Source organism: Oncorhynchus tshawytscha, unplaced genomic scaffold (genome assembly GCF_018296145.1).
Source record: "Oncorhynchus tshawytscha isolate Ot180627B unplaced genomic scaffold, Otsh_v2.0 Un_contig_10760_pilon_pilon, whole genome shotgun sequence".
In the NCBI taxonomy this organism is placed as follows: domain Eukaryota; kingdom Metazoa; phylum Chordata; class Actinopteri; order Salmoniformes; family Salmonidae; genus Oncorhynchus; species Oncorhynchus tshawytscha.
In genome coordinates, this window is record NW_024608271.1 from 1 (window position 1) to 55,632 (window position 55,632).

Here is a 55,632-nt window from a genome sequence, read left to right on the forward strand (position 1 = left end):
AGAATAACTAACACACTACTAAAGAGTCAGAATAACGAACACACGACCAAACACACAAATGAGAACCATGTTAGAACCTGGCTATACCCAGAAGCCATTGTGTTTAGCATGCACACACATACACACAGTATTGTACAGCTAACCTTTTGGGGACACACAATTCAGTCCCATTAAAAATCCTATTTTCCCTAACCCCTAACCCTAACCCAAAACCAAACCATAACCTGTACTCTTACCCTAACCTTAACCCTAAACCTAACCCAAGCTCCTAACCCTAAACCTAACCATAAACCTAACCCTAACCCAAAACCAAACCATAACCTGTACTCTTACCCTAACCTTAACCCTAAACCTAACCCTAGCTCCTAACCCTAAACATTTTCCTAGCTCCTAACCCTAACCCTAGCTCCTAACCCTAAACCTAACCCTAAACCTAACCCTAGCTCCTAACCCCAAACATAACCCTAGCTCCTAACCCTAAACCTAACCCTAAACCTAACCCTAGCTCCTAACCCCAAACATAACCCTAGCTCCTAACCCTAAACCTAACCCTAAACCTAACCCTAGCTCCTAACCCCAAACATAACCCTAAACCTAACCCTAAACCTAACCCTAGCTCCTAACCCCAAACATAACCCTAGCTCCTAACCCTAGCTCCTAACCCTAAACCTAACCCCAAACCTAACCCTAGCTCCTAACCCCAAACATAATCCTAGCTCCTAACCCTAAACCTAACCCTAAACCTAACCCTAGCTCCTAACCCCAAACATAACCCTAGCTCCTAACCCCAAACATAACCCTAGCTCCTAACCCTAACCCTAAACCTAACCCTAAACCTAACCCTAGCTCCTAACTCCAAACATAACCCTAGCTCCTAACCCTAAACCTAACCCTAGCTCCTAACCCAAACTACATTCTGACCCTAACACTTATTCTAACCTTAACCCTAAACCCCCTAGAAATACTATTTGACCTTGTGGGGACCAACAAAATGTCCCCAGTTGGTCGGATGTTTGTTTGTTTACTATTCTTGTGGACACACACACACACACACACACACACACACACACACACACACACACACACACACACACACACACACAGTCAAAGGGAGGCTCTGTGTTTGGCAGGACACAGAGATCCAGGATTATACACATGGCCATTGACACAGACGCCTCCGCACTCATAATCCTGTTTGATTTGCCTTCAATAAAGAGAGAGAGAGAGATAGACAGACAGACAGGCACGCAGGCAGGCAGACAGACAGGCAGGCAGGCAGGCAGGCAGGCAGGCAGGCAGGCAGACAGACAGGCACGCAGGCAGACAGACAGGCAGGCAGGCAGGCAGGCAGGCAGGCAGACAGACAAAAAAAAATAGAAGAGGGAGAAAAACATACAATTAATTTCATCAGCATGCAGTGTTCCTTCTCTTTTTCACTCAGTCCACCTGTTTGTTCGTGTGTGTCTGTGTGCGTGTGCGTGTGTGTGTGTGTCTGTGTGTGTCTGTGTGTGTGTGTGTGTGTCTGTGTGTGTGTGTGTGTGTGTGTGCGTGCGTGCGTGCGTGTGTGTGTGTGTGTGTGTGTGTGTCTGTGTCTGTGTGTGTGTGCGTGTGTGTGTCTGTGTCTGTGTGTCTGTGTCTGTGTGTCTGTGTCTGTGTGTGTGTGTGTGTGTGTGTGTGTGTGTGTGTGTGTGTGTGTGTGTTGTTCCCAGTGATGTGTCAGGTCAAGCCTGTCCGTCTCTCACTCAATGCTGTTTTTTGGTTCTCTGCTGTGTCCCGCTCTTCCATGTTCTCAGTTGTCAGTGTGTGAGAGATCAATGTGATGGCTCGTTGCAGTGATGTAGGATGGCATGGTCATAGACGTCCCAGTCTGGTGTTTGAGAGCTCATGCTTTGTACTTGCAGAGCGACCGTTGTACAATTTCTCCATCCAGGCCGTCATGGTTTTTCGACATGGCATGTTGTAGTCTGGTTCTAGATATGCCATCGGGGCATTGAAGCTGACATCCTCTACCGTTGACAATGGCAGCATATCAACTGCAATCATTTCTGTGGTCAGCGCTGTGAGTTTCTCACTCCCTTATCACACTGCTGCAAACAACGGGTTGGCTCGTATGGTGACTGCCTTTCAGATGGTTAAGTATTCCACCACAGGAGGTTGGTGACGTCTTAATTGGGGAGGATGGGCTCTTGGTAATGACTGGGGTGGAATCTGTGGAATGGTTTCGGTGGTTTCCATGTGTTTGATTCCATTCCATTTACTCCGTTTCCGTGGTTTCCATGTGTTTGATTCCATTCCATTTACTCCGTTCCAGACAATATTAAGAGCCGTCCTCCTCTCAGCAGCCTCCACTGACTGCCACTGTAGCTCAATTCCACCTGGCAAAGTATTGGGTTTATTTAACCACCTTCTCATTTAACTTCTCAAAGTATTGGGTTTATTTAACCACTTCTCATTTAACTTCTCACAGTATTGGGTTTATTTAACCACCTTCTCATTTAACTTCTCAAAGTATTGGGTTTATTTAACCACCTTCTCATTTAACTTCTCACAGTATTGGGTTTATTTAACCACTTCTCATTTAACTTCTCACAGTATTGGGTTTATTTAACCACCTTCTCATTTAACTTCTCAAAGTATTGGGTTTATTTAACCACCTTCTCATTTAACTTCTCACAGTATTGGGTTTATTTAACCACCTTCTCATTTAACTTCTCACAGTATTGGGTTTATTTAACCACCTTCTCATTTAACTTCTCACAGTATTGAAGGACTTAGCTGCTGTCTCGTTCCTGTCTCTCTCTCTCTCTCTGCCTTTTCTCTTCCAACTGTTAAACGACGATGACGTGCGGATCGTTTCATCTCCAAGATGCATATTTCCTACTAATGTTAAAGCATTGTTACTTGAGTTATTTACATGTATATTTTTCACTTTATGATGATGATCGTCCCGATTGTTAGTGGTAGTTTTGTGAAAACTATACTGTAACTTTTTTCTAAACCTTAACAATCCCAATGTTGTTTAAACATCCACACCTATACTTTTGACATTTAGGAGGATATTTGGATATAATAAACTCAGCAAAAAAAAAGAAACGTCCTCTCACTGTCAACTGCGTTTATCTTCAGCAAACTTCACATGTGTAAATATTTGTATGATCATAACAAGATTCAACAACTGAGACAAAAGTTCCACAGACATGTGACTAACAGAAATGGAATAATGTGTCCCTGAACAAAGGGGGGGGTCAAAATCAAAAGTAACAGTCAGTATCTGGTGTGGCCACCAGCTGCATTAAGTACTGCAGTGCATCTCCTCCTCATGGACTGCACCAGATTTGCCAGTTCTTGCTGTGAGATGTTACCCCACTCTTCCACCAAGGCACCTGCAAGTTCCAAGAAATGTATAGGGGGAATGGCCCTAGCCATCCTATATAACAGGTCCCAGACATGCTCAATGGGATTGATATCCGGGCTCTTCGCTGGCCATGGCAGAACACTGACATTACTGTCTTGCAGGAAATCACACACAGAACGGGCAGTAAGGCTGGTGGCACAGTCATGCTGGAGTGTCCATGACGGACCCTCCACCTCCAAATCGATCCCGCTCCAGAGTACAGGCCTCAGTGTAACGCTCATTCCTTTGACGATAAATGTGAATCCGACCATCAACCCTGGTGAGACAACACCGCGACTCGACAGTGAAGAGCACTTTTTGCCAGTCCTGTCTGGTCCAGCGACGTTGGGTTTGTGCCCATAGTCGACGATGTTGCCTGTGATGTCTGGTGAGGACCTGCCTTACAACAGGCCTACAAGCCCTCAGTCCAGCCTCTCTCAGCCTATTTCAGACAGTCTGAGCACTGATGGAGGGATTGTGCGTTCCTGGTGTAACTCGGGCAGTTGTTGTTGCCATCCTGTACCTGTTCCACAGGTGTAATGTTCAGACGTACTGATCCTGTACAGGTGTTACACGTGGTCTGCCACTGCGAGGGCGATCAGCTGACCGTACTGTCTCCCTGTAGCGCTGTTTTAGGTGTCTCACAGTACAGACATTGCAATTGATTGCCCTGGCCACATCTGCAGTCCTCATGCCTCCTTGCAGCATGCCTAAGGCACGTTCACGCGGATGAGCAGGGACCCTGGGCATCTTTTTTTGGTGTTTTTCAGAGTCAGTAGAAAGGCCTCTTTAGTGTCCTTAAGTGGATCATAACTGTGACCTTAATTGCCTACCGTCTGTAAGCTGTTAGGGTCTTAACGACCGTTCCACAGGTGCGTGTTCATGAATTGTTTATGGGAAACAGTGTTTAAACCCTTTACAATGAAGATCTGTGAAGTGATTTGGATTTTTACAAATTATCTTTGAAAAACAGGATCTTGAAAAAGGGACGTTTCTATTTTTGCTGAGTTTATATTCCTTATTCTCCTGCTTTCTTTTCTTTCTCCTATTATATTACTCTATCTCCAGCTATCCTCTCTCTATCTCCAGCTATCCTCTCTCTATCTCTAGCTATCCTCTCTCTATCTCTAGCTATCCTCTCTCTATCTCCAGCTCTCCTCTCTCTATCTCCAGCTATCCCTCTCTCTATCTCCAGCTATCTCTCTCTATCTCCAGCTATCCTCTCTCTATCTCCAGCTATCCTCTCTCTATCTCTAGCTATCCCTCTCTCTATCTCCAGCTATCCTCTCTCTATCTCCAGCTATCCTCTCTCTATCTCCAGCTATCCTCTCTCTATCTCCAGCTATCCTCTCTCTATCTCCAGCTATCCTCTCTCTATCTCCAGCTATCCCCTCTCTATCTCCAGCTATCCCCTCTCTATCTCCAGCTATCCTCTCTCTATCTCCAGCTATCCTCTCTCTATCTCCAGCTATCCTCTCTCTATCTCCAGCTATCGTCTCTCTATCTCTAGCTATCCTCTCTCTATCTCCAGCTATCCTCTCTCTATCTCTAGCTATCCTCTCTCTATCTCTATCTCCAGCTATCCTCTCTCTATCTCTAGCTATCCTTTCTCTATCTCCAGCTATCCTCTCTCTATCTCCAGCTATCCTCTCTCTATCTCCAGCTATCCTCTCTCTATCTCCAGCTATCCTCTCTCTATCTCCAGCTATCCTCTCTCTATCTCCAGCTATCCTCTCTCTATCTCCAGCTATCGTCTCTCTATCTCTAGCTATCCTCTCTCTATCTCCAGCTATCCTCTCTCTATCTCTAGCTATCCTCTCTCTATCTCTATCTCCAGCTATCCTCTCTCTATCTCTAGCTATCCTCTCTCTATCTCTAGCTATGCTCTCTCTATCTCTAGCTATCTCTCTCTATCTCTAGATATCCTCTCTCTATCTCCAGCTATCCTCTCTCTATCTCCAGCTATCCTCTCTCTATCTCCAGCTATCCTCTCTCTATCTCTAGCTATCCTCTCTCTATCTCTAGCTATCCTCTCTCTATCTCTAGCTATCCTCTCTCTATCTCTAGCTATCCTCTCTCTATCTCCAGCTATCCTCTCTCTATCTCCAGCTCTCCTCTCTCTATCTCCAGCTCTCCTCTCTCTATCTCCAGCTATCCTCTCTCTATCTCCAGCTATCCTCTCTCTATCTCCAGCTATCCTCTCTCTATCTCCAGCTATCCTCTCTCTATCTCTAGCTATCCTCTCTCTATCTCCAGCTATCCTCTCTCTATCTCCAGCTATCTCTCTCTATCTCCAGCTATCCTCTCTCTATCTCTAGCTATCCTCTCTCTATCTCTATCTCCAGCTATCCTCTCTCTATCTCCAGCTCTCCTCTCTCTATCTCCCTCCTTCCCAGTGAGGCCATTGCCTCAAGGACACAACATCGTTGATAGAGATAGGTTAACCTGTGTGGTCACACTGGTGATTGATAGAAGGAATAATGGCCTTAGCCCCTAGCACAGAGAGAATCAATCAGACCCTGTTTTTAAGGCATATTCATGGAGGACGTTCATATTTGATCCATATTTGATGTGTGGATTTTAATTTAAATAATGTAATTTGATGGTGGAAGTGATTTCCTGTTTCAGGGGTCAGGAGGAGAATTTGTGAATGAGCCCATGTGCTTCATGGGTAATTATATACATTGTGAGTTGGGCAGCGTAGAATAGTGTGAATAGAACTGGTAGCCCTGAGCCATCTTCTCAGAGCCATGCTGTAGCAACAGGAGTAGTTGTAAAGATGTGTGTTTGTGTCACTCATCACTCCCCCTCTCTCTCCTCACAGACAGAGATCCAGACCTCGGTGAGCACACTGGATGTTGTGAGTCACTTCCAGAGACAAGTTCAGCCCAACCCCAAGTCTGATTCCCAGATGGCTGGGAGAGGTGGAGGGGCGGGGGCCGGAGAGAAGGACCCAGGCCGCTCCCGCTGTTACACATACCCACAATGCACAGGGAAGCCAGGTGAGAGGTCATCAGGAGATAATGTCCTTAGCCAGGTTATTAAAAAAGCTACCTTCCTCCTTTCTTAAAGTGATCATTGTGTTTCTCAATGTCACAGGTTTTAGTTGTGAATCCCTTGGGGGGAGGAAGAGGAGTTTGATGAACTGGAGGATGAAGAGGAGAAGGAGATGCTGACTACCTCACTGCTGGGAGGACAATATGATGAGGAGGAGTCAGCTCTCTCCTTTCAGGAGGCACTCAGGCAGTGGAGAGGGAGAGAGAAGAGAGGGAGGAGAGAGAGGAGATGCAATCTGGAGACCCTTCCAAGCACGGACAGGTATAACACACACACACACACACACCATGCAATGACTAATGGTTTGGTTTACAGACAGGGAACGTACTAGAACTGCACATCCACTCAGACAGCGATGGATGATGGGTAATAGTAGAAACTATAAAGGCAGACATACAGGCAGAAGTGCTCAGCATGTACCTGGCATCCTTCACCTGCCCACTCCTTTCTTTCTCTGTCTCTCCCTCGTTCTCTCCCTCTTTCAGTGCTTGTATAACTCCTATTGTGAAACGTTTGTTTGGTCCACTCGTGTGACTAGTCTTCTCTGTCTCTTTCACTGCCCTGAAATGATAGAGCTATAGTACTGGGTCTCAGTCTGTGTCGATGTCCACCTCCTCTTCCCCCTCTTCCTCCTCCTCCTCTTCTGTGTTGTGTTAAAAAGCAGTACAGTAGTGATGTTTGGGGTTGTTATGAGGAGAGGAAACACTGTAGAGGTACTGCTACATACCCGTATGTATCTCTGTGGTGAAACACTGTGGAGGTACTGCTACATACCCGTATGTATCCCTGTGGTGAAACACTGTAGAGGTACTGCTACATACCCGTATGTATCCCTGTGGTGAAACACTGTGGAGGTACTGCTACATACCCGTATGTATCCCTGTGGTGAAACACTGTAGAGGTACTGCTACATACCGTATGTATCCCTGTGGTGAAACACTGTGGAGGTACTGCTACATACCCGTATGTATCCCTGTGGTGAAACACTGTGGAGGTACTGCTACATACCCGTATGTATCCCTGTGGTGAAACACTGTGGAGGTACTGCTACATACCCATATGTATCCCTGTGGTGAAACACTGTAGAGGTACTGGTGCATACCCGTATGTATCCCTGTGGTGAAACACTGTAGAGGTACTGCTACATACCGTATGTATCCCTGTGGTGAAACACTGTGGAGGTACTGCTACATACCGTATGTATCCCTGTGGTGAAACACTGTGGAGGTACTGCTACATACCGTATGTATCCCTGTGGTGAAACACTGTGGAGGTACTGCTACATACCGTATGTATCCCTGTGGTGAAACACTGTGGAGGTACTGCTACATACCGTATGTATCCCTGTGGTGAAACACTGTAGAGGTACTGGTGCATACCGTATGTATCCCTGTGGTGGGTGAGAAAGCACCGCACAGAAGGAGGTTTGGGTTTGGGGGAGGCATCAGGGGGGAAGTTAAAGCTGGAATCTTTAAAGGTCAACCAGGGTTAGGGTTAAGGTTAGGGTTAGGTCTAGGGTTAAGGTTAGGGTTAGGGTTAAGGTTAGGGTTAAGGTTAGGGTTAGGGTTAAGGTTAGGGTTAAGGTTAGGGTTAGGTCTAGGGTTAAGGTTAGGGTTAGGGTTAAGGTTAGGGTTAAGGTTAAGGTTAGGGTTAAGGTTAGGGTTAGGGTTAAGGTTAGGGTTAGGTTAGGGTTAGGGTTAAGGTTAGGGTTAAGGTTCGGGTTAAGGTTAAGGTTAGGGTTAAGGTTAGGGTTAGGGTTAAGGTTAAGGTTAGGGTTAAGGTTAGGGTTAAGGTTCGGGTTAAGGTTAAGGTTAGGTCAGCTACAACGGTGTTGGGGCAGACAGTGACACTGTTACAACGGTGTTGGGGCAGACAGTGACACTGTTACAACGGTGTTGGGGCAGACAGTGACACTGTTACAACGGTGTTGGGGCAGACAGTGACACTGTTTCAGTTACAACGGTGTTGGGGCAGACAGTGACACTGTTACAACGGTGTTGGGGCAGACAGTAGCACTGTTTCAGTTACAACGGTGTTGGGGCAGAGGATTCCATCTGTAAGGGATAGATAATGGTGATTAAAGACTAGGACTGGAGCTAATGTTTAGGACAGGAAGAGGATTAGAAGTGAAGGATGAAGACTAATGTCCATCCTGCGCTGGACTAAGTACCCCCTGATCTCTTCAGGTCCTATAGAAAGTGTTTACTGCATATTGAGATAATTAGAGCAGGTGATAATGATTGCAGTGATAGGAGGGGTTCCATATAGAGATAATGATAGCAGTGTTGGGAGGGATTACTATAGAGATAATGATAGTAGTGATAGGAGGGGTTCCGCTATAGAGATAATGATAGCAGTGATAGGAGAGGTTCCACTATAGAGATAATGATAGCAGTGATAGGAAAGGTTCCACTATAGAGATAATGATAGCAGTGTTGGGAGGTGTTCCACTATAGAGATAATGATTGCAGTGATAGGAGGGGTTCCACTATATAGATAATGATTACAGTGATAGGAGGGGTTCCACTATAGAGATAATGATTGCAGTGATAGGAGAGGTTCCACTATAGAGATAATGATAGCAGTGATAGGAGGGGTTCCACTATAGAGATAATGATAGCAGTGTTGGGAGGGGTTCCACTATAGAGATAATGATTGCAGTGATAGGAGGGGTTCCACTATAGAGATAATGATTGCAGTGATAGGAGGGGTTCCACTATAGAGATAATGATTGCAGTGATAGGAGGGGTTCCACTATAGAGATAATGATTGCAGTGATAGGAGGGGTTCCACTATAGAGATAATGATTGCAGTGATAGGAGGGGTTCCACTATAGAGATAATGATTGCAGTGATAGGAGGGGTTCCACTATAGAGATAATGATTGCAGTGATAGAAGGGGTTCCACTTGAGAGATAATGATTGCAGTGATAGGAGGGGTTCCACTATAGAGATAATGATTGCAGTGATATGAGGGGTTCCACTATAGAGATAATGATTGCAGTGCTAGGAGGGGTTCCACTATAGAGATAATGATTGCAGTGATAGGAGGGGTTCCACTATAGAGATAATGATTGCAGTGATAGGAGGGGTTCCACTATAGAGATAATGATAGCAGTGTAGGAGGGTTCCACTATAGAGATAATGATTGCAGTGATAGAAGGGGTTCCACTATAGAGATAATGATTGAAGTGATAGGAGGGGTTCCACTATAGAGATAATGATTGCAGTGATAGGGTTCCACTATAGAGATAATGATTGCAGTGATAGGAGGGGTTCCACTATAGAGATAATGATTGCAGTGATAGGAGGGGTTCCACTATAGAGATAATGATAGCAGTGATAGGAGGGGTTCCACTATGAGATAATGATTGCAGTGTTGGGAGGGTTCCACTATAGAGATAATGATAGTAGTGATAGGAGGGGTTCCACTATAGAGATAATGATTGCAGTGATAGGAGGGGTTCCACTATAGAGATAATGATAGCAGTGATAGGAGGGTTCCACTATAGAGATAATGATTGCAGTGATAGGAGGGGTTCCACTATAGAGATAATGATTGCAGTGAAGAGGGTTCCACTATAGAGATAATGATTGCAGTGATAGGAGGGGATGGATAATGATTGCAGTGATAGGAGGGGTTCCACTATAGAGATAATGATAGCAGTGATAGGAGGGGTTCCACTATAGAGATAATGATTGCAGTGATAGGAGGGGTTCCACTATAGAGATAATGATTGCAGTGTTGGGAGGTGTTAGCTGGCTTCCAGGTTAATTATTTATTGATTTCACCTTTATTTAACCAGGTAGGCCAGTTGAGAACAAGTTCTCATTTACAACTGCGACCTGGCCAAGATAAAGCAAAGCAGTTCGACACAAACAACAACACAGAGATACACGTGGAGTAAAACAAACATACAGTCAATAATGCAGTTGAAGAAAATCTATATACAGTGAGTGCAAATGAGGTGAGATAAGGGAGGTAAGGCAATGAATAGGCCATGGTGGCGAAGTAAATACAATATGCCAATTAGACACTAGAGTGATTGATGTGCAGATGATGAATGTGCAGGTAGAGATACTTGGGTGCAAAGGAGCAAGATAAATAAATAAATACTGTATGGGGATGGTAGATAGATGGGCTATTTACAGATGCGCTATGTACAGGTGCAGTGATCTGTGAGCTGCTCTGACAGCTGGTGCTTAAAGTTAGTGAGGGAGATGTGAGTCTCCAGCTTCAGAGATTTTTGCAGTTCATTCCAGTCATTTGCAGCAGAGAACTGGAAGGAAAGGTGACCAGTGAGATATACCTGCTGGAGCGCGTGCTACGGGTGGGTGCTGCTATGGTGACCAGTGAGATATACCTGCTGGAGTGCGTGCTACGGGTGGGAGCTGCTATGGTGACCAGTGAGATATACCTGCTGGAGTGCGTGCTACGGGTGGGTGCTGCTATGGTGACCAGTGAGATATACCTGCTGGAGTGCGTGCTACGGGTGGGTGTTAGCTTTGGGGATGACCAGTGAGATATACCTGCTGGAGCGCGTGCTACGGGTGGGTGTTGCTATGGTGACCAGTGAGATATACCTGCTGGAGCGCGTGCTACGGGTGGGTGTTGCTATGGTGACCAGTGAGATATACCTGCTGGAATGCGTGCTGTGGGTGGGTGCTGCTATGGTGACCAGTGAGATATACCTGCTGGAACGCTGTGGGTGGGTGCTGCTATGGTGACCAGTGAGCTGAGATAAGGCGGGACTTTACCTAGCAGAGACTTGTAGATAACCTGTAGCCAGTGGGTTTGGCAATGAGTATGAAGCGAGGGCCAACCAGCGAGAGCGTACAGGTCGCAATGGTGGGTAGTGTATGGGGCTTTGGTGACAAAACGGAGGGCACTGTGATAGACTACATCCAATTTTGTTGAGTAGAGTGTTGGGAGGCTTGTAAATGTACATCGCCGAAGTCGAGGATCGGTAGGATGGTCAGTTTTACAAGGGTATGTTTGGAAGCATTTGTTGCAAAATAGTTCAGCCGATTCTAGATTCAATTTTGGATTGAAGATGTTTAATGTGAGTCTGGAAGGAGAGTTTACAGTCTAACCAGACACCTAGGTATTTGTAGTTGTCCACATATTCTAAGTCAGAAGCGTCCAGAGTAGCGATGCTGGACGGGCGGGCGGGTGTAGGCAGCGATCGGTTGAAGAGCAGAGCAGTTGGAGGAGGAACACTTGAGAAGGTGTTTGGCCTGTTTATTAGTTCTCTAATGCTTGGACAGACTTTGCTTCACTCCCTTTATTTCTGCATTTTGCCTCATTTCTTCTGTCAACCCATTGGCAGGGAAACCTAATGTAAAGCTGGCATTACACCAAATGTGTCCAGAGTAGTGCCATAATATGTCTGCCTCTCTTTCTCCCTCTGTCTCTCCTTCTCCCTCTGTCCACCCCTTCTCCCTCTGTCCCTCCTTCTCCCTCTGTCCACTCCTTCTCCCTCTGTCCTCTCCTTCTCCCTCTGTCCACTCCTTCTCCCTCTGTCCACTCCTTCTCCCTCTGTCCACTCCTTCTCCCTCTGTCCATCCCTTCTCCCTCTGTCCATCCCTTCTCCCTCTGTCCACTCCTTCTCCCTCTGTCCACTCCTTCTCCCTCTGTCCATCCCTTCTCCCTCTGTCCATCCCTTCTACCTCTGTCTCTCTTTCTCCCTCTGTCCACTCCTTCTCCCTCTGTCCACTCCTTCTCCCTCTGTCCACCCCTTCTCCCTCTGTCCACCCCTTCTCCCTCTGTCCATCCCTTCTCCCTCTGTCCACCCCTTCTCCCTCTGTCTCTCCTTCTCCCTCTGTCCATCCCTTCTACCTCTGTCTCTCCTTCTCCCTCTGTCCACCCCTTCTCCCTCTGTCCATCCCTTCTCCCTCTGTCCACCCCTTCTCCCTCTGTCTCTCCTTCTCCCTCTGTCCACCCCTTCTCCCTCTGTCTCTCCTTCTCCCTCTGTCCATCCCTTCTACCTCTGTCTCTCCTTCTCCCTCTGTCCATCCCTTCTCCCTCTGTCCATCCCTTCTACCTCTGTCTCTCCTTCTCCCTCTGTCCATCCCTTCTCCCTCTGTCCACCCCTTCTCCCTCTGTCCATCCCTTCTACCTCTGTCTCTCCTTCTCCCTCTGTCCACCCCTTCTCCCTCTGTCCATCCCTTCTCCCTCTGTCCACCCCTTCTCCCTCTGTCTCTCCTTCTCCCTCTGTCCACCCCTTCTCCCTCTGTCTCTCCTTCTCCCTCTGTCCATCCCTTCTACCTCTGTCTCTCCTTCTCCCTCTGTCCATCCCTTCTCCCTCTGTCCATCCCTTCTCCCTCTGTCCACCCCTTCTCCCTCTGTCTCTCCTTCTCCCTCTGTCCACCCCTTCTCCCTCTGTCTCTCCTTCTCCCTCTGTCCACCCCTTCTCCCTCTGTCCTCCTCCTTCTCCCTCTGTCCACCCCTTCTCCCTCTGTCTCTCCTTCTCCCTCTGTCCATCCCTTCTACCTCTGTCTCTCTCCTTCTCCCTCTGTCCATCCCTTCTACCTCTGTCTCTCCTTCTCCCTCTGTCCATCCCTTCTACCTCTGTCTCTCCTTCTCCCTCTGTCCATCCCTTCTACCTCTGTCTCTCCTTCTCCCTCTGTCCATCCCTTCTACCTCTGTCTCTCCTTCTCCCTCTGTCCATCCCTTCTACCTCTGTCTCTCCTTCTCCCTCTGTCCATCCCTTCTCCCTCTGTCCACCCCTTCTCCCTCTGTCCCTCCTTCTCCCTCTGTCCACCCCTTCTCCCTCTGTCCATCCCTTCTCCCTCTGTCCCTCCTTCTCCCTCTGTCCCTCCTTCTCCCTCTGTCCACTCCTTCTCCCTCTGTCCATCCCTTCTCCCTCTGTCCACCCCTTCTCCCTCTGTCCTTCTCCCTCTGTCCTTCTCCCTCTGTCCACTCCTTCTCCCTCTGTCCACTCCTTCTCCCTCTGTCCACCCCTTCTACCTCTGTCTCTCCTTCTCCCTCTGTCCATCCCTTCTACCTCTGTCTCTCCTTCTCCCTCTGTCCATCCCTTCTCCCTCTGTCCACCCCTTCTCCCTCTGTCCACTCCTTCTCCCTCTGTCCACCCCTTCTCCCTCTGTCCACTCCTTCTCCCTCTGTCCACTCCTTCTCCCTCTGTCCACTCCTTCTCCCTCTGTCCACTCCTTCTCCCTCTGTCCACCCCTTCTCCCTCTGTCTCTCCTTCTCCCTCTGTCCATCCCTTCTACCTCTGTCTCTCCTTCTCCCTCTGTCCATCCCTTCTCCCTCTGTCCACCCCTTCTCCCTCTGTCCCTCCTTCTCCCTCTGTCCACCCCTTCTCCCTCTGTCCATCCCTTCTCCCTCTGTCCACTCCTTCTCCCTCTGTCCCTCCTTCTCCCTATGTCCACTCCTTCTCCCTCTGTCCACCCCTTCTCCCTCTGTCCACCCCTTCTCCCTCTGTCTCTCCTTCTCCCTCTGTCCACTCCTTCTCCCTCTGTCCACCCCTTCTCCCTCTGTCCACTCCTTCTCCCTCTGTCCCTCCTTCTACCTCTGTCTCTCTTTCTCCCTCTGTCCACTCCTTCTACCTCTGTCTCTCTTTCTCCCTCTGTCCATCCCTTCTACCTCTGTCTCTCTTTCTCCCTCTGTCTCTCTTTCTCCCTCTGTCCATCCCTTCTACCTCTGTCTCTCTTTCTCCCTCTGTCTCTCCTTCTCCCTCTGTCCACTCCTTCTCCCTCTGTCCACTCCTTCTACCTCTGTCTCTCTTTCTCCCTCTGTCCACTCCTTCTACCTCTGTCTCTCCTTCTCCCTCTGTCCACTCCTTCTCCCTCTGTCCCTCCTTCTCCCTCTGTCCACTCCTTCTACCTCTGTCTCTCTTTCTCCCTCTGTCCACTCCTTCTACCTCTGTCTCTCTTTCTCCCTCTGTCCATCCCTTCTACCTCTGTCTCTCTTTCTCCCTCTGTCTCTCTTTCTCCCTCTGTCCATCCCTTCTACCTCTGTCTCTCTTTCTCCCTCTGTCTCTCTTTCTCCCTCTGTCCATCCCTTCTCCCTCTGTCCATCCCTTCTCCCTCTGTCCACCCCTTCTCCCTCTGTCCACCCCTTCTCCCTCTGTCCACTCCTTCTCCCTCTGTCTCTCCTCCCTCTGTCTCTCCTTCTCCCTCTGTCCATCCCTTCTACCTCTGTCTCTCTTTCTCCCTCTGTCTCTCCTTCTCCCTCTGTCCATCCCTTCTACCTCTGTCTCTCCTTCTCCCTCTGTCCACTCCTTCTCCCTCTGTCTCTCTTTCTCCCTCTGTCTCTCTTTCTCCCTCTGTCCATCCCTTCTCCCTCTGTCCATCCCTTCTACCTCTGTCTCTCCTTCTCCCTCTGTCCATCCCTTCTACCTCTGTCTCTCCTTCTCCCTCTGTCCATCCCTTCTACCTCTGTCTCTCTTTCTCCCTCTGTCTCTCCTTCTCCCTCTGTCCATCCCTTCTACCTCTGTCTCTCCTTCTCCCTCTGTCCATCCCTTCTACCTCTGTCTCTCCTTCTCCCTCTGTCCACTCCTTCTCCCTCTGTCTCTCTTTCTCCCTCTGTCTCTCTTTCTCCCTCTGTCCCTCCTTCTCCCTCTGTCCATCCCTTCTCCCTCTGTCTCTCCTTCTCCCTCTGTCCACTCCTTCTCCCTCTGTCCCTCCTTCTCCCTCTGTCCCTCCTTCTCCCTCTGTCCCTCCTTCTCCCTCTGTCCACTCCTTCTCCCTCTGTCCACTCCTTCTCCCTCTGTCCACCCCTTCTCCCTCTGTCCACCCCTTCTCCCTCTGTCCATCCCTTCTCCCTCTGTCCACCCCTTCTCCCTCTGTCTCTCCTTCTCCCTCTGTCCACCCCTTCCCCCTCTGTCTCTCCTTCTCCCTCTGTCCATCCCTTCTACCTCTGTCTCTCTTTCTCCCTCTGTCTCTCTTTCTCCCTCTGTCTCTCTTTCTCCCTCTGTCCACCCCTTCTCCCTGTCCATCCCTTCTCCTTCTCCTTACCTTTTTTCTCGGCCTTTCTCCCTCTTCCCGCACAACTCTCTTTCTCCCCTTCCCCTTCTCCAAATCTCCCTTCTCCCTTTTCTTTAACTCTCTCTCTCCATGTAGTATCAGTGGAAGTGATGGTGACCCAGTCAGACCTGAGTGACAGTGGGGCTGAGAGAGGACCAGTGAAGGTGGAGTTCACCCAACACAGTCTCAGTTACATGGACAGACTTCTCATCAAGAGACACCGCAGGTGAGAGAGAGAGAGAGAGAGAGAGAGAGAGAGAGAGAGAGAGAGAGAGAGAGGCTGTAGAGAGAGAGAGAGAAAGAGAGAGGGTGAATTGAATTAAATTCAGAGAGAGAGAGACTGTAGAGAGAGAGAGAGACTGTAGAGAGAGAGAGAGACTGTAGAGAGAGAGAGAGACTGGAGAGAGAGACTGGAGAGGGAGAGAGAGAGAGACTTGGGGAGAGGTAGACCAGGGGTGACAGTGAAGTGCGGCACTGTCCAAAGTGTTAACTTATCTCATTTCAGCACAGTGGATCTCATTTCAACACAGTGGATCTCATTTCAACATAGTGGATCTCATTTCAACACAGTGGATCTCATTTCAACACAGTGGATCTCATTCAACACAGTGGATCTCATTTCAACACAGTGGATCTCATTTCAACCCAGTGGATCTCATTTCAACACAGTTGATCTCATTTCAACACAGTGGATCTCATTTCAACCCAGTGGGATCTCATTTCAACCCAGTGGATCTCATTTCAACACAGTGGATCTCATTTCAACACAGTGGATCTCATTTCAGCACAGTGGATCTCATTTCAGCCCAGTGGATCTCATTTCAACACAGTGGATCTCATTTCAACACAGTGGATCTCATTTCAACACAGTGGATCTCATTTCAGCACAGTGGATCTCATTTCAGCCCAGTGGATCTAATTTCAACACAGTGGATCTCATTTCAGCACAGTGGATCTAATTTCAGCCCAGTGGATCTAATTTCAACACAGTGGATCTCATTTCAACACAGTGGGTCTCATTTCAGCCCAGTGGATCTCATTTCAGCCCAGTGGATCTCATTTCAACACAGTGAATTTCAACACAGTGGATCTCATGTCAGCACAGTGGATCTCATTTCAACACAGTGGATATCATTTCAACATAGTGGATCTCATTTCAGCCCAGTGGATGTCATTTCAACCCAGTGGATCTCATTTCAGCCCAGTGGATCTAATTTCAGCCCAGTGGATCTCATTTCAACACAGTGGATTTCAACACAGTGGATCTCATTTCAACACAGTGGATCTCATTTCAACATAGTGGATCTAATTTCAGCACAGTGGATCGCATTTCAAAACAGTGGATCTAATTTCAACACAGTGGATCTCATTTCAACACAGTGGATCTCATTTCAGCGCAGTGGATCTCATTTCAACACAGTGGATCTCATTTCAGCCCAGTGGATCTCATTTCAGCCCAGTGGATCTCATTTCAACACAGTGGATTTCAACACAGTGGATCTCATTTCAACACAGTGGATCTCATTTCAACACAGTGGATCTCATTTCAGCACAGTGGATCTCATTTCAGCACAGTGGATCTCATTTAAACACAGTGGATCTCATTTCAACACAGTGGATTTCATTTCAACACAGTGGATCTCATTTCAGCCCAGTGGATCTCATTTCAACACAGTGGATCTCATTTCGACACAGTGGATCTCATTTCAGCACAGTGGATCTCATTTAAACACAGTGGATCTCATTTCAACACAGTGGATTTCATTTCAACACAGTGGATCTCATTTCAGCACAGTGGATCTCATTTCAACACAGTGGATCTCATTTCAGAACAGTGGATCTCATTTCAGCACAGTGGATCTCATTTCAACCCAGTGGATCTCATTTCAACACAGTGGATCTCATTTCAACTCAGTGGATCTCATTTTAACACAGTTGATCTCATTTTAACACAGTGGATCTCATTTCAACACAGTGAATCTCATTTCAACACAGTGGATCTCATTTCAGCACAGTGGATCTCATTTCAACACAGTGGATCTCATTTCAGCACAGTGGATCTCATTTCAGCACAGTGGATCTAATTTCAACACAGTGGATCTCATTTCAACACAGTGGATCTCATTTCAACCCAGTGGATCTCATTTCAACCCAGTGGATCTCATTTCAGCCCAGTGGATCTCATTTCAACACAGTGGATCTCATTTCAACACAGTGGATCTCATTTCAACACAGTGGATCTCATTTCAGCCCACTGCATCTCATTTCAGCCCAGTGGATCTCATTTCAACACAGTGGATCTCATTTCAACACAGTGGATCTAATTTCAACCCAGTGGATCTCATTTCAACACAGTTGATCTCATTTTAACACAGTGGATCTCATTTCAACACAGTGGATCTCATTTCAACACAGTGGATCTCATTTCAGCACAGTGGATCTAATTTCAGCCCAGTGGATCTAATTTCAACACAGTGGATCTCATTTCAACACAGTGGGTCTCATTTCAGCCCAGTGGATCTCATTTCAGCCCAGTGGATCTCATTTCAACACAGTGGATCTCATGTCAGCACAGTGGATCTCATTTCAACACAGTGGATATCATTTCAACATAGTGGATCTCATTTCAGCCCAGTGGATCTCATTTCAACACAGTGAATTTCAACACAGTGGATCTCATGTCAGCACAGTGGATCTCATTTCAACACAGTGGATCTCATTTCAACACAGTGGATCTCATTTCAACACAGTGGATCTCATTTCAGCACAGTGGATCTCATTTCAGCACAGTGGATCTCATTTAAACACAGTGGATCTCATTTCAACACAGTGGATTTCATTTCAACACAGTGGATCTCATTTCAGCCCAGTGGATCTCATTTCAACACAGTGGATCTCATTTCAACACAGTGGATCTCATTTCGACACAGTGGATCTCATTTAAACACAGTGGATCTCATTTCAACACAGTGGATTTCATTTCAACACAGTGGATCTCATTTCAGCCCAGTGGATCTCATTTCAACACAGTGGATCTCATTTCAACACAGTGGATCTCATTTCGACACAGTGGATCTCATTTCAGCACAGTGGATCTCATTTAAACACAGTGGATCTCATTTCAACACAGTGGATTTCATTTCAACACAGTGGATCTCATTTCAGCACAGTGGATCTCATTTCAACACAGTGGATCTCATTTCAGAACAGTGGATCTCATTTCAGCACAGTGGATCTCATTTCAACCCAGTGGATCTCATTTCAACACAGTGGATCTCATTTCAACTCAGTGGATCTCATTTTAACACAGTTGATCTCATTTTAACACAGTGGATCTCATTTCAACACAGTGAATCTCATTTCAACACAGTGGATCTCATTTCAGCACAGTGGATCTCATTTCAACACAGTGGATCTCATTTCAGCACAGTGGATCTCATTTCAGCACAGTGGATCTAATTTCAACACAGTGGATCTCATTTCAACACAGTGGATCTCATTTCAACCCAGTGGATCTCATTTCAACCCAGTGGATCTCATTTCAACACAGTGGATCTCATTTCAGCCCAGTGGATCTCATTTCAACACAGTGGATCTCATTTCAACACAGTGGATCTCATTTCAACACAGTGGATCTCATTTCAGCCCACTGCATCTCATTTCAGCCCAGTGGATCTCATTTCAACACAGTGGATCTCATTTCAACACAGTGGATCTAATTTCAACCCAGTGGATCTCATTTCAACACAGTTGATCTCATTTTAACACAGTGGATCTCATTTCAACACAGTGGATCTCATTTCAACACAGTGGATCTCATTTCAGCACAGTGGATCTAATTTCAGCCCAGTGGATCTAATTTCAACACAGTGGATCTCATTTCAACACAGTGGGTCTCATTTCAGCCCAGTGGATCTCATTTCAGCCCAGTGGATCTCATTTCAACACAGTGGATCTCATGTCAGCACAGTGGATCTCATTTCAACACAGTGGATATCATTTCAACATAGTGGATCTCATTTCAGCCCAGTGGATCTCATTTCAACACAGTGAATTTCAACACAGTGGATCTCATGTCAGCACAGTGGATCTCATTTCAACACAGTGGATCTCATTTCAACACAGTGGATCTCATTTCAACACAGTGGATCTCATTTCAGCACAGTGGATCTCATTTCAGCACAGTGGATCTCATTTAAACACAGTGGATCTCATTTCAACACAGTGGATTTCATTTCAACACAGTGGATCTCATTTCAGCCCAGTGGATCTCATTTCAACACAGTGGATCTCATTTCAACACAGTGGATCTCATTTCGACACAGTGGATCTCATTTCAGCACAGTGGATCTCATTTCAACACAGTTGATCTCATTTTAACACAGTGGATCTCATTTCAACACAGTGGATCTCATTTCAACACAGTGGATCTCATTTCAGCACAGTGGATCTAATTTCAGCCCAGTGGATCTAATTTCAACACAGTGGATCTCATTTCAACACAGTGGGTCTCATTTCAGCCCAGTGGATCTCATTTCAGCCCAGTGGATCTCATTTCAACACAGTGGATCTCATTTCAACACAGTGGGTCTCATTTCAACACAGTGGATCTCATTTCAGCCCAGTGGATCTCATTTCAGCCCAGTGGATCTCATTTCAACACAGTGAATTTCAACACAGTGGATCTCATGTCAGCACAGTGGATCTCATTTCAACACAGTGGATCTCATTTCAACACAGTGGATCTCATTTCAACACAGTGGATCTCATTTCAGCACAGTGGATCTCATTTCAGCACAGTGGATCTCATTTAAACACAGTGGATCTCATTTCAACACAGTGGATTTCATTTCAACACAGTGGATCTCATTTCAGCCCAGTGGATCTCATTTCAACACAGTGGATCTCATTTCAACACAGTGGATCTCATTTCGACACAGTGGATCTCATTTAAACACAGTGGATCTCATTTCAACACAGTGGATTTCATTTCAACACAGTGGATCTCATTTCAGCCCAGTGGATCTCATTTCAACACAGTGGATCTCATTTCAACACAGTGGATCTCATTTCGACACAGTGGATCTCATTTCAGCACAGTGGATCTCATTTAAACACAGTGGATCTCATTTCAACACAGTGGATTTCATTTCAACACAGTGGATCTCATTTCAGCACAGTGGATCTCATTTCAACACAGTGGATCTCATTTCAGAACAGTGGATCTCATTTCAGCACAGTGGATCTCATTTCAACCCAGTGGATCTCATTTCAACACAGTGGATCTCATTTCAACTCAGTGGATCTCATTTTAACACAGTTGATCTCATTTTAACACAGTGGATCTCATTTCAACACAGTGAATCTCATTTCAACACAGTGGATCTCATTTCAGCACAGTGGATCTCATTTCAACACAGTGGATCTCATTTCAGCACAGTGGATCTCATTTCAGCACAGTGGATCTAATTTCAACACAGTGGATCTCATTTCAACACAGTGGATCTCATTTCAACCCAGTGGATCTCATTTCAACCCAGTGGATCTCATTTCAACACAGTGGATCTCATTTCAGCCCAGTGGATCTCATTTCAACACAGTGGATCTCATTTCAACACAGTGGATCTCATTTCAACACAGTGGATCTCATTTCAGCCCACTGCATCTCATTTCAGCCCAGTGGATCTCATTTCAACACAGTGGATCTCATTTCAACACAGTGGATCTAATTTCAACCCAGTGGATCTCATTTCAACACAGTTGATCTCATTTTAACACAGTGGATCTCATTTCAACACAGTGGATCTCATTTCAACACAGTGGATCTCATTTCAGCACAGTGGATCTAATTTCAGCCCAGTGGATCTAATTTCAACACAGTGGATCTCATTTCAACACAGTGGGTCTCATTTCAGCCCAGTGGATCTCATTTCAGCCCAGTGGATCTCATTTCAACACAGTGGATCTCATGTCAGCACAGTGGATCTCATTTCAACACAGTGGATATCATTTCAACATAGTGGATCTCATTTCAGCCCAGTGGATCTCATTTCAACACAATGAATTTCAACACAGTGGATCTCATGTCAGCACAGTGGATCTCATTTCAACACAGTGGATCTCATTTCAACACAGTGGATCTCATTTCAACACAGTGGATCTCATTTCAGCACAGTGGATCTCATTTCAGCACAGTGGATCTCATTTAAACACAGTGGATCTCATTTCAACACAGTGGATTTCATTTCAACACAGTGGATCTCATTTCAGCCCAGTGGATCTCATTTCAACACAGTGGATCTCATTTCAACACAGTGGATCTCATTTCGACACAGTGGATCTCATTTCAGCACAGTGGATCTCATTTAAACACAGTGGATCTCATTTCAACACAGTGGATTTCATTTCAACACAGTGGATCTCATTTCAGCACAGTGGATCTCATTTCAACACAGTGGATCTCATTTCAGAACAGTGGATCTCATTTCAGCACAGTGGATCTCATTTCAACCCAGTGGATCTCATTTCAACACAGTGGATCTCATTTCAACACAGTGGATCTCATTTTAACACAGTTGATCTCATTTTAACACAGTGGATCTCATTTCAACACAGTGAATCTCATTTCAACACAGTGGATCTCATTTCAGCACAGTGGATCTCATTTCAACACAGTGGATCTCATTTCAGCACAGTGGATCTCATTTCAGCACAATGGATCTAATTTCAACACAGTGGATCTCATTTCAACACAGTGGATCTCATTTCAACCCAGTGGATCTCATTTCAACCCAGTGGATCTCATTTCAACACAGTGGATCTCATTTCAGCCCAGTGGATCTCATTTCAACACAGTGGATCTCATTTCAACACAGTGGATCTCATTTCAACACAGTGGATCTCATTTCAACCCACTGCATCTCATTTCAGCCCAGTGGATCTCATTTCAACACAGTGGATCTCATTTCAACACAGTGGATCTAATTTCAACCCAGTGGATCTCATTTCAACACAGTTGATCTCATTTTAACACAGTGGATCTCATTTCAACACAGTGGATCTCATTTCAACACAGTGGATCTCATTTCAGCACAGTGGATCTAATTTCAGCCCAGTGGATCTAATTTCAACACAGTGGATCTCATTTCAACACAGTGGGTCTCATTTCAGCCCAGTGGATCTCATTTCAACACAGTGAATTTCAACACAGTGGATCTCATGTCAGCACAGTGGATCTCATTTCAACACAGTGGATATCATTTCAACATAGTGGATCTCATTTCAGCCCAGTGGATGTCATTTCAACCCAGTGGATCTCATTTCAGCCCAGTGGATCTCATTTCAGCCCAGTGGATCTCATTTCAACACAGTGGATTTCAACACAGTGGATCTCATTTCAACACAGTGGATCTCATTTCAACATAGTGGATCTCATTTCAGCACAGTGGATCGCATTTCAAAACAGTGGATCTAATTTCAACACAGTGGATCTCATTTCAACACAGTGGATCTCATTTCAGCGCAGTGGATCTCATTTCAACACAGTGGATCTCATTTCAGCCCAGTGGATCTCATTTCAGCCCAGTGGATCTCATTTCAACACAGTGGATTTCAACACAGTGGATCTCATTTCAACACAGTGGATCTCATTTCAACACAGTGGATCTAATTTCAACCCAGTGGATCTCATTTCAACACAGTTGATCTCATTTTAACACAGTGGATCTCATTTCAACACAGTGGATCTCATTTCAACACAGTGGATCTCATTTCAGCACAGTGGATCTAATTTCAGCCCAGTGGATCTAATTTCAACACAGTGGATCTCATTTCAACACAGTGGATCTCATTTCAGCACAGTGGATCTCATTTCAGCACAGTGGATCTCATTTAAACACAGTGGATCTCATTTCAACACAGTGGATTTCATTTCAACACAGTGGATCTCATTTCAGCCCAGTGGATCTCATTTCAACACAGTGGATCTCATTTCAACACAGTGGATCTCATTTCGACACAGTGGATCTCATTTCAGCACAGTGGATCTCATTTAAACACAGTGGATCTCATTTCAACACAGTGGATTTCATTTCAACACAGTGGATCTCATTTCAGCACAGTGGATCTCATTTCAACACAGTGGATCTCATTTCAACACAGTGAATCTCATTTCAACACAGTGGATCTCATTTCAGCACAGGGGATCTCATTTCAGCACAGTGGATCTCATTTAAACACAGTGGATCTCATTTCAACACAGTGGATTTCATTTCAACACAGTGGATCTCATTTCAGCCCAGTGGATCTCATTTCAACACAGTGGATCTCATTTCAACACAGTGGATCTCATTTCGACACAGTGGATCTCATTTCAGCACAGTGGATCTCATTTAAACACAGTGGATTTCATTTCAACACAGTGGATCTCATTTCAGCACAGTGGATCTCATTTCAACACAGTGGATCTCATTTCAGAACAGTGGATCTCATTTCAGCACAGTGGATCTCATTTCAACCCAGTGGATCTCATTTCAACACAGTGGATCTCATTTCAACACAGTGGATCTCATTTTAACACAGTTGATCTCATTTTAACACAGTGGATCTCATTTCAACACAGTGAATCTCATTTCAACACAGTGGATCTCATTTCAGCACAGTGGATCTCATTTCAACACAGTGGATCTCATTTCAGCACAGTGGATCTCATTTCAGCACAATGGATCTAATTTCAACACAGTGGATCTCATTTCAACACAGTGGATCTCATTTCAACCCAGTGGATCTCATTTCAACCCAGTGGATCTCATTTCAACACAGTGGATCTCATTTCAGCCCAGTGGATCTCATTTCAACACAGTGGATCTCATTTCAACACAGTGGATCTCATTTCAACACAGTGGATCTCATTTCAGCCCACTGCATCTCATTTCAGCCCAGTGGATCTCATTTCAACACAGTGGATCTCATTTCAACACAGTGGATCTAATTTCAACACAGTGGATCTCATTTCAACACAGTTGATCTCATTTTAACACAGTGGATCTCATTTCAACACAGTGGATCTCATTTCAACACAGTGGATCTCATTTCAGCACAGTGGATCTAATTTCAGCCCAGTGGATCTAATTTCAACACAGTGGATCTCATTTCAACACAGTGGGTCTCATTTCAGCCCAGTGGATCTCATTTCAGCCCAGTGGATCTCATTTCAACACAGTGAATTTCAACACAGTGGATCTCATGTCAGCACAGTGGATCTCATTTCAACACAGTGGATATCATTTCAACATAGTGGATCTCATTTCAGCCCAGTGGATGTCATTTCAACCCAGTGGATCTCATTTCAGCCCAGTGGATCTAATTTCAGCCCAGTGGATCTCATTTCAACACAGTGGATTTCAACACAGTGGATCTCATTTCAACACAGTGGATCTCATTTCAACATAGTGGATCTCATTTCAGCACAGTGGATCGCATTTCAAAACAGTGGATCTAATTTCAACACAGTGGATCTCATTTCAACACAGTGGATCTCATTTCAGCACAGTGGATCTCATTTCAACACAGTGGATCTCATTTCAGCACAGTGGATCTCATTTCAGCACAGTGGATCTAATTTCAACACAGTGGATCTCATTTCAACACAGTGGATCTCATTTCAACCCAGTGGATCTCATTTCAACCCAGTGGATCTCATTTCAACACAGTGGATCTCATTTCACCCCAGTGGATCTCATTTCAACACAGTGGATCTCATTTCAACACAGTGGATCTCATTTCAACACAGTGGATCTCATTTCAGCCCACTGCATCTCATTTCAGCCCAGTGGATCTCATTTCAACACAGTGGATCTCATTTCAACACAGTGGATCTAATTTCAACCCAGTGGATCTCATTTCAACACAGTTGATCTCGTTTTAACACAGTGGATCTCATTTCAACACAGTGGATCTCATTTCAACACAGTGGATCTCATTTCAGCACAGTGGATCTAATTTCAGCCCATTGGATCTCATTTCAACACAGTGGGTCTCATTTCAGCCCAGTGGATCTCATTTCAGCCCAGTGGATCTCATTTCAACACAGTGAATTTCAACACAGTGGATCTCATGTCAGCACAGTGGATCTCATTTCAACACAGTGGATATCATTTCAACATAGTGGATCTCATTTCAGCCCAGTGGATGTCATTTCAACCCAGTGGATCTCATTTCAGCCCAGTGGATCTAATTTCAGCCCAGTGGATCTCATTTCAACACAGTGGATTTCAACACAGTGGATCTCATTTCAACACAGTGGATCTCATTTCAACATAGTGGATCTCATTTCAGCACAGTGGATCGCATTTCAAAACAGTGGATCTCATTTCAACACAGTGGATCTCATTTCAACACAGTGGATCTCATTTCAGCGCAGTGGATCTCATTTCAACACAGTGGATCTCATTTCAGCCCAGTGGATCTCATTTCAGCCCAGTGGATCTCATTTCAACACAGTGGATTTCAACACAGTGGATCTCATTTCAACACAGTGGATCTCATTTCAACATAGTGGATCTCATTTCAGCCCAGTGGATCTCATTTCAGCCCAGTGGATCTCATTTCAACACAGTGGATTTCAACACAGTGGATCTCATTTCAACACAGTGGATCTCATTTCAACACAGTGGATCTCATTTCAGCGCAGTGGATCTCATTTCAACACAGTGGATTTCATTTCAGCACAGTGGATCTAATTTCAGCACAGTGGATCTCATTTCAACACAGTGGATCTCATTTCAACACAGTGGATCTCATTTCAGCACAGTGGATCTCATTTCAACATAGTGGATCTCATTTCAACACAGTGGATCTCATTTCAACACAGTGGATCTCATTTCAACACAGTGGATCTCATTTCAACACAGTGGATCTCATTTCAGCACAGTGGATCTCATTTCAGCACAGTGGATCTCATTTAAACACAGTGGATCTCATTTCAACACAGTGGATTTCATTTCAACACAGTGGATCTCATTTCAGCCCAGTGTATCTCATTTCAACACAGTGGATCTCATTTCAACACAGTGGATCTCATTTCGACACAGTGGATCTCATTTCAGCACAGTGGATCTCATTTAAACACAGTGGATCTCATTTCAACACAGTGGATTTCATTTCAACACAGTGGATCTCATTTCAGCACAGTGGATCTCATTTCAACACAGTGGATCTCATTTCAGAACAGTGGATCTCATTTCAGCACAGTGGATCTCATTTCAACCCAGTGGATCTCATTTCAACACAGTGGATCTCATTTCAACACAGTGGATCTCATTTTAACACAGTTGATCTCATTTTAACACAGTGGATCTCATTTCAACACAGTGGATCTCATTTCACCCCAGTGGATCTCATTTCAACACAGTGGATCTCATTTCAACACAGTGGATCTCATTTCAACACAGTGGATCTCATTTCAGCCCACTGCATCTCATTTCAGCCCAGTGGATCTCATTTCAACACAGTGGATCTCATTTCAACACAGTGGATCTAATTTCAACCCAGTGGATCTCATTTCAACACAGTTGATCTCGTTTTAACACAGTGGATCTCATTTCAACACAGTGGATCTCATTTCAACACAGTGGATCTCATTTCAGCACAGTGGATCTAATTTCAGCCCATTGGATCTCATTTCAACACAGTGGGTCTCATTTCAGCCCAGTGGATCTCATTTCAGCCCAGTGGATCTCATTTCAACACAGTGAATTTCAACACAGTGGATCTCATGTCAGCACAGTGGATCTCATTTCAACACAGTGGATATCATTTCAACATAGTGGATCTCATTTCAGCCCAGTGGATGTCATTTCAACCCAGTGGATCTCATTTCAGCCCAGTGGATCTAATTTCAGCCCAGTGGATCTCATTTCAACACAGTGGATTTCAACACAGTGGATCTCATTTCAACACAGTGGATCTCATTTCAACATAGTGGATCTCATTTCAGCACAGTGGATCGCATTTCAAAACAGTGGATCTCATTTCAACACAGTGGATCTCATTTCAACACAGTGGATCTCATTTCAGCGCAGTGGATCTCATTTCAACACAGTGGATCTCATTTCAGCCCAGTGGATCTCATTTCAGCCCAGTGGATCTCATTTCAACACAGTGGATTTCAACACAGTGGATCTCATTTCAACACAGTGGATCTCATTTCAACATAGTGGATCTCATTTCAGCCCAGTGGATCTCATTTCAGCCCAGTGGATCTCATTTCAACACAGTGGATTTCAACACAGTGGATCTCATTTCAACACAGTGGATCTCATTTCAACACAGTGGATCTCATTTCAGCGCAGTGGATCTCATTTCAACACAGTGGATTTCATTTCGGCACAGTGGATCTAATTTCAGCACAGTGGATCTCATTTCAACACAGTGGATCTCATTTCAACACAGTGGATCTCATTTCAGCACAGTGGATCTCATTTCAACATAGTGGATCTCATTTCAACACAGTGGATCTCATTTCAACACAGTGGATCTCATTTCAACACAGTGGATCTCATTTCAACACAGTGGATCTCATTTCAGCACAGTGGATCTCATTTCAGCACAGTGGATCTCATTTAAACACAGTGGATCTCATTTCAACACAGTGGATTTCATTTCAACACAGTGGATCTCATTTCAGCCCAGTGTATCTCATTTCAACACAGTGGATCTCATTTCAACACAGTGGATCTCATTTCGACACAGTGGATCTCATTTCAGCACAGTGGATCTCATTTAAACACAGTGGATCTCATTTCAACACAGTGGATTTCATTTCAACACAGTGGATCTCATTTCAGCACAGTGGATCTCATTTCAACACAGTGGATCTCATTTCAGAACAGTGGATCTCATTTCAGCACAGTGGATCTCATTTCAACCCAGTGGATCTCATTTCAACACAGTGGATCTCATTTCAACACAGTGGATCTCATTTTAACACAGTTGATCTCATTTTAACACAGTGGATCTCATTTCAACACAGTGAATCTCATTTCAACACAGTGGATCTCATTTCAGCACAGTGGATCTCATTTCAACACAGTGGATCTCATTTCAGCACAGTGGATCTCATTTCAGCACAGTGGATCTAATTTCAACACAGTGGATCTAATTTCAACACAGTGGATCTCATTTCAACACAGTGGATCTCATTTCAACCCAGTGGATCTCATTTCAACCCAGTGGATCTCATTTCAACACAGTGGATCTCATTTCAGCCCAGTGGATCTCATTTCAACACAGTGGATCTCATTTCAACACAGTGGATCTCATTTCAACACAGTGGATCTCATTTCAGCCCACTGCATCTCATTTCAGCCCAGTGGATCTCATTTCAACACAGTGGATCTCATTTCAACACAGTGGATCTAATTTCAACCCAGTGGATCTAATTTCAACCCAGTGGATCTCATTTCAACACAGTTGATCTCATTTTAACACAGTGGATCTCATTTCAACACAGTGGATCTCATTTCAGCACAGTGGATCTAATTTCAGCCCAGTGGATCTAATTTCAGCCCAGTGGATCTAATTTCAACACAGTGGATCTCATTTCAGCCCAGTGGATCTCATTTCAGCCCAGTGGATCTCATTTCAACACAGTGAATTTCAACACAGTGGATCTCATGTCAGCACAGTGGATCTCATTTCAACACAGTGGATATCATTTCAACATAGTGGATCTCATTTCAGCCCAGTGGATGTCATTTCAACCCAGTGGATCTCATTTCAGCCCAGTGGATCTAATTTCAGCCCAGTGGATCTCATTTCAACACAGTGGATTTCAACACAGTGGATCTCATTTCAACACAGTGGATCTCATTTCAACATAGTGGATCTCATTTCAGCACAGTGGATCGCATTTCAAAACAGTGGATCTCATTTCAACACAGTGGATCTCATTTCAGCCCAGTGGATCTCATTTCAACACAGTGGATCTCATTTCAACACAGTGGATCTCATTTCAACACAGTGGATCTCATTTCAACACAGTGGATCTCGTCAGCTTCAGCACTAACTTTACGATCTCACACACACACACACACACACACACACACACACACACACACACACACACACACAATACAGTACACTGAGGCACAGTTGGAGAATCACAGGCACATGTGCAGACACACCCAGTCACATACGGCTCCAACAGGACCCAGGCAGAGAGAGCGTTAACTTTTATGTTCTCATTACCATCTCCCAGTATGGTTCATGTTTAATACGCATGAAGCATAAAAACTGGCAAACCTCTGGAGCCAACAACCTCATGATGAAAAAGACAACTTAGTATCAGGTCACTCACTCACTCACTCACTCACTCACTCACTCACTCACTCACTCACTCACTCACTCACACACACACACACACACACACACACACACACATACACACACACACACACACACACACCATCTTGGCTGTCTATCAATTTTGATGCTCTGGGAGGAGAGCTGCTGCCATTTGATGTGTCTGTGGAGGCCAATGCTGCTGGCTGGCTGAGAGGATTATCAAGTTCTATGGTTGCCATGGTTCTAATGAAATTCTATGGTTGCCATGCCTCTAAGGTCTCCTCTCGTGGAGGGGCAGGATTGTAAAGCTATTACATTGAACACCTTTTGACCAGCACTGATTTCAGCTGAGTTGTTTCTGGAGTGGACTAGCCATAAGTCCTCTGCTCCTTTCTCTTCAGAGGCAATCTCTGCTGCCTGCGTTGGGGCCGCTGTAGCATTATGGGGGAGGAAGGGAGTGAGGAACAGGGGGAGGCGGAGCTAGAGGGTGTAGTAGCAGAGGGGGAGGAGAGGGGGAGGCAGAGCTAGAGAGTGTAGTAGTAGAGGGGGAGGAGAGGGAGAGGCAGAGCTAGGGGGTGTAGTAGTAGAGGGTGAAGAGGGGAGGCAGAGCTAGAGGGTGTAGTAGTAGAGGGGGAGGCAGAGCTAGAGGGTGTAGTAGTAGAGGGGGAGGCAGAGCTAGAGGGTGTAGTAGTAGAGGGGGAGGCAGAGCTAGAGGGTGTAGTAGTAGAGGGGGAGGAGAGGGGAGGCAGAGCTAGGGGGTGTAGTAGTAGAGGGGGAGGAGAGGGGGAGGCAGAGCTAGAGGGTGTTGTAGTAGCAGAGGGGGCGGAGAGGGGGAGGCAGAGCTAGGGGGTGTAGTAGTAGAGGGGAGGAGAGGGGGAGGCAGAGCTAGAGGGTGTAGTAGTAGAGGGGGATGAGAGGGGGAGGCAGAGCTAGAGGGTGTAGTAGTAGAGGGGGAGGAGAGGGGGAGGCAGAGCTAGGGGGTGTAGTAGTAGAGGGGAGGCAGAGCTAGAGGGCGTAGTAGTAGAGGGGGAGGAGAGGGGAGGCAGAGCTAGAGGGTGTAGTAGTAGAGGGGGAGGAGAGGGGGAGGCAGAACTAGGGGTGTAGTAGTAGAGGGGAGGCAGAGCTAGAGGGCGTAGTAGTAGAGGGGGAGGAGAGGGGGAGGCAGAGCTAGAGGGTGTAGTAGAAGAGGGGGAGGGTGTAGTAGTAGAGGGGGAGGAAAGGAGGGCACAGGGAATACAATGAGGAGAGGAGGGTACAGGGAATATAATGAGGGAGAGATGAGGAGAGGAGGGTACAGGGAATATAATGAGGAGAGGAGGGCACAGGGAATACAATGAGGAGAGGAGGGTACAGGGATTATAATGAGGGAGAGATGAGGAGAGGAGGGTACAGGGAATATAATGAGGAGAGGAGGGTACAGGGAATATAGTGAGGGAGAGATGAGGAGAGGAGGGTACAGGGAATATAATGAGGGAGATGAGGAGAGGAGGGTACAGGGAATATAATGAGGAGAGGAGGGTACAGGGAATATAATGAGGGAGAGATGAGGAGAGGAGGGTACAGGGAATATAATGAGGGAGAGCAATTATTAACTGCAGAGTAAACATATGCTCTATTGGATTTAAACCATGGTGTTGTTGGAAATCTTTCACCCATCTCAAACCCTGTGGAACACTTTGGCCTGTCTCTCTGGCAGTAGGCCTGGAATGGGATGAGTTGGAAGAGAGCCGAGGGAGAGTCGAGGGAGATCTATCTATCTATCTGTCTGTCTGTCTGTCTGTCTGTCTGTCTGTCTGTCTGTCTGTCTGTCTGTCTGTCTGTCTGTCTGTCTGTCTGTCTTATCTATGTGTCTGTTTGAAAATATCTCCATCACATCCAACTGTCTCTTTGACATGGAGAGAGCTCTACCCATCCATCTATCTGTTTAATCTATCTGTCGCTTCTGGGTGGGGTCACAGTGGGTGGGAGTGGGGAGGAAGAGAGGTGCAGGGGATGATGGTAGTGGAAAGAGGGACATCTATCTAATCTGTCTGTTTTGGGTCGGGGGTCTGCTGTCTTTTTGTCAGGAAGCCGATGGAAGCCTATCAACCAGTGTCCTCCCTGGTCTCAGTGCAGAGCTCCCCAACACACACACTGACAGGTGGGTTACACACACACACACACACACACACACACACACACACACACACACACACACACACACACACACACACACACAAAGACACACACACACACACAAAGACAGACACACACACGCGCACACAAAGACACACACACACACACACACAAAGACAGACACACACACACACACACACACACACACACAAAGACAGACACACACACACACACACACACACACACTGACAGGTGGGTTACACACACACACACACACACACACACACACACACACACACACACGCTCCAAACAAGTTTAAAGAATCACCTCCTTCCTTGTGGGTCAACTGTTTCTCTCTCTTCCCGTACTTGCTGGCGTGATGGGTAATCACTGGCTGTGTCTGGGCAGGTGGCCGTTAGGACCGGCTGATGCCTGACAGGGTGCACTCTAACTGGGCACGGGGTGCAGGAGTGGGGTCAGACCTACAACTCACTAGTCAGTGGAGCCTGCTGGGTATCTGGCCACCTTACAGTTGTCGGAGTAAGGCTTCTCTGGGGTTATCTGCTCCTGTAGCTTCCCCCCCAATAAACAGAACATCAGTCAGACTCTATGTATACGGTCAGAACTCGGGCTCCCGAGTGGCGGAGCGGTCTAAGGCACTGCATCTCATTGCTAGAGGTGTCAGTACAGACCCTGGTTCGATTTCGGGCTGTATCACAACCGGACGGGATTTGGAGTCCCATAGGGTCGCTCACAATTGGCCCAGAGTCATCCAGGTTAGGGTTTGGCCGGGGTAGGCCGTCATTGTAAATAAGAATTTGTTCTTAACTGACTTGCCTGGTTATATTAAAAAATGATCTAAAAATCACCCGTAGTCCTCCCTCTTTCCAACTACCTCCTTCAGTTCCCCCACCCTCAGTCCTCTCTCTCTCTAACTACCTCCTCAGTTCCCCCACCCTCAGTCCTCTCTCTCTCTAACTACCTCCTCAGTTCACCCACCCTCAGTCCTCCCTCTCTCCAACTACCTCCTCAGTTCCCCCACCCTCAGTCCTCTCTCTCTCTAACTACCTCCTCAGTTCCCCCACCCTCAGTCCTCTCTCTCTCTAACTACCTCCTCGGGTTCCCCACCCTCAGTCCTCTCTCTCTCTCTAACGACCTCCTTAGTTCCCCCACCCTCAGTCCTCTCTCTCTAACTACCTCATCAGTTCCCCCACCCTCAGTCCTCTCTCTCTCTAACTACCTCCTCAGTTCACCCACCCTCAGTCCTCCCTCTCTCCAACTACCTCCTCAGTTCCCCCACCCTCAGTCCTCTCTCTCTCTAACTACCTCCTCAGTTCCCCCACCCTCAGTCCTCTCTCTCTCTAACTACCTCCTCGGGTTCCCCACCCTCAGTCCTCTCTCTCTCTCTAACGACCTCCTTAGTTCCCCACCCTCAGTCCTCTCTCTCTAACTACCTCATCAGTTCCCCCACCCTCAGTCCTCTCTCTTCTCAACCACCTCCTCAGTTCCCCCACCCCCAGTCCTCTCTCTCTCTCTAACTACCTCCTCAGTTCCCCCACCCTCAGTCCTCTCTCCAATGACCTCCTCAGTTCCCCACCCTCAGTCCTCTCTCTTCTCAACTACCTCCTCAGTTCCCCCACCCTCAGTCCTCTCTCTCTCTCTAACGACCTCCTTAGTTCCCCCACCCTCAGTCCTCTCTCTCTAACTACCTCATCAGTTCCCCACCCTCAGTCCTCTCTCTTCTCAACGACCTCCTCAGTTCCCCCACCCCCAGTCCTCTCTCTCTCTCTAACTACCTCCTCAGTTCCCCCACCCTCAGTCCTCTCTCCAATGACCTCCTCAGTTCCCCCACCCTCAGTCCTCTCTCTTCTCAACTACCTCCTCAGTTCCCCCACCCTCAGTCCTCTCTCTTCTCAACGACCTCCTCAGTTCCCCCACCCTCAGTCCTCTCTCTCTCTCTAACGACCTCCTCAGTCCTCTCTCTAACAACCTCCTCAGTCCTCTCTCTAACGACCTCCTCAGTCCTCTCTCTCTCTAACGACCTCCTCAGTCCTCTCTCTCTCTCTAATGACCTCCTCAGTCCTCTCTCTCTCTAACGACCTACTCAGTCCTCTCTCTCTCTAACAACCTCCTCAGTCCTCTCTCTCTCTAACAACCTCCTCAGTCCTCTCTCTTCTCAACCCTTGCCCCTCTAAACATCTGTCAAACTCACATTCCCAGGTAGTCCAGTTCCTCTAAAGGACAGAACATCAAAATCATTAACCTCCTGAATCTACTGGTTACATCTCCTTCTACCTTCTCAAACCATGTACCCTCTCAAAACGGGCTAATCTCAAATCCCTGCCCCTATACCCTGTCGATACTATTGACGTTGAAGCACTGTTTGTGTAAGAAAAATATCTAAAAGTTATTCAGCTATTCAAACTCAACTGTCTGGGAGTTGCAGGTTCAATCTTCAAATTCTCTGTATCAGACAGCTAGTCCCCTCGATCTGTCTCTTAGGACAGTCCAGTTTCCCAGACAGCTCGTCCCCTCGACCTGTCTCTTAGGACAGTCCAGTTTCCCAGACAGCTCGTCCCCTCGACCTGTCTCTTAGGACAGTCCAGTTTCCCAGACAGCTCGTCCCCTCGACCTGTCTCTTAGGACAGTCCAGTTTCCCAGACAGCTCGTCCCCTCTACCTGTCTCTTACGACAGTCCAGTTTCCCAGACAGCTCGTCCCCTCGACCTGTCTCTTACGACAGTCCAGTTTCCCAGACAGCTCGTCCCTCGACCTGTCTCTTAGGACAGTCCAGTTTCCCAGACAGCTCGTCCCCTCTACCTGTCTCTTACGACAGTCCAGTTTCCCAGACAGCTCGTCCCCTCGACCTGTCTCTTAGGACAGTCCAGTTTCCCAGACAGCTCGTCCCCTCGACCTGTCTCTTAGGACAGTTCAGTTTCCCAGACAGCTCGTCCCCTCGACCTGTCTCTTAGGACAGTCCAGTTTCCCAGACAGCTCGTCCCCTCGACCTGTCTCTTAGGACAATCCAGTTTCCCAGACAGCTCGTCCCCTCGACCTGTCTCTTAGGACAGTCCAGTTTCCCAGACAGCTCGTCCCCTCGACCTGTCTCTTACGACAGTCCAGTTTCCCAGACAGCTCGTCCCCTCGACCTGTCTCTTAGGACAGTCCAGTTTCCCAGACAGCTCGTCCCCTCGACCAGTCTCTTACGACAGTCCAGTTTCCCAGACAGCTCGTCCCCTCGACCTGTCTCTTAGGACAGTCCAGTTTCCCAGACAGCTCGTCCTCTCGACCTGTCTCTTCGGACAGTCCAGTTTCCCAGACAGCTCGTCCCCTCGACCTGTCTCTTAGGACAGTCCAGTTTCCCAGACAGCTCGTCCCCTCTACCTGTCTCTTAGACAGTCCAGTTTCCCATACAGCTCGTCCCTCGACCTGTCTCTTACGACAGTCCAGTTTCCCAGACAGCTAGTCCCCTCGACCTGTCTCTTAGGACAGTCCAGTTTCCCAGACAGCTCGTCCCCTCGACCTGTCTCTTAGGACACTCCAGTTTCCCAGACAGCTCGTCCCCTCGACCTGTCTCTTAGGACAGTCCAGTTTCCCAGACAGCTAGTCCCCTCGACCTGTCTCTTAGGACAGTCCAGTTTCCCAGACAGCTCGTCCCCTCGACCTGTCTCTTAGGACACTCCAGTTTCCCAGACAGCTCGTCCCCTCGACCTGTCTCTTAGGACAGTCCAGTTTCCCAGACAGCTCGTCCCCTCGACCTGTCTCTTACGACAGTCCAGTTTCCCAGACAGCTCGTCCCTCGACCTGTCTCTTAGGACAGTCCAGTTTCCCAGACAGCTCGTCCCCTCTACCTGTCTCTTAGGACAGTCCAGTTTCCCAGACAGCTCGTCCCCTCTACCTGTCTCTTACGACAGTCCAGTTTCCCAGACAGCTCGTCCCCTCTACCTGTCTCTTAGGACAGTCCAGTTTCCCAGACAGCTCGTCCCCTCGACCTGTCTCTTACGACAGTCCAGTTTCCCAGACAACTCGTCCCCTCGACCTGTCTCTTAGGACAGTCCAGTTTCCCAGACAGCTCGTCCCCTCGACCTGTCTCTTACGACAGTCCAGTTTCCCAGACAGCTCGTCCCCTCGACCTGTCTCTTAGGACAGTCCAGTTTCCCAGACAGCTCGTCCCCTCGACCTGTCTCTTAGGACAGTCCAGTTTCCAAGACAGCTCTTCCCCTCGACCTGTCTCTTAGGACAGTCCAGTTTCCCAGACAGCTCGCCCCCTCGACCTGTCTCTTAGGACAGTCCAGTTTCCCAGACAGCTCGTCCCCTCGACCTGTCTCTTCGGACAGTCCAGTTCCCCAGACAGCTCGTCCCCTCGACCTGTCTCTTCGGACAGTCCAGTTTCCCAGACAGCTCGTCCCCTCGACCTGTCTCTTCGGACAGTCCAGTTTCCCAGACAGCTCGTCCCCTCGACCTGTCTCTTACGACAGTCCAGTTTCCCAGACAGCTCGTCCCCTCTACCTGTCTCTTACGACAGTCCAGTTTCCCAGACAGCTCGTCCCCTCTACCTGTCTCTTAGGACAGTCCAGTTTCCCAGACAGCTCGTCCCCTCGACCTGTCTCTTACGACAGTCCAGTTTCCCAGACAGCTCGTCCCTCGACCTGTCTCTTAGGACAGTCCAGTTTCCCAGACAGCTTGTCCCTCGACCTGTCTCTTACGACAGTCCAGTTTCCCAGACAGCTCGTCCCCTCGACCTGTCTCTTACGACAGTCCAGTTTCCCAGACAGCTCGTCCCCTCGACCTGTCTCTTAGGACAGTCCAGTTTCCCAGACAGCTCGTCCCCTCTACCTGTCTCTTAGGACAGTCCAGTTTCCCAGACAGCTCGTCCCCTCTACCTGTCTCTTAGGACAGTCCAGTTTCCCAGACAGCTCGTCCCCTCTACCTGTCTCTTACGACAGTCCAGTTTCCCAGACAGCTCGTCCCCTCTACCTGTCTCTTAGGACAGTCCAGTTTCCCAGACAGCTCGTCCCCTCGACCTGTCTCTTACGACAGTCCAGTTTCCCAGACAACTCGTCCCCTCGACCTGTCTCTTAGGACAGTCCAGTTTCCCAGACAGCTCGTCCCCTCGACCTGTCTCTTACGACAGTCCAGTTTCCCAGACAGCTCGTCCCTCGACCTGTCTCTTAGGACAGTCCAGTTTCCCAGACAGCTCGTCCCCTCTACCTGTCTCTTAGGACAGTCCAGTTTCCCAGACAGCTCGTCCCCTCTACCTGTCTCTTACGACAGTCCAGTTTCCCAGACAGCTCGTCCCCTCTACCTGTCTCTTAGGACAGTCCAGTTTCCCAGACAGCTCGTCCCCTCGACCTGTCTCTTCGGACAGTCCAGTTTCCCAGACAGCTCGTCCCCTCGACCTGTCTCTTACGACAGTCCAGTTTCCCAGACAGCTCGTCCCCGACCTGTCTCTTAGGACAGTCCAGTTTCCCAGACAGCTCGTCCCCTCTACCTGTCTCTTAGGACAGTCCAGTTTCCCAGACAGCTCGTCCCCTCTACCTGTCTCTTACGACAGTCCAGTTTCCCAGACAGCTCGTCCCCTCTACCTGTCTCTTAGGACAGTCCAGTTTCCCAGACAGCTCGTCCCCTCGACCTGTCTCTTCGGACAGTCCAGTTTCCCAGACAGCTCGTCCCCTCGACCTGTCTCTTACGACAGTCCAGTTTCCCAGACAGCTCGTCCCCTCTACCTGTCTCTTACGACAGTCCAGTTTCCCAGACAGCTCGTCCCCTCTACCTGTCTCTTAGGACAGTCCAGTTTCCCAGACAGCTCGTCCCCTCGACCTGTCTCTTACGACAGTCCAGTTTCCCAGACAGCTCGTCCCCTCGACCTGTCTCTTACGACAGTCCAGTTTCCCAGACAGCTCGTCCCCTCGACCTGTCTCTTAGGACAGTCCAGTTTCCCAGACAGCTCGTCCCCTCTACCTGTCTCTTAGGACAGTCCAGTTTCCCAGACAGCTCGTCCCCTCTACCTGTCTCTTACGACAGTCCAGTTTCCCAGACAGCTCGTCCCCTCTACCTGTCTCTTAGGACAGTCCAGTTTCCCAGACAGCTCGTCCCCTCGACCTGTCTCTTACGACAGTCCAGTTTCCCAGACAACTCGTCCCCTCGACCTGTCTCTTAGGACAGTCCAGTTTCCCAGACAGCTCGTCCTCGACCTGTCTCTTACGACAGTCCAGTTTCCCAGACAGCTCGTCCCCTCGACCTGTCTCTTAGGACAGTCCAGTTTCCCAGACAGCTCGTCCCCTCGACCTGTCTCTTAGGACAGTCCAGTTTCCAAGACAGCTCTTCCCCTCGACCTGTCTCTTAGGACAGTCCAGTTTCCCAGACAGCTCGCCCCCTCGACCTGTCTCTTAGGACAGTCCAGTTTCCCAGACAGCTCGTCCCCTCGACCTGTCTCTTCGGACAGTCCAGTTCCCCAGACAGCTCGTCCCCTCGACCTGTCTCTTCGGACAGTCCAGTTTCCCAGACAGCTCGTCCCCTCGACCTGTCTCTTCGGACAGTCCAGTTTCCCAGACAGCTCGTCCCCTCGACCTGTCTCTTACGACAGTCCAGTTTCCCAGACAGCTCGTCCCCTCTACCTGTCTCTTACGACAGTCCAGTTTCCCAGACAGCTCGTCCCCTCTACCTGTCTCTTAGGACAGTCCAGTTTCCCAGACAGCTCGTCCCCTCGACCTGTCTCTTACGACAGTCCAGTTTCCCAGACAGCTCGTCCCCTCGACCTGTCTCTTACGACAGTCCAGTTTCCCAGACAGCTCGTCCCCTCGACCTGTCTCTTAGGACAGTCCAGTTTCCCAGACAGCTTGTCCCCTCGACCTGTCTCTTACGACAGTCCAGTTTCCCAGACAGCTCGTCCCCTCGACCTGTCTCTTACGACAGTCCAGTTTCCCAGACAGCTCGTCCCCTCGACCTGTCTCTTAGGACAGTCCAGTTTCCAAGACAGCTCTTCCCCTCGACCTGTCTCTTAGGACAGTCCAGTTTCCCAGACAGCTCGCCCCCTCAACCTGTCTCTTAGGACAGTCCAGTTTCCCAGACAGCTCGTCCGCTCGACCTGTCTCTTCGGACAGTCCAGTTTCCCAGACAGCTCGTCCCCTCGACCTGTCTCTTACGACAGTCCAGTTTTCCAGACAGCTCGTCCCCTCGACCTGTCTCTTACGACAGTCCAGTTTCCCAGACAGCTAGTCCCCTCGACCTGTCTCTTACGACAGTCCAGTTTCCCAGACAGCTAGTCCCCTCGACCTGTCTCTTACGACAGTCCAGTTTCCCAGACAGCTCGTCCCCTCGACCTGTCTCTTAGGACAGTCCAGTTTCCCAGACAGCTCGTCCCCTCTACCTGTCTCTTAGGACAGTCCAGTTTCCCAGACAGCTCGTCCCCTCTACCTGTCTCTTACGACAGTCCAGTTTCCCAGACAGCTCGTCCCCTCTACCTGTCTCTTAGGACAGTCCAGTTTCCCAGACAGCTCGTCCCCTCGACCTGTCTCTTCGGACAGTCCAGTTCCCCAGACAGCTCGTCCCCTCGACCTGTCTCTTCGGACAGTCCAGTTTCCCAGACAGCTCGTCCCTCGACCTGTCTCTTAGGACAGTCCAGTTTCCCAGACAGCTCGTCCCTCTACCTGTCTCTTAGGACAGTCCAGTTTCCCAGACAGCTCGTCCCCTCTACCTGTCTCTTAGGACAGTCCAGTTTCCCAGACAGCTCGTCCCCTCTACCTGTCTCTTACGACAGTCCAGTTTCCCAGACAGCTCGTCCCTCTACCTGTCTCTTAGGACAGTCCAGTTTCCCAGACAGCTCGTCCCCTCGACCTGTCTCTTACGACAGTCCAGTTTCCCAGACAACTCGTCCCCTCGACCTGTCTCTTAGGACAGTCCAGTTTCCCAGACAGCTCGTCCCCTCGACCTGTCTCTTACGACAGTCCAGTTTCCCAGACAGCTCGTCCCCTCGACCTGTCTCTTAGGACAGTCCAGTTTCCCAGACAGCTCGTCCCCTCGACCTGTCTCTTAGGACAGTCCAGTTTCCAAGACAGCTCTTCCCCTCGACCTGTCTCTTAGGACAGTCCAGTTTCCCAGACAGCTCGCCCCCTCAACCTGTCTCTTAGGACAGTCCAGTTTCCCAGACAGCTCGTCCGCTCGACCTGTCTCTTCGGACAGTCCAGTTTCCCAGACAGCTCGTCCCCTCGACCTGTCTCTTCGGGCAGTCCAGTTTCCCAGACAGCTCGTCCCCTCGACCTGTCTCTTCGGACAGTCCAGTTTCCCAGACAGCTCGTCCCCTCGACCTGTCTCTACGACAGTCCAGTTTCCCAGACAGCTCGTCCCTCACCTGTCTCTTACGACAGTCCAGTTTCCCAGACAGCTCGTCCCTCTACCTGTCTCTTAGGACAGTCCAGTTTCCCAGACAGCTCGTCCCCTCGACCTGTCTCTTACGACAGTCCAGTTTCCCAGACAGCTCGTCCCCTCGACCTGTCTCTTACGACAGTCCAGTTTCCCAGACAGCTCGTCCCTCGACCTGTCTCTTAGGACAGTCCAGTTTCCCAGACAGCTCGTCCCCTCGACCTGTCTCTTAGGACAGTCCAGTTTCCCAGACAGCTCGTCCCCTCTACCTGTCTCTTACGACAGTCCAGTTTTCCAGACAGCTCGTCCCCTCGACCTGTCTCTTAGGACAGTCCAGTTTCCCAGACAGCTCGTCCCCTCTACCTGTCTCTTAGACAGTCCAGTTTCCCATACAGCTCGTCCCCTCGACCTGTCTCTTACGACAGTCCAGTTTCCCAGACAGCTAGTCCCTCGACCTGTCTCTTAGGACAGTCCAGTTTCCCAGACAGCTCGTCCCCTCGACCTGTCTCTTAGGACAGTCCAGTTTCCCAGACAGCTCGTCCCCTCGACCTGTCTCTTAGGACAGTCCAGTTTCCCAGACAGCTCGTCCCCTCGACCTGTCTCTTACGACAGTCCAGTTTCCCAGACAGCTCGTCCCTCGACCTGTCTCTTAGGACAGTCCAGTTTCCGAGACAGCTCGTCCCCTCTACCTGTCTCTTAGGACAGTCCAGTTTCCCAGACAGCTCGTCCCCTCGACCTGTCTCTTACGACAGTCAGTTTCCCAGACAGCTCGTCCCCTCGACCTGTCTCTTACGACAGTCCAGTTTCCCAGACAGCTCGTCCCCTCTACCTGTCTCTTAGGACAGTCCAGTTTCCCAGACAGCTCGTCCCCTCGACCTGTCTCTTACGACAGTCCAGTTTCCCAGACAGCTCGTCCCTCGACCTGTCTCTTAGGACAGTCCAGTTTCCCAGACAGCTCGTCCCCTCGACCTGTCTCTTCGGACAGTCCAGTTTCCCAGACAGCTCGTCCCCTCGACCTGTCTCTTAGGACAGTCCAGTTTCCCAGACAGCTCGTCCCCTCGACCTGTCTCTTACGACAGTCCAGTTTTCCAGACAGCTCGTCCCTCGACCTGTCTCTTACGACAGTCCAGTTTCCCAGACAGCTAGTCCCCTCGACCTGTCTCTTACGACAGTCCAGTTTCCCAGACAGCTCGTCCCCTCGACCTGTCTCTTAGGACAGTCCAGTTTCCCAGACAGCTCGTCCCCTCTACCTGTCTCTTAGGACAGTCCAGTTTCCCAGACAGCTCGTCCCCTACCTGTCTCTTACGACAGTCCAGTTTCCCAGACAGCTCGTCCCCTCGACCTGTCTCTTAGGACAGTCCAGTTTCCCAGACAGCTCGTCCCCTCGACCTGTCTCTTACGACAGTCCAGTTTCCCAGACAACTCGTCCCTCGACCTGTCTCTTGGGACAGTCCAGTTTCCCAGACAGCTCGTCCCCTCGACCTGTCTCTTACGACAGTCCAGTTTCCCAGACAGCTCGTCCCCTCGACCTGTCTCTTAGGACAGTCCAGTTTCCCAGACAGCTCGTCCCCTCGACCTGTCTCTTAGGACAGTCCAGTTTCCCAGACAGCTCTTCCCCTCGACCTGTCTCTTAGGACAGTCCAGTTTCCCAGACAGCTCGCCCCTCAACCTGTCTCTTAGGACAGTCCAGTTTCCCAGACAGCTCGTCCCCTCGACCTGTCTCTTCGGACAGTCCAGTTTCCCAGACAGCTCGTCCCCTCGACCTGTCTCTTCGGACAGTCCAGTTTCCCAGACAGCTCGTCCCCTCGGCCTGTCTCTTCGGACAGTCCAGTTTCCCAGACAGCTCGTCCCCTCGACCTGTCTCTTACGACAGTCCAGTTTCCCAGACAGCTCGTCCCCTCTACCTGTCTCTTACGACAGTCCAGTTTCCCAGACAGCTCGTCCCTCTACCTGTCTCTTAGGACAGTCCAGTTTCCCAGACAGCTCGTCCCCTCGACCTGTCTCTTACGACAGTCCAGTTTCCCAGACAGCTCGTCCCTCGACCTGTCTCTTACGACAGTCCAGTTTCCCAGACAGCTCGTCCCCTCGACCTGTCTCTTAGGACAGTCCAGTTTCCCAGACAGCTTGTCCCCTCGACCTGTCTCTTACGACAGTCCAGTTTCCCAGACAGCTCGTCCCCTCGACCTGTCTCTTAGGACAGTCCAGTTTCCCAGACAGCTCGTCCCCTCGACCTGTCTCTTCGGACAGTCCAGTTTCCCAGACAGCTCGTCCCCTCTACCTGTCTCTTACGACAGTCAGTTTTCCAGACAGCTCGTCCCCTCGACCTGTCTCTTAGGACAGTCCAGTTTCCCAGACAGTCCCCTCTACCTGTCTCTTAGACAGTCCAGTTTCCCATACAGCTCGTCCCTCGACCTGTCTCTTACGACAGTCCAGTTTCCCAGACAGCTAGTCCCTCTACCTGTCTCTTACGACAGTCCAGTTTCCCAGACAGCTCGTCCCCTCGACCTGTCTCTTAGGACAGTCCAGTTTCCCAGACAGCTCGTCCCCTCGACCTGTCTCTTACGACAGTCCAGTTTCCCAGACAGCTCGTCCCCTCGACCTGTCTCTTACGACAGTCCAGTTTCCCAGACAGCTCGTCCCCTCGACCTGTCTCTTAGGACAGTCCAGTTTCCCAGACAGCTTGTCCCCTCGACCTGTCTCTTACGACAGTCCAGTTTCCCAGACAGCTCGTCCCCTCGACCTGTCTCTCCGGACAGTCCAGTTTCCCAGACAGCTCGTCCCCTCTACCTGTCTCTTACGACAGTCCAGTTTTCCAGTCGTCCCCTCGACCTGTCTCTTAGGACAGTCCAGTTTCCCAGACAGCTCGTCCCCTCTACCTGTCTCTTAGACAGTCCAGTTTCCCATACAGCTCGTCCCCTCGACCTGTCTCTTACGACAGTCCAGTTTCCCAGACAGCTAGTCCCCTCGACCTGTCTCTTAGGACAGTCCAGTTTCCCAGACAGCTCGTCCCTCGACCTGTCTCTTAGGAAGTCCAGTTTCCCAGACAGCTCGTCCCCTCGACCTGTCTCTTAGGACAGTCCAGTTTCCCAGACAGCTCGTCGTCCCCTCGACCTGTCTCTTACGACAGTCCAGTTTCCCAGACAGCTCGTCCCTCGACCTGTCTCTTAGGACAGTCCAGTTTCCCAGACAGTCCCCTCTACCTGTCTCCGACAGTCCAGTTTCCCAGACAGCTCGTCCCCTCGACCTGTCTCTTACGACAGTCCAGTTTCCCAGACAGCTCGTCCCCTCGACCTGTCTCTTAGGACAGTCCAGTTTCCCAGACAGCTCGTCCCCTCGACCTGTCTCTTACGACAGTCCAGTTTCCCAGACAGCTCGTCCCCTCGACCTGTCTCTTAGGACAGTCCAGTTTCCCAGACAGCTCTTCCCCTCGACCTGTCTCTTAGGACAGTCCAGTTTCCCAGACAGCTCGCCCCTCGACCTGTCTCTTAGGACAGTCCAGTTTCCCAGACAGCTCGTCCCTCGACCTGTCTCTTCGGACAGTCCAGTTTCCCAGACAGCTCGTCCCTCGACCTGTCTCTTACGACAGTCCAGTTTCCCAGACAGCTCGTCCCTCGACCTGTCTCTTAGGACAGTCCAGTTTCCCAGACAGCTCGTCCCCTCGACCTGTCTCTTACGACAGTCCAGTTTCCCAGACAGCTCGTCCCCTCGACCTGTCTCTTACGACAGTCCAGTTTCCCAGACAGCTCGTCCCCTCTACCTGTCTCTTAGGACAGTCCAGTTTCCCAGACAGCTCGTCCCCTCGACCTGTCTCTTACGACAGTCCAGTTTCCCAGACAGCTCGTCCCTCGACCTGTCTCTTAGGACAGTCCAGTTTCCCAGACAGCTCGTTCGACCTGTCTCTTAGGACAGTCCAGTTTCCCAGACAGCTCGTCCCCTCGACCTGTCTCTTAGGACAGTCCAGTTTCCCAGACAGCTCGTCCCCTCGACCTGTCTCTTACGACAGTCCAGTTTTCCAGACAGCTCGTCCCTCGACCTGTCTCTTACGACAGTCCAGTTTCCCAGACAGCTAGTCCCCTCGACCTGTCTCTTACGACAGTCCAGTTTCCCAGACAGCTCGTCGACCTGTCCCTCGACCTGTCCCCTCTACCTGTCTCTTAGACAGTCCAGTTTCCCAGACAGCTCGTCCCCTCGACCTGTCTCTTACGACAGTCCAGTTTCCCAGACAGCTAGTCCCCTTGACCTGTCTCTTAGGACAGTCCAGTTTCCCAGACAGCTCGTCCCCTCGACCTGTCTCTTAGGACAGTCCAGTTTCCCAGACAGCTCTTCCCCTCGACCTGTCTCTTAGGACAGTCCAGTTTCCCAGACAGCTCGCCCCCTCGACCTGTCTCTTAGGACAGTCCAGTTTCCCAGACAGCTCGTCCCCTCGACCTGTCTCTTCGGACAGTCCAGTTTCCCAGACAGCTCGTCCCCTCGACCTGTCTCTTACGACAGTCCAGTTTCCCAGACAGCTCGTCCCCTCGACCTGTCTCTTAGGACAGTCCAGTTTCCCAGACAGCTCGTCCCCTCGACCTGTCTCTTACGACAGTCCAGTTTCCCAGACAGCTCGTCCCCTCGACCTGTCTCTTACGACAGTCCAGTTTCCCAGACAGCTCGTCCCCTCTACCTGTCTCTTAGGACAGTCCAGTTTCCCAGACAGCTCGTCCCCTCGACCTGTCTCTTACGACAGTCCAGTTTCCCAGACAGCTCGTCCCTCGACCTGTCTCTTAGGACAGTCCAGTTTCCCAGACAGCTCGTCCCCTCGACCTGTCTCTTACGACAGTCCAGTTTCCCAGACAGCTCGTCCCTCGACCTGTCTCTTAGGACAGTCCAGTTTCCCAGACAGCTCGTCCCCTCGACCTGTCTCTTAGGACAGTCCAGTTTCCCAGACAGCTCTTCCCCTCGACCTGTCTCTTAGGACAGTCCAGTTTCCCAGACAGCTCGCCCCCTCGACCTGTCTCTTAGGACAGTCCAGTTTCCCAGACAGCTCGTCCCCTCGACCTGTCTCTTCGGACAGTCCAGTTTCCCAGACAGCTCGTCCCCTCGACCTGTCTCTTACGACAGTCCAGTTTCCCAGACAGCTCGTCCCCTCGACCTGTCTCTTAGGACAGTCCAGTTTCCCAGACAGCTCGTCCCCTCGACCTGTCTCCGACAGTCCAGTTTCCCAGACAGCTCGTCCCCTCGACCTGTCTCTTACGACAGTCCAGTTTCCCAGACAGCTCGTCCCCTCTACCTGTCTCTTAGGACAGTCCAGTTTCCCAGACAGCTCGTCCCTCGACCTGTCTCTTACGACAGTCCAGTTTCCCAGACAGCTCGTCCCTCGACCTGTCTCTTAGGACAGTCCAGTTTCCCAGACAGCTCGTCCCCTCGACCTGTCTCTTAGGACAGTCCAGTTTCCCAGACAGCTCGTCCCCTCGACCTGTCTCTTAGGACAGTCCAGTTTCCCAGACAGCTCGTCCCCTCGACCTGTCTCTTAGGACAGTCCAGTTTCCCAGACAGCTCGTCCCCTCGACCTGTCTCTTAGGACAGTCCAGTTTCCCAGACAGCTCGTCCCCTCGACCTGTCTCTTACGACAGTCCAGTTTCCCAGACAGCTCGTCCCTCGACCTGTCTCTTAGGACAGTCCAGTTTCCCAGACAGCTCGTCCCCTCGACCTGTCTCTTAGGACAGTCCAGTTTCCCAGACAGCTCGTCCCCTCGACCTGTCTCTTAGGACAGTCCAGTTTCCCAGACAGCTCGTCCCCTCGACCTGTCTCTTACGACAGTCCAGTTTCCCAGACAGCTCGTCCCTCGACCTGTCTCTTACGACAGTCCAGTTTCCCAGACAGCTCGTCCCCTCGACCTGTCTCTTACGACAGTCCAGTTTCCCAGACAGCTCGTCCCCTCGACCTGTCTCTTAGGACAGTCCAGTTTCCCAGACAGCTCGTCCCCTCTACCTGTCTCTTAGACAGTCCAGTTTCCCATACAGCTCGTCCCCTCGACCTGTCTCTTACGACAGTCCAGTTTCCCAGACAGCTAGTCCCCTCGACCTGTCTCTTAGGACAGTCCAGTTTCCCAGACAGCTCTTCCCCTCGACCTGTCTCTTAGGACAGTCCAGTTTCCCAGACAGCTTCCCCTCGACCTGTCTCTTAGGACAGTCCAGTTTCCCAGACAGCTCGTCCCCTCGACCTGTCTCTTAGGACAGTCCAGTTTCCCAGACAGCTCGTCCCCTCGACCTGTCTCTTAGGACAGTCCAGTTTCCCAGACAGCTCGTCCCCTCGACCTGTCTCTTAGGACAGTCCAGTTTCCCCAGTTTCCCCAGACAGCTCCCCAGACAGCTCGTCCCCTCGACCTGTCTCTTAGGACAGTCCAGTTTCCCAGACAGCTCGTCCCTCGACCTGTCTCTTAGGACAGTCCAGTTTCCCAGACAGCTCGTCCCCTCGACCTGTCTCTTAGGACAGTCCAGTTTCCCAGACAGCTCGTCCCTCGACCTGTCTCTTAGGACAGTCCAGTTTCCCAGACAGCTCGTCCCCTCGACCTGTCTCTTAGACAGTTCAGTTTTCCAGACAGCTCGTCCCCTCGACCTGTCTCCAGACAGTCCAGTTTCCCAGACAGCTAGTCCCCTCGACCTGTCTCTTACGACAGTCCAGTTTCCCAGACAGCTCGTCCCCTCGACCTGTCTCTTAGGACAGTCCAGTTTCTGTCTCAGACAGCTCAGCTCCCCTCGACCTGTCTCTTACGACAGTCCAGTTTCCCAGACAGCTCGTCCCCTCGACCTGTCTCTTAGGACAGTCCAGTTTCCCAGACAGCTCGTCCCCTCGACCTGTCTCTTAGGACAGTCCAGTTTCCCAGACAGCTCGCCCCCTCGACCTGTCTCTTAGGACAGTCCAGTTTCCCAGACAGCTCGTCCCCTCGACCTGTCTCTTAGGACAGTCCAGTTTCCCAGACAGCTCGTCCCTCGACCTGTCTCTTTCCAGTTTCCCAGACAGCTCGTCCCCTCGACCTGTCTCTTAGGACAGTCCAGTTTCCCAGACAGCTCGTCCCCTCGACCTGTCTCTTAGGACAGTCCAGTTTCCCAGACAGCTCGTCCCCTCGACCTGTCTCTTAGGACAGTCAGTTTCCCAGACAGCTCGTCCCCCTACCTGTCTCTTAGACAGTCCAGTTTCCCAGACAGCTCGTCCCTCGACCTGTCTCTTAGGACAGTCCAGTTTCCCAGACAGCTCGTCCCCTCGACCTGTCTCTTAGGACAGTCCAGTTTCCCAGACAGCTCGTCCCTCGACCTGTCTCTTAGGACAGTCCAGTTTCCCAGACAGCTCGTCCCCTCGACCTGTCTCTTAGGACAGTCCAGTTTCCCAGACAGCTCGTCCCTCGACCTGTCTCTTAGGACAGTCCAGTTTCCCAGACAGCTCGTCCCCTCTACCTGTCTCTTAGACAGTCCAGTTTCCCATACAGCTCGTCCCCTCGACCTGTCTCTTGTCAGTTTCCCAGACAGAGTCCCCACCTGTCTCAGTTTCCCAGACAGCTCGTCCCCTCGACCTGTCTCTTAGGACAGTCCAGTTTCCCAGACAGCTCGTCCCCTCGACCTGTCTCTTAGGACAGTCCAGTTTCCCAGACAGCTCGTCCCCTCGACCTGTCTCTTACGACAGTCCAGTTTTCCAGACAGCTCGTCCCCTCGACCTGTCTCTTACGACAGTCCAGTTTCCCAGACAGCTAGTCCCCTCGACCTGTCTCTTACGACAGTCCAGTTTCCCAGACAGCTCGTCCCCTCGACCTGTCTCTTAGGACAGTCCAGTTTCCCAGACAGCTCGTCCCCTCTACCTGTCTCTTAGACAGTCCAGTTTCCCATACAGCTCGTCCCTCGACCTGTCTCTTACGACAGTCCAGTTTCCCAGACAGCTAGTCCCCTTGACCTGTCTCTTAGGACAGTCCAGTTTCCCAGACAGCTCTTCCCCTCGACCTGTCTCTTAGGACAGTCCAGTTTCCCAGACAGCTCGCCCCCTCGACCTGTCTCTTAGGACAGTCCAGTTTCCCAGACAGCTCGTCCCCTCGACCTGTCTCTTCGGACAGTCCAGTTTCCCAGACAGCTCGTCCCCTCGACCTGTCTCTTACGACAGTCCAGTTTCCCAGACAGCTCGTCCCCTCGACCTGTCTCTTAGGACAGTCCAGTTTCCCAGACAGCTCGTCCCCTCGACCTGTCTCTTACGACAGTCCAGTTTCCCAGACAGCTCGTCCCCTCGACCTGTCTCTTACGACAGTCCAGTTTCCCAGACAGCTCGTCCCCTCTACCTGTCTCTTAGGACAGTCCAGTTTCCCAGACAGCTCGTCCCCTCGACCTGTCTCTTACGACAGTCCAGTTTCCCAGACAGCTCGTCCCTCGACCTGTCTCTTAGGACAGTCCAGTTTCCCAGACAGCTCGTCCCCTCGACCTGTCTCTTAGGACAGTCCAGTTTCCCAGACAGCTCGTCCCCTCGACCTGTCTCTTAGGACAGTCCAGTTTCCCAGACAGCTCGTCCCCTCGACCTGTCTCTTAGGACAGTCCAGTTTTCCAGACAGCTCGTCCCTCGACCTGTCTCTTACGACAGTCCAGTTTCCCAGACAGCTAGTCCCTCGACCTGTCTCTTACGACAGTCCAGTTTCCCAGACAGCTCGTCCCTCGACCTGTCTCTTAGGACAGTCCAGTTTCCCAGACAGCTCGTCCCCTCTACCTGTCTCTTAGACAGTCCAGTTTCCCATACAGCTCGTCCCCTCGACCTGGACAGTCCAGTTTCCCAGACAGCTAGTCCCCTCGACCTGTCTCTTACGACAGTCCAGTTTCCCAGACAGCTCGTCCCTCGACCTGTCTCTTAGGACAGTCCAGTTTCCCAGACAGCTCGTCCCCTCGACCTGTCTCTTACGACAGTCCAGTTTCCCAGACAGCTCGTCCCCTCGACCTGTCTCTTACGACAGTCCAGTTTCCCAGACAGCTCGTCCCCTCGACCTGTCTCTTAGGACAGTCCAGTTTCCCAGACAGCTTGTCCCCTCGACCTGTCTCTTACGACAGTCCAGTTTCCCAGACAGCTCGTCCCTCGACCTGTCTCTTAGGACAGTCCAGTTTCCCAGACAGCTCGTCCCCCGACCTGTCTCTTCGGACAGTCCAGTTTCCCAGACAGCTCGTCCCCTCGACCTGTCTCTTACGACAGTCCAGTTTCCCAGACAGCTCGTCCCCTCGACCTGTCTCTTAGGACAGTCCAGTTTCCCAGACAGCTCGTCCCCTCTACCTGTCTCTTAGACAGTCCAGTTTCCCAGACAGCTCGTCCCCTCGACCTGTCTCTTACGACAGTCCAGTTTCCCAGACAGCTAGTCCCTCGACCTGTCTCTTAGGACAGTCCAGTTTCCCAGACAGCTCGTCCCCTCGACCTGTCTCTTAGGACAGTCCAGTTTCCCAGACAGCTCGTCCCCTCGACCTGTCTCTTACGACAGTCCAGTTTCCCAGACAGCTCGTCCCCTCTACCTGTCTCTTAGGACAGTCCAGTTTCCCAGACAGCTCGTCCCCTCGACCTGTCTCTTACGACAGTCCAGTTTCCCAGACAGCTCGTCCCCTCGACCTGTCTCTTAGGACAGTCCAGTTTCCCAGACAGCTCGTCCCTCGACCTGTCTTAGGACAGTCCAGTTTCCCAGACAGCTCGTCCCCTCGACCTGTCTCTTAGGACAGTCCAGTTTCCCAGACAGCTCGTCCCCTCGACCTGTCTCTTAGGACAGTCCAGTTTCCCAGACAGCTCGTCCCCTCTACCTGTCTCTTAGACAGTCCAGTTTCCCTACAGCTCGTCCCCTCGACCTGTCTCTTACGACAGTCCAGTTTCCCAGACAGCTCGTCCCCTCGACCTGTCTCTTAGGACAGTCCAGTTTCCCAGACAGCTCGTCCCCTCGACCTGTCTCTTACGACAGTCCAGTTTCCCAGACAGCTCGTCCCCTCGACCTGTCTCTTAGGACAGTCCAGTTTCCCAGACAGCTCGTCCCCTCGACCTGTCTCTTACGACAGTCCAGTTTCCCAGACAGCTCGTCCCCTCTACCTGTCTCTTAGGACAGTCCAGTTTCCCAGACAGCTCGTCCCCTCGACCTGTCTCTTACGACAGTCCAGTTTCCCAGACAACTCGTCCCCTCGACCTGTCTCTTAGGACAGTCCAGTTTCCCAGACAGCTCGTCCCCTCGACCTGTCTCTTACGACAGTCCAGTTTCCCAGACAGCTCGTCCCCTCGACCTGTCTCTTAGGACAGTCCAGTTTCCCAGACAGCTCGTCCCCTCGACCTGTCTCTTAGGACAGTCCAGTTTCCCAGACAGCTCGTCCCCTCGACCTGTCTCTACGACAGTCCAGTTTCCCAGACAGTCCCCCAGTTTACGACAGTCCCCAGACAGCTCGTCCCCTCGACCTGTCTCTTAGGACAGTCCAGTTTCCCAGACAGCTCGTCCCCTCGACCTGTCTCTTACGACAGTCCAGTTTCCCAGACAGCTCGTCCCCTCGACCTGTCTCTTAGGACAGTCCAGTTTCCCAGACAGCTCGTCCCTCGACCTGTCTCTTAGGACAGTCCAGTTTCCCAGACAGCTCGTCCCCTCGACCTGTCTCTTAGGACAGTCCAGTTTCCCAGACAGCTCGTCCCCAGTCCAGTTTCCCCTGTCTCTTACCTGGACAGTCCAGTTTCCCAGACAGCTCGTCCCCTCGACCTGTCTCTTACGACTCAGTTTCCCAGACAGCTCGTCCCTCACCTGTCTCTTAGGACAGTCCAGTTTCCCAGACAGCTCGTCCCCTCGACCTGTCTCTTACGACAGTCCAGTTTCCCAGACAGCTCGTCCCCTCGACCTGTCTCTTAGGACAGTCCAGTTTCCCAGACAGCTCGTCCCCTCGACCTGTCTCTTAGGACAGTCCAGTTTCCCAGACAGCTCGTCCCTCGACCTGTCTCTTAGGACAGTCCAGTTTCCCAGACAGCTCGTCCCCTCGACCTGTCTCTTCGACAGTCCAGTTTCCCAGACAGCTCGTCCCCTCGACCTGTCTCTTAGGACAGTCCAGTTTCCCAGACAGCTCGTCCCCTCGACCTGTCTCTTAGGACAGTCCAGTTTCCCAGACAGCTCTTCCCCTCGACCTGTCTCTTAGGACAGTCCAGTTTCCCCAGACAGCTCGCCCCCTCGACCTGTCTCTTAGGACAGTCCAGTTTCCCAGACAGCTCGTCCCCTCGACCTGTCTCTTCGGACAGTCCAGTTTCCCAGACAGCTCGTCCCCTCGACCTGTCTCTTACGACAGTCCAGTTTCCCAGACAGCTCGTCCCCTCGACCTGTCTCTTAGGACAGTCCAGTTTCCCAGACAGTCGTCCCCTCTGTCTCTTAGACAGTCCAGTTTCCCAGACAGCTCGTCCCCTCGACCTGTCTCTTACGACAGTCCAGTTTCCCAGACAGCTCGTCCCCTCTACCTGTCTCTTAGGACAGTCCAGTTTCCCAGACAGCTCGTCCCCTCGACCTGTCTCTTACGACAGTCCAGTTTCCCAGACAGCTCGTCCCTCGACCTGTCTCTTAGGACAGTCAGTTTCCCAGACAGCTCGTCCCCTCGACCTGTCTCTTAGGACAGTCCAGTTTCCCAGACAGCTCGTCCCTCGACCTGTCTCTTAGGACAGTCCAGTTTCCCAGACAGCTCGTCCCCTCGACCTGTCTCTTACGACAGTTCAGTTTTCCCAGACAGCTCGTCCCCTCGACCTGTCTCTTACGACAGTCCAGTTTCCCAGACAGCTAGTCCCCTCGACCTGTCTCTTACGACAGTCCAGTTTCCCAGACAGCTCGTCCCTCGACCTGTCTCTTAGGACAGTCCAGTTTCCCAGACAGCTCGTCCCCTCGACCTGTCTTAGGACAGTCCAGTTTCCCAGACAGCTCGTCCCCTCTACCTGTCTCTTAGGACAGTCCAGTTTCCCAGACAGCTCGTCCCCTCGACCTGTCTCTTACGACAGTCCAGTTTCCCAGACAGCTAGTCCCTCGACCTGTCTCTTAGGACAGTCCAGTTTCCCCAGACAGCTCGTCCCCTCGACCTGTCTCTTAGGACAGTCCAGTTTCCCAGACAGCTCGTCCCCTCGACCTGTCTCTTAGGACAGTCCAGTTTCCCAGACAGTCCCCTCGACCTGTCTTTCCCCCAGACAGCTCGTCCCCTCGACCTGTCTCTTACGACAGTCCAGTTTCCCAGACAGCTAGTCCCTCGACCTGTCTCTTACGACAGTCCAGTTTCCCAGACAGCTCGTCCCCTCGACCTGTCTCTCCCCTCTACCTGTCTCTTAGACAGTCCAGTTTCCCAGACAGCTCGTCCCCTCGACCTGTCTCTTACGACAGTCAGTTTCCCAGACAGCTAGTCCCCTTGACCTGTCTCTTAGGACAGTCCAGTTTCCCAGACAGCTCTTCCCCTCGACCTGTCTCTTAGGACAGTCCAGTTTCCCAGACAGCTCGCCCCCTCGACCTGTCTCTTAGGACAGTCCAGTTTCCCAGACAGCTCGTCCCCTCGACCTGTCTCTTCGGACAGTCCAGTTTCCCAGACAGCTCGTCCCTCGACCTGTCTCTTACGACAGTCCAGTTTCCCAGACAGCTCGTCCCCTCGGCCTGTCTCTTAGGACAGTCCAGTTTCCCAGACAGCTCGTCCCCTCGACCTGTCTCTTACGACAGTCCAGTTTCCCAGACAGCTCGTCCCCTCGGCCTGTCTCTTACGACAGTCCAGTTTCCCAGACAGCTCGTCCCCTCTGCCTGTCTCTTAGGACAGTCCAGTTTCCCAGACAGCTCGTCCCTCGACCTGTCTCTTCGACAGTCCAGTTTCCCAGACAGCTCGTCCCTCGACCTGTCTCTTAGGACAGTCCAGTTTCCCAGACAGCTCGTCCCCTCGACCTGTCTCTTAGGACAGTCCAGTTTCCCAGACAGCTCGTCCCCTCGACCTGTCTCTTAGGACAGTCCAGTTTCCCAGACAGCTCGTCCCCTCGACCTGTCTCTTAGGACAGTCCAGTTTCCAGACAGCTCGTCCCTCGACCTGTCTCTTACGACAGTCCAGTTTCCCAGACAGCTAGTCCCCTCGACCTGTCTCTACGACAGTCCAGTTTCCCAGACAGCTCGTCCCTCGACCTGTCTCTTAGGACAGTCCAGTTTCCCAGACAGCTCGTCCCCTCTACCTGTCTCTTAGACAGTCCAGTTTCCCATACAGCTCGTCCCTCGACCTGTCTCTTACGACAGTCCAGTTTCCCAGACAGCTAGTCCCCTCGACCTGTCTCTTACGACAGTCCAGTTTCCCAGACAGCTCGTCCCTCGACCTGTCTCTTAGGACAGTCCAGTTTCCCAGACAGCTCGTCCCCTCGACCTGTCTCTTACGACAGTCCAGTTTCCCAGACAGCTCGTCCCCTCGACCTGTCTCTTACGACAGTCCAGTTTCCCAGACAGCTCGTCCCCTCGACCTGTCTCTTAGGACAGTCCAGTTTCCCAGACAGCCCCTCGACCTGTCCCGACAGTCAGTTTCCCAGACAGCTCGTCCCCTCGACCTGTCTCTTAGGACAGTCAGTTTCCCAGACAGCTCGTCCCCTCGACCTGTCTCTCCCGGACAGTCCAGTTTCCCAGACAGCTCGTCCCCTCTACCTGTCTCTTAGGACAGTCCAGTTTCCCAGACAGCTCGTCCCTCGACCTGTCTCTTAGGACAGTCCAGTTTCCCAGACAGCTCGTCCCCTCTACCTGTCTCTTAGACAGTCCCAGTTTCCCATACAGCTCGTCCCTCGACCTGTCTCTTACGACAGTCCAGTTTCCCAGACAGCTAGTCCCTCGACCTGTCTCTTTCCAGTTTCCCAGACAGTCCAGTCTCTTTCAGTTTCCCAGACAGCTCGTCCCCTCGACCTGTCTCTTACGACAGTCCAGTTTCCCAGACAGCTCGTCCCCTCTGCCTGTCTCTTAGGACAGTCCAGTTTCCCAGACAGCTCGTCCCTCGACCTGTCTCTTACGACAGTCAGTTTCCCAGACAGCTCGTCCCTCGACCTGTCTCTTAGGACAGCCCAGTTTCCCAGACAGCTCGTTCTACCTGTCTCTTAGGACAGTCAGTTTCCCCCAGACAGCTCGTCCCTCGACCTGTCTCTTAGGACAGTCCAGTTTCCCAGACAGCTCGTCCCCTCGACCTGTCTCTTAGGACAGTCAGTTTCCCAGACAGCAGTTTCCTTAGACAGTCCAGTTTCCCATACAGCTCGTCCCTCGACCTGTCTCTTACGACAGTCAGTTTCCCAGACAGCTCGTCCCCTCGACCATGTCTCTTAGGACAGTCCAGTTTCCCAGACAGCTCGTCCCCTCGACCTGTCTCTTACGACAGTCCAGTTTCCCAGACAGCTCGTCCCTCGACCTGTCTCTTAGGACAGTCCAGTTTCCCAGACAGCTCGTCCCCTCGACCTGTCTCTTAGGACAGTCCAGTTTCCCAGACAGCTCGTCCCCTCTACCTGTCTCTTAGGACAGTCCAGTTTCCCAGACAGCTCGTCCCCTCGACCTGTCTCTTACGACAGTCCAGTTTCCCAGTTCAGCTAGTCCCCTCGACCTGTCTCTTAGGACAGTCCAGTTTCCCCAGACAGCTCGTCCCCTCGACCTGTCTCTTCGACAATCAGTTTCCCAGACAGCTCGTCCCCACCTGTCTCTTTCAGTTTCCCAGACAGCTCTTCCCCTCGACCTGTCTCTTAGGACAGTCAGTTTCCCAGACAGCTCGCCCCCCTCGACCTGTCTCTTAGGACAGTCCAGTTTCCCAGACAGCTCGTCCCCTCGACCTGTCTCTTCCGGACAGTCAGTTTCCCCCAGACAGCTCGTCCCCTCGACCTGTCTCTTACGACAGTCCAGTTTCCCAGACAGCTCGTCCCCTCTACCTGTCTCTTAGGACAGTCCAGTTTCCCCAGACCCAGCTCGTCCCCTCGACCTGTCTCTTACGACCAGTCAGTTTCCCAGACAGCTCGTCCCTCGACCTGTCTTACGACAGTCAGTTTCCCAGACAGCTCGTCCCTCTACCTGTCTCTTAGGACAGTCCAGTTTCCCAGACAGCTCGTCCCTCGACCTGTCTCTTACGACAGTCAGTTTCCCAGACAGCTCGTCCCTCGACCTGTCTCTTAGGACAGTCCAGTTTCCCAGACAGCTCGTCCCCTCGACCTGTCTCTTAGGACAGTCCAGTTTCCCCAGACAGCTCGTCCCCTCGACCTGTCTCTTACGACAGTCCAGTTTTCCCAGACAGCTCGTCCCTCGACCTGTCTCTTACGACAGTCCAGTTTCCCAGACAGCTCGTCCCCTCGACCTGTCTCTTACGACAGATCCAGTTTCCCAGACAGCTCGTCCCCTCGACCTGTCTCTTAGGACAGTCCAGTTTC

The 55,632-nt window shown here is 50.2% G+C and overlaps 1 long non-coding RNA gene across 1 annotated transcript; it reads left to right on the forward strand.

Annotated features, from left to right (window-relative positions):
- The first annotated feature begins 6,648 nt into the window (after nt 1-6,648).
- Nucleotides 6,649-31,924, forward strand: LOC121843369. Its single transcript, XR_006081516.1, has 3 exons — nt 6,649-6,712; nt 15,535-15,664; nt 31,848-31,924. It is a non-coding gene; the product is annotated as an uncharacterized LOC121843369 (long non-coding RNA).
- The last annotated feature ends 23,708 nt before the right edge of the window (nt 31,925-55,632 follow it).